Source organism: Gossypium hirsutum, chromosome A08 (assembly GCF_007990345.1).
Source record: "Gossypium hirsutum isolate 1008001.06 chromosome A08, Gossypium_hirsutum_v2.1, whole genome shotgun sequence".
NCBI lineage: Eukaryota > Viridiplantae > Streptophyta > Magnoliopsida > Malvales > Malvaceae > Gossypium > Gossypium hirsutum.
In genome coordinates, this window is record NC_053431.1 from 120,949,817 (window position 1) to 121,021,905 (window position 72,089).

A 72,089-nucleotide genomic window follows, 5' to 3' on the forward strand; every position below is an offset into this window, starting at 1 on the left:
CATTGTGAGCAGGGATGTGAAATTTGATGAAGAAAATGTATGGAAATGGAATGGTACAGATGCAAGACAAGATGATGAAAGTCAACAAGACAACAATCTGCAACTAGCTGAAGAAGTAAAGCAAATTGATGATGATTTTGATGATAAACCTGTGAGAGGCACAAGAACCATCACTGACATCTATCAAAGATGTGATGTTGCAATACTTGAGGCTACAAATTTCGATGAAGCTGCTAGAGAAAAGTGTTGGAAAAGGGCCATGGAAGCTAAAATAGAGATGATACATAAGAATGACTGTAGCGACGTAAAAAAATTTTAGTTTTGCTTGGTCGCTAATTGTGACGATTTATTAAACATTTGAAAACCAACTTTCGATTTTATTAACAAAGGGAGTCGCCACCGATCCTTTTTATAGATGTGATCGGACACCTAATAAAATTATTTTTAAAACAAAAAGAAGGCCAAATTTAGGTCTACGTGAAAGTCCAGAGAAAAATTGGGGTTCGGGAGTCAGTTACGCGCGAGGAAGGTATTAGCACCCTCGCGACGCCCAAAATTGGTATCTCATAAACATGTGTTGACTTGATTTTCAAAAATACGAGTTCAATATAAGATTTAATCGTGATCCAATTGAAAAGACGAGAACTTTCAATTCTTGATTTTTGAGAAGGATATACCGATTTAACACGAGCCGACAAATTCCATCCAACATAGCGATGAGATCCGATGGCTTAATATTAAATCGGTACATTGCCTTGATTATTGAGATTAATTAGAAAACAAGAACACAATTTTTGTTGTAATGCAAAGCAAAGCTGATATGGAATAAAAATGAATAACTGACGTAACCAGAAATATATTGAAGCGGAATAATAATCGCGGCAATAATCTCAAAAACAATAATCGTGCATGCTATATTAAACATAATAATAGTATTAAACTAAAACATTATAAATATATATATGTATATATGAACATATATTAGCAGTGATAATAATAGTAATAAAAAGATGTATATATATATACCAACTAATACATAATAAAAAAATAAGTGAAAATAATAGTTATAATAATGAATGTAATAATATACGAAAATAATACTATATGTAAAATATATATACAAGAATAATGAAATATGTGTCTATAAGATCGTATAAAAATATATAACAAAAATATTAAAGTATATACATAATATGTATAAAAACGTAGTATGGTATTGGAAATGTATAAATGGGATAATATGTAAATATGTACATAGTATATTGTTAAAAATACATACTCGATATAGAGTTAAAAAATTATATATATATACATAAGACAATATACAAGATCAAATGTGATACAATATTCGAAATATGTACACAGATAAAAATACAATACTAAAAAAATACATATATGTAATATAAAAAATGCATAATATAATGTTTAAATATTTACATAATATATATATGCATAATAATGATGTTGAAAATATCTATGAATAATATTACAGAAACATGTGCTTATATGTATTAAGGATATATATATAAATAATAAAACATATGCTAATATTAATGATAATAAAATGATGTAAAATATATGCATAATATTGTATAAAAATATATATATAAATACTATGGTAGTTAAAAAAAATATGTGGAATAATAAAAGAAACATATAACAAAGATCATAAAAACATAATATATATAAGAAGTTAGATAATATGTACACAATATACATGTGAAAAATATATGCATAATATAGTATTAAACCATAATAATACAACATTAAAAATATATGATATATATAAAGTATAGTATAGTATTAAGAACACATATATATAATATATGAAGAATATACATATACATATAATACTAAAACATTTAGGTAATATATACATATTAAAATAAAAACTTTAGTACTAATATTACATAAGTATATACAAATATATTAAGCATGTATACGTATTATAAGTATATAATTGTATAATAAAACATAAGCTAATAATAATAATAATAATACTAATATTATAAAAATAACAAGAACATTTAATAAGAAAATAAGAATAAACAAAAAAAGGACTGAAATTAAATAAAAAACAGAGTGGTAAGGCCAATTTAGAATAATAATAATAAAGGGACTTAATTAAAACACGCGCATAACTTGGAGGGGTCAAAACGCAATATTGCCTTACCCTCAAAATGCAGCGTGGCAGTAAAGACTAAACTGAAAAACGGGTGAAATTACAGGGCCGAATTAAAACAAAAAGATCTGATTGTGAATGCATGAAAAAGCGGACGGGCTAAAAGTGCAATTAGCCCCTCAGATGGAAAAACACGCGGATCCTTAGAGCAGGTCGGGTCAGCAGACGGGTTAGGCCAAAATGACGTCGTTTTGGAGGGCTATAAATAGGCCTAATTTCAGGAAAAAAAAATCATTTGTGAGGGGAAGAGAGAAAAAAAAGAAAGAGAGGAAGAGAGAAAAGGGAGAGGGAGGGGGCCAAAGGGTCAGTCACCGGACGGCCACCGGAGGCTCGCCGGCGCCGGCGCCCGGTGGCCGAAAAAGGTAAAAAACTTATTTTTTTTATTTTTTTTGTATTTTTTTATGTTTTAATATATATATAGGTTAAAAAAACTTAAAACCGAATTTGAAATAGAAAGAAAAAAAAAAAGAAATCACCTTAGGGTTTTTTTAATCTTTTAATCCTTTGATCTTGGTGTTTTCGTATGCCTGAATGCTATTTCTCTATTTAAACGCTGATTGAATCACTATATTGAATCTGAAATTGAATGTTTCACTTTCTTGTTTTGTGTTTATTTCTTACTGCCAAAATGAAAGGAAAAAAAAGAGAGCCCCCTCTATTACATTCGGATCTGGCCTTTATAGCCATTTCTATACAACATTTTTTTAAGTTTCTTGCCATTGCTCCTTGTCGTCTGCTCTGTCTTGGTGTTTGTTTCATTTTGCAGGGTATGGAGGAGTTGGTGGGAGTGTGTGATGCCTGAGAATGGTGCTGCAGAGGCGTGGGGTAGCCAGGGTTCTTTTTCTTTGCTATTTTTTATTATTGGTCTGGGCTAGGGTTAGTAGTTTGGGCTGTTTTGTATTAGGTTTGTTTGTTTTAGGTTTGGGCCTTTCAATGTGGAAATTGGGCCTGTTTTGATTTTTGGGCTGTTTAACATTGTAAAATGGACTTGAATTTTGGTTTTTGCTTAGGCCAAAAATTGGCCATTACAATGACACTTGGGAACTGGTTGACAAACCAGACTAGAAGAGGATTATTGGTGTGAAGTGGGTGTTTAGGGTCAAATACAATGCTAATGAGACTCTAAACAAACACAAGGCAAGACTTGTGGTGAAGGGATACAGCCAACAGTATGGGATCGACTTCATTAAAACCTTTGCTCCTGTTGCAAAGTTAGATACAATAAGGCTTCTGCTTGCCTTGGCTGCTCAGAAGCAATGAAGGGTGCATCAACTGGCGGTTAAGTCTGCATTTCTGAATGGCTTCCTCAAGGAAGAAATCTTCACTAAACAACCAGATGGGTTCAAGGTTCTTGGTGAAGAGAACAAGGTTTGCAAGCTGAAAAAGGCATTATATGGTCTGAAACAGGCACCAAGGGCCTAGTATGTCAGTAAGCCTACACTTTATGTGAAAAAATCAGAGAATGAAACTATGCTAATTATGTCACTTTATGTAGATGACTTGTTAGTAACTAGAAGCAAGGGGGAGCTAATTGATGAGTTCAAAATGCAGATGCAGGATGTTTTTGAAATGACTGACTTGGGAGAAATAACATATTTTCTTGGCATGGAAGTAATTCAAACTGACCAAGCTATCTTCATAAGTCAACAGGCCTTTTCTTTGAAAATGCTAAACAAATTTTGCATGTCAAACTGCAAAATTGTTAGCACACCAGTTGCTTAAGGTGAAAAGTTGACCAGCAATGGAAACCATGAGAAAGTTGATGAAAAGGAGTATAGAAGTCTTGTAAGTTGTCTACTCTACTTAACAGCTACAAGGCCTAATATCATGTTTGTTGTTAGCCTTTTGTCAAGATTCATGCATTGCTGCAATGTTGTTCATTTTAAAGCAATCAAAAGAGTTCTTAGACATGTGAAAGGGGCTTTGGAGTATGGAGTGAAGTTTGAGAAAGGAAAAGAGTTCAAGCTGATAATGTATTCTGATAGTGATTGGGCAGGATCCATTGATGACATGAAGAGCACTTCTGGCTATCTCTTCACTCTTGGCTCAGGGATCTTTTGATGGAATTCAAAGAAACAACAAACTATTGCTCAATCTACAGCTGAAATAGAGTACATTGCAGCTGCTGCAGCTATTAATCAAGCCATTTCGCTTAGGAAGCTCTTAAGTGATCTAAATGAAAACCAAGTTGAAGCTACTGAGATCAGAGTTGATAATCAGTCTGCAGTTACCATAGCCAAAAATCCAGTTTTCATGGCAAGACCAAGCATTTCAAGATTAAATTTCATTTTTTTCGAAAGGCTGAACAATCAAGGGAGGTAAATTTGATTCATTGTAGCTCAAAAAATCAGTTTGCTAATATCCTAACTAAGTCTCTCGGTGCTACAAAGTTTGATTCCTTAATAAGAAGGATTGGTGTCTATTGCATACAGTCCAAAAAGGAGTGTTAAGCTTTGGCCTGCAATGCAACAGCAGTCCTGCATTGAAGCTGAACTAGTGGAGCAGTAGCATTTTGTTTATTTGTAACTTGCCTTAGTTGCTTTGTAATTTGACTTCAAGTTAGAAAGATCTGTTGTTGATTTGAATTTGATGTTCAATTTCTTTTGTGTGTAATTTAAGCTAATGTTCAATTTCTTTTGTGTGTAATTTAAGCTAAGTTTTAGTCAAATATTAGTGGGAGTAGTTACACGTTAGGTGGCTGCCATGTATCACATATATGTTCATCATCTTAATGAAATATATAAGTGATTTTTCAGTCATCTTCTTGTTCAAATTCTCTTTGCATTTGTTCTTTGCTTCAAATTCTCCTTAGTTTACATGTCAAAACTATAAAAAAATACTTAAATGGTATAAGGCAAAAACTAATGACGAAAATGGTATGGCCAAGGTGGTGCTGCCTATGGCAGTGGCATGACCACCCTGGAAACTGACAAAAACAGTAAAAAAAATAGAAACAGTAAAAAATTGAAAAAAAAAAGCTGAAGGGCACTGGTGGTGGGCCTGCCATAGGTGGCACCGATGGTGCCATTGCCAGTGCCAGAGGCGGCACTGTGGAGAAGACCTCTCATGCACGGGCATTTTGGTTTTTTCTGTGTTTGGGACCATATATTATGGTCCCCTACCTCATTTTGGGAAGAAAGAATGACAAGAAGAAAAGAAGAGAAGGAGAAGCAGGTGGCATTGGTAAGGGAAGAAAAAAAAAGAAAAAGAGAAAGAGAAGAAGAGGGAGGGAAGGAAAAAGAAGGAAAAAAAGGGTAATTTTTTTAAGTAAGTAATTTATTTATTTTAGGTGTTATTATTATTATTGTTGATTGATTTTGATTTAATTTAGATTTAATTTATAAATTTATTTTTTTTCGAGGCTTTATTTGGTTAAAAAGAGATATTAAGGTATATTTGTATTTATTTTATATTTTCATTCATTCCTAATTTATTTTTAATTTTTTATTGAAGTACAAAAAAGCCTATGTATGTTATGTGCAAAGAACGTTTTATTATTATTATTTTATGTAATTTATTTGTTAAGTGTGTTTTAAGTTTATTAGATATCTTTTTTATAAAACTTCTTTGGCATGTTATATTTTGATTATTTTATTTTATTTTATTTTTTATGTGACGGGGTTTTATACTATTTTACAAAAATAGTATAAAAATAAAATATTAAAAAATATTTTAATGAAAAATAAAATAAAAAAAAGAAATAAAATATGAAAAAAATATTTTTTTGGGAAAAGTGGTGCTGGCTGGTTTTTTTTAAAATAATATAAAAAATAAAATACGAAAATAGTATATTTTAAAAAATAAAATCTGAAAATTTTAAAAATACAAACAAAGGGACAAAATTAGGGTTATTATTAATTAATATAAAAAACACTAAAATAATACATTTGAAACATTATGTACTAAAATAATATAAAAAAAATAAAATACAAAAATAGTATATGTTAAAAAATAAAATCCGAAAATTTTAAAAATACAAAAAAGGGGCCAAAATCAAGGTTATTTACTAAATTAATATAAAAAACACTAAAATAATACATTTGAAACATTATATATTAAAATAATATAAAAAATAAAATACGAAAATAGAATATTTTAAAAAATAAGATCCGAAAATTTTAAAAATACGAATTTTTTTATTTCCCAATGAATTTAATTAATTACATATTATAATATATTTTAAAATAATATTGAACAACTTATCATGTGTTTTTTAATTATTATTGCATCACTCATATTAAAATAATATATGCATCCAACAGTTGTAGTCAATATGATTTCATCGAAATAAACGCATACAAAAAATTGATTATCCATCTTAAATACTCAATCTGTTAAAAAATAAACAAAATTTCTCAAAACAATTTCGAACAACAAATAAATTACTTAAATAAAAAATTAATTAATCAATATGCAATTTTTTTCATTCATAAGCTAAAACTTTTTCAGTTCCCATTGTTATAGGCCAATTTTGGCCTGTTTACAATCAAACCAGAGTGGCCCAATAACCCAATTACCAGCTCAAATTAAACTAAACATAACCCAAGCTAAATTGAACCCAATACCCACCAAAAATAACAGCCCAAACAACAATAGCCCAAATCTAAACCCTAGCCCAACTAGCCCAAAAGAAAAAAAAACACACAAAGCAATTCTGAAACCCTAGCCGCAAGCCTCAACCACCCCCTTCTGCCCTAACCACCCTCTGCCACCACCGCTGTGGCCACCATCCCTCTGCACCTGCAAAATTAGAGAAAGAAAAGACAGCAAATATTGAAGAAAATTTTGATGTAAAATGGCTATTAAAAGCCAAGCAAAATATGGTAAAAGGGGGAGGACTATTTTTTGCACAAAAAAAAAAAGGAGATTTTTACTCAACAAACGGAATAAAGGCATAGATTAACACCAAAAATAGTAAGAACAAAAGGAATCAAAAGCACCAAGCCAAATCAGAGGTGATTTCTTATTTAGTTTTTCTTATTTCGTTTCGGATCTTGGTTACATTATTTATCTTTTGTTTCATATATACATATATATATAAAATAAACAAAGAAAAAATAAATATAAATAAAAAAATACGTACTTTTCGGAATTCTGCCACCGCACGCGGTGACCGGCGACGGCGAAGACAGCGGTGGATCACCGGAGTTTCCTCGCCGGAATCTGGACCTGCTGAGAAAACAAAGAGAGTTTAATTTTTTTTAGAAACTGGTAACAAATGATTTTAAAACAAAAAAATTTAACTTATATAGGTATTACAAAACGACGCCGTTTTGGTTGGCACCAATAAGCCCCAAAACGACACCGTTTCAAGCTGCCTGACCCGATCCGACTTTGACCCGCTAGGATTCGCGTGTTTCTATTAATTGGTATATTTTCGCAATCGGTCCTTCCGCGTTTTCATATTTCGCAATCAAGTTATCTTTGTTTATAATTTGGCCCTAAAATTTAATCCGATCTATAAATAGGTCCCTCTCACTGTGTAGTGTTTTAATAGTTTGAAATATTATGCTTCTGATCCCTCTTTGTTTGTGTGCGTGTTCAAATAAGTCCTTATCCTTTAAAATTTATCCCGCACTTTCTATTTTGTTTTCGATTTAACCCCTTTTTATCATTTTCATATTTTAATAATTAATTTTATCATTCTGTTTTTCTTTATATATTTATTATTATTATGTGATCTATTGTTATTATTACCTTTTTATGTATATAATATTTATATTATTACTATTATTATTATTATCATTATTAGTATATTTATACTATTATTAGCTTTATTTTAGTTTCAATTGATACTCACGCATGTATATATACTTTCATATATATTTCTTTTTTTATGTCACTTTCATTCCTAATCTATGTATTATATATATGTTTTCAATATTGTATTTTATATATATTTTTATGTATATATTTTAACACTATTAGTTATACTTCTTTTATACTATTTCTAATATCATTGTATATTTCTAACATCATTATTATTTATATATATGTATGTATTTATGTAGCGTATGAATAGTTTTATATTATTATCATTTCTAATACATATATCATATGTATTTTATATATTATGTATGTATTTTAATGTTATTAGTTACATATATTTCTTATAATGTTCCATGTATGTATTTTTTTATATCATCTTATGTACGTATATAAATACTATGTTATATATATATAATATACTTTTTTAATACCATATTATTTACGTATTATTATTGTATCTATTTTTATCCCTATTATATTTATTGTTAATACTAGTACATACACTTTATTATATGAGTATACATATACTTTTATGTATAGTATTATTTTCATATATTATTATATTTATTATTAGATTATTTATTTTCACTAGTATTATTATTATTATTATTTTATCGTTATTATACATATATGTGTATAGATATTTTTAAGTACTTACTATAAATAGATGAATTTCTTGCTATATTATTATATATATTATCTCTACTCATTTCTTCATTTTTTATTTATTATTTTAAATATTTTTATATTATGTATATTTTTTTTTAATATTATGTTTTTTATATATTATGTATATATTTATATCCTATTAGTCATATATCTTATTATATTATATATATATATTTTTTTTTTTTTACTTCATGTACGTATTTTTAATACTATTCTATGTATACACTTTTAATGTTATTATATATTTATTTTAATACATATGTACATATTTATGTAGTGTTATTAATATTTTTTTATGTTATTAGTATTTCTAATATATATGGTATATGTTCATTTTTATATATTATGTATATGTATCTTTTTAATATTATATCTTTATACACGTCATGTATATATTTCTAATGCTATATTATATTTTCTACATATTATCTTATGAATATATAATATTTTTTACTACATTATACACGTATTTTAACGCTATATTATATATATTTTTAATGTAGGTATATATTTTTTATTCTTATTATTTATTTTAATACATACATATATTTATATATCATTATTATTGGTTTATTATTATTATTATTATTATTATTATTATTATTCTCGCTTTCAATATATATTGTATATATTTTTGATCTAGTATTATATGTTTTATATATATGTTCGTTACTATTTCATGTTTACATTATTACTATTATTATCATGTTTAGTATCATATCCATTATTTTTGTTTTATTCTATTATTATCGCATATACATTGTTAATGTTTTATATATTATTCGCTTCATATATTCTTAACTTTTTATTAGTATTTGTCTGTTTCGAATTTAGCCTATTTGTTCATATCTTATTTCAACATCAATATAGTTTCCTTTTATTTTCTTTATCTAGAAATACTTTCATTCTTGTTTTTAACTAATTTCAATAAATAAGGCAACGCGCCGATTTAACATTAAGCCATGATTTCATCGGTATGTTGGGTGAATATCATCGGCTCATGTTAAAAACGGAACGTCCTTCTCAAAAGAAAACGAAACTTGAAATTTCTCGTGTTTTGATCGGATCACGATTAAATGTTACTTTGAACTTGCAATTTTGAAAATTAAGACAACACTTGTTTATTGAGATACCAATTTTGGGCGTCACGAGGGTGCTAATAACTTCCTCGTGCGTAACCGACTCCCGAACCCTATTTTTCTCTGGATTTTCGTATAGACCCAAATTTGGCCTTCATTTTTGTTCAAGAATAAGTTTTCTTTTCTAAAAAGATGATTTATTAGGTGTCCGATTACACCTAGAAAAAAGGATCGGTGGCGACTCCCTTTTTTTTTTTAAAACCATAAGTCGGTTTTCAAATTTCCAATAAGTCACCTCAATTAGCGACCGAAACCAAAATTTTTACGTCGCTACACCCATTTTGTACATGAACAACATTTATCTTTACATTTAACCACTTAAATTCAGTTCTACGTTTTCTTCCATCTCCGATCATGTTTCTTCATCTTGGAAATTCTCTACAATCCAATTTAGAAATTCTTGATTCTCTTCAAATTCATCTTCTACAATCCAATTTGGAAATTCCTCGGGATCTTTTGGCTCTTCAATCTTTATAACAGGTATTGAATATACAAGCTCTCTTGGTAATTTCCTAACAACTAATTTATCCATCCATGGTTTGTCAAACACATTTTGCTTCCCAATCAACTTTCGTGAACCTATACTTTGTCTCGCTATTTTCCTTGCTCCATAAGAGATTATAAACTTCGCAAAGTTTATAACTAGATTCCAATAGGTTCGTGGTATTGATGTCTTCCAAAGTTCGTCTAAAATGATTTGATGCTCCCGTTCTATTAATGTCCCTCTAAGGGTTAAGTATTGCACTTTATTATTTCTAATCATTTCATGACCCTTCCACAACACTTTTTGCATCTTTCGATTTACGGTAATAAGGTGTTGAACAATGTCTTCTTCTGGTTTCATTCTGTAATCTTGCACTTCTCTTATCATCTTATCAACTTTCTCCCTTTGTGTTAAAGTTATTATCTCATCAGGCAATACCAAATACGTTGTCATTTCTAACAATATGTATAACATAATTATTTTCAGTTGTTATCACTAATTAACAATTACTTTATAATAGTTTTATTAACATAAAAACTTTCAAATATATTAAAATAAAATATAACATTCACAATAAACATATAATTAATCTAAATACAAAACTTACTAAAAAATCACAATAAATAAAATAACTTTTAAAACAAAACATAAAAATAACACTCAACAAACTATATAATACTAACAAAATATTTTTTTCTTATCATAATCTATTCTATTTAAAAATAACATAAAAAGAAATATCTTTTATTTTTTCTCTTCCCCCTCTCTTCTTCTGTAATCTTCTTTTTTTTACTGAAAAATTTTCTTTTTTCTTTCTTCTCTTCTCTTCTCCCTCTCTTCTTCTACACTTTTTTTTTACTACTGTGTGGCTTTGTTTTAACACCGAGGGTTTAAATAGGGGTTTGGGGGTTGGGTGTCGCCTATGCCATGTCAGCAATTGGTGCTGCCTCTAACAGAAGCTTCACCAATATTTTTATATTTTTTTTCCTGCTTCAACTTTTTTTCAACTTTTTACTTTTTTTTTAACTGTATTTGGCAGATTTCAAGGTGGTCACGCCACTACCATAAGCGGCACCACCCTGATCATACCATTTTCGTTATTAATTTTTGTCTTATACCATTTAAATATTTTTTTATACTATATTAATAACCCCCCCCCCCCAACCCAAACAGCCTATGATCCCAACCCAACCTTTCCAAGTGAGACACCGTAGTTTCTGGGAACTCTAAAACCCACTGTTGAAGATTGCCACGAGCCCAAGTAAAAGGAGATCCTGTGAAACCAAGGTCAAACATAATAATTATAAAATTATTAAAAGAATTACTAATCCCACACCTGTTAAGGGCTCCTCCTACACGCTCATTCTGAGAAAGAATAGAATTAAAGTCTCCACCTAACACCCATGCCTTACTAGAATCAAGTACCAGCCTCGAGAGTTTAGGCCATAACAACTTTCGCTTTGAAGTATTGGGACTCGCATACACCACCGTTAGATAAGTGCTCTTCATAGAACCTTGCTCTTTGCAATGCACGTGAATAACTTGATTAGATGCACATATAACATCAATTTGTATAGCTGCATCCCAAAGCAACATTATGCCGCCTGAAAAACCTCTCGTTTCAACTCCATCTGCTTTGAGACCATTTACTCGAGTTTCTAACAACGCAACAGCATTCGGTCTGTGCTTTTTTCTAAAACAGACTTAAAATCCGCCCTAGCCCAGCACTAGCAGCACCTTGAACATTCCAAATCATGTACTTCACTAAAACAAGCAGAAAGAGAAAAATAAATAAAAAATAAAAACCTTTCACTGATCACCCGTCCCCGATTTCGGTTCACCCTCCATAACAGGAGCGATACCCTCGACCACCTGACTCTCCTTAGTACCGGAATAGTTGGCCGACTTTTGCACAGCCACCTCCTCTAAATTAGCCGTCTCACGATTTACTTGCGAAGCCTGGACTTCCAGATGTCGAGTCATAGCATCCACCCAGTCAGCAAGCATAGGTCTAGCTGGACGTGCACTCTCCGATCTTTTACGCACCTTCACTTCCCTTTTTGTTATCTCTTTCATGCTCATGCCACGAGTTCTGTTCTGGGGACTGAAATTTTGTCTTTCAATTTCCACGTGCCTATTTCCCATCATCTCCTCATCACTCTTAATTATATTCACAGCCCTATGATTGGGGTAAGGCAATGAAATGGCCCGATCCTTAACTAAGTGACCCAATGAATTCTTAGCTTTTGACCCTCCTGCTTTAAATTCCATAGGCCCAGACATGGCCCCCACCACCGTTGATTCCTTACTGATATTAGAAACTGATCCATGCATAGGTTCTTTCCCCTGGTTAAAACTTGACTTATTACGTGAATCATGCATGGAAGCCACATTTTGTTATTTCCTTTTTCTATTATTGGTGATACTTTTTTGTTTTTGGGAAATTTGTTGCTTTGACTGTTAACTATTTCTGTGATATGAACGAGAAGGTTGAAGAACTGAATTATAGAGGGTTTTTCATTTTCAATCAACATCTATACCTATATATTAAAAGAAGGTCCAAATAACCTTCCTGTGGCACACACCCACCCCTTTTTTATTTTTATTTTTTTTCATTTTATAAAAAATGATTAAGTTTTAGTTTTAATTTTTTAATATGCTTTTTAACATAATTTTGTTTTGATAATTTTATGAATTAGTTCAAATAGTTAATATCATTAGCTTTTCAACTAAAATATTACATAGTTATATATATTTAAAAGCGGATTTTTAAATCTATAAAGTTGAAAGATTAAATTCTTAAAAATAAAAGTTAGAAGACTAAATTACAAATATACGAAGTGTAAAGATTTAGAGTCATGGTTATTTAAACCAGTTAGGGTACCGGTTTGAAGAAAAGCATCAGACTAATTGACTTGCAAACCAATACGAGCAAGTAGAATAGGCTAAAAAATTGATTAAATTATTTTTAAATATTTTTATTTTTTATGTTTTTAATGATTCATTTGATCGAACCATATGAACCAGGTCTGATCAGTATGATCACCATTTAGTTCTAAAAATTTTACTTGAAATATATTTATTTTTCAAATTTTTACTTATAATTTAATATAAATAAATAATCAACTCAACACAAAACGTGAATGGATCTTACTAATATATCATTTATATATATATGTTACTTTATTGCTATTCTACTTGAAGGTTTTTTTTTTTTTTAAAGCTTTGGTTAGGCAAGAAATGGGACACCAAGCAAATTGCATGGTCCATGCGGCATATCATGGAAAGAAAACATTAACACTTAAATAGACGTGGCCTAAATACATGGCTGTGAACCTGTTGTTTACCATGTGGCTAACTATATTACGTATGCGACCACACTCGTGTGTTTGCCTCTTCGCTTAAGGCGTAGATGATCACTTCTTATGGTAATTCATATTTTATAGTATTAGGTTCAAATAGAACAATAGATTTCAAGTCGTAGGAGGAATTGTTGAATTTGTGATAAAATATTGGAAAATATTTGATATATTGTGAGTGAAGATTTAGATTTTAAAATTAAGAGTTGATAAATATTTTATAAAAATATAATATTTTTTTGTGGAACAAAAGAAAATATATTATTAATATACTAAATATTAATCCTACTACTCTAATTGAATTTTTAGAAACTCTATATAAACCTACATAAACATTATAAAAAATATATTAAAAACTTATAAAAAGAAATATAAAATTTGTAAAAATGAGTAGTAAATTTTAATTTCTAAATAATTTATATAATTTTTATATAGTATTTTATTTTATAATTTTTTTAACTTTTTATAATATTTTAATAATTTATAAAAATTTCAATAACCTTTTAATAACAAAATCACAATTTTTTTTTCCTTACAAACTGTGCTGCCTCACTCTTAAGGCTATTCACAGATAGAATTGGATTGGATTTAAGCCAAGCTTAAGCATGACATCTCATACAAGTTCGACCACCATTATACTTCAAACTCAAACCGAAACTAAAAACTCCAAACTTCAAAATAACAAATATTTTCTAAAAAATTTATATTTATTATAATTTCATATATTTTTATCAGTTTAATAATTTTTTTCTATAATTTCTAAAATTTTATAATATTTTTATAATTCTTTCATTTTTTAATAATATATTATAAATTTTGTAACTTGTTATATTCTTTTTGTAATTTTCTTAATTTCTAATTTTTTTAAAATATTTTAGTTTTTTCATAATATATTAATAAATTTTTATAAGCTATACTAATTAGTTTTTCTATAATTTTCTATAATTTATATTTGTTATAATATTAATAATGTTTAGGCTTTAATAACTAAAAATTGATTAAAATCTTTTAAAATAATTAAAAATTTTAAATCACCTATGTCAGTTATCATGTTAGTTGCTATATAATCATTTTTCCCACACCAGCCACTACAACATCACTTTGACAGCTCGTAGGCTCAATTAATTGTTAATTTTTAATTAATGGGTCAATTGATCGTAATTTTTCATTAAGATCTTAATTGATTTTTAGTTATTCTATAAGAAACTTTTTTTACATTAAATTTTTTTTTATCATCCTTTAAACGTTTAAAATTTTGACTAAAGATGTAAAAATAATTTTTTTATAATTTAAATTTTGTATTTATCAAACAGTAATATACAAAACAAATTTTATAACTCAAATCTAACACTTCAATTTATAAAAATTAAAATTTCAAGTTATCAAACAAGAACATAAACTTGAAATAATTTGTTAAACTATTAGTTAGTTAATTTTTATTGATTTATCAAATAATTTTCTAATATAAATTTAATACTTAAAAACAATCTTTCGATTTACATGTTTTATTGTCCAATGCCTGAAGATACAACATACTAGTAAATAAGTATAATCATTTGATTGAGGATTTGAATTTGCATTAGTGGGGGGTTATCAACTTACATAAAATCAGTTCTAGCATGTAGTTAGATGATTTCATTAACAAGCTTGAAACTTGGGAATTGGGATAACAGAAACTTTATATTGAGCACATAATTTGGAATCCAAATGAATAATATCAATGTCTAATGTTTTTTTACTCGGGGAATTGATTGGATTATTGCGAGCGGAACGAACAGGGCGTGCTTTAGAAGAAGCGATTTGTTATCGAGCCATTTTATTGGGAATAACGAGAGCATCTCTGAACACTCAAAGTTTTATATCTGAAGCAATTTTTTAAGAAACTGCTCGAGTTTTAGCAAAAGCTGCTCTCCGGGGTCGTATCGATTGGTTGAAAGGCCTGAAAGAAAACGTTGTGCTTGGGGACCTACTAATCTCAAGAATTAACCAAACCCTATATGCTTGCTTTTGTTTTCCACCTAAATTTTCAACAGGACGATAAATGTAGTGAAAAAAGAATCAAAAGCAGGATTATACCATTCCATTATCATATATTTAAGTGAAGAATTCACCCCAAGTTTTCCACAATTACATGCCTATACCGTCTTTTACAATGCCCCCATTATCAACATATGTAAACACCTAACTCTCTTCTCTCACCTGCATTTTATCTCCTCTTAGATCAGACATTTCAATTACCTCCAGTTTTTATTAATTTACATCTCAGAACAACAAAATATACCCACCACTATCTCTTACTCCCCTTTTATACCTTACTACCCCATGCCATAAAAATGAAAAACAAAAAAGTTCACAAAAGCAAAAAGATATTGAATGTAGGTTCGAGGGATGGTTTTTGAACATTTTTCTGATGATTTACCTTGCCTCTGGATGGGCTGAAAATGACTGAGTTTGTCGAAGCTTTCCTTGTGGAGGGTTGCCAAAGAACATGGTCTGAGAACGCGTCACCATGTCTGTCATTGTAGGGGTCTGATATGCTTGAACAAGGCTTGTACTATTGGTGGAATCACCACGTGCAGTTGCTCTTTGCCAGGAATGCGAGCTCAAACCCGACAACACATAAGCCCTACCAGATGACTCGTAAACTCGACGGTTTGCCATCCTTTCTTGCATCTCCTTTAGTTCAGCACATAGTGCAATGCATAACCTGTCACCAGCTTGTGCAGAAATGGTTTCCGATAAAGCCCTGCGGCAACTCTCTAGTATTGAGACAGCAGCAGTTAGATCACCATGTTCAGCAGCAGATCTAGCCTCAGCCATAGCCTCAGCAGTGCGGAGCCTGTTTCGTTGCCTGTCTACTTCCATTGACACTACTGTTTGTCCAATTATTGTGGGCCTCTGGATCTTTACTTCATTGGCTTCTTCCAAGGACACCATTTCTTTTGATATGGGGTCTCTGTAAATACATTGAACTTTCAGCAATGACATCTCATCACAGGATTCGTCAACTGGAACATTGACCGTCACCAAAAAATCTCTTTCTTCTTCAGCATACAAGTCTCCTGCATCAATAGAACCTGTTTTGGCATCAGCTGCCAGGCTAGTTCGATAACTCCCTGCCTTTATCGAATTAATTACCAAATTTGGGTGAGCGCACTGGACTTTAAGACACGCCTCCTGCACTACCACACTTAGAAGCCCTCCAATGCATTGTGCAAAAGCATCTTGGATCACACCTTCAGCTTCAATAAAAGAAAATGTACCCCCAGATATTTCAGAAATCGAATGCATTGAAGAAGCATCGTGATCAGCACCAAACCCAAAGGCATGCACAGGGATACAGGGACCTGCAGGGAGAAGTGATCTGTAATCTGTTCGGGAATGAGCTCCGCTAGGACTTGTGACGGTATAGGTATCCTGCCCATCTGATAACAAAATAATGCTTCCAACTGGGTTCTTCCACTTTCGGTCTCCTATTACCTTGGCAGCTTTCCTAAGCCCTTCAGCAATATTAGTCCCACCATTTGAAGTAAGAGAATTTACAGCCTGCAATGCTTCCTGTTGGCCTGTTTCAGTCATCCGGCGAAGAGGAAAGAGGCGACGGGCTGTGGAGGAGAATGCAATAACAGAGAGCCGGTCAGATGGCCCAAGATGCTGTATAACAAACCCCATAGCTCGCTTTAGTAACGCAATCTTGGTACCAGCCATGCTTCCACTAACATCAAGAACTGTGACAAGGTCAACTGGTGCCCGAGAATTTTGAGTTGTAGGGGAAAACATAGTTTCATTTCTTCCCCCACTTGGATGGGGAGCCTTCAGATGGATTAATATGGCAAAATTATTGTGACAGGTTGCTCTTGGAATGGCAGAAACTTCAGGATATGTTTTAACTTCTATTGAACCAATAGAGTTATTCTTAGCAGCATCATTGGCAAAGACATTTTCTTCAGTTGTCTCATGCTGCAGATCTAGTACTTCGTCATCATCAAAAGTACCTGGCTCAGAAGTATGAAAGAGTGAAGAAATCTGCCTAGTTGGATCCAACCGAGGGGAAGGTAGCCGCCGTACCACAGTTGTCCACGCATCATCCCGGGGCCAGTCTGCTGGGTTGATTCTAGACCTTCCATTGGGAAGATCTGAAGCAGGACTCTGAAAGGGGATTTCCTTCCATTTTGCTCTGCAAACCGGACAAATCTGATTCCCATGTTTTACATTAGAAGTTATACAGTGGAAGTGGAAAGAATGGGAGCATTCTGCAGTGAAAATTGCATGACCTTGGCCTGGTTTCATGGCTGTCAAGCATATCGAACAGGTTCTCTACAGTTTCGAAGAACAGGCAGGTGAGAAAACAACACGACCAAGTCTGAAATACATTTCAGTAGCTAAAACAATTGCTATATTAAAATGACAGATACAACTTTAACATGTACGCTCTGAATAACATTTAATTCACCACAATGTGTGTTAATCCTGGAAGCTGGATTAACAACCAAAAACTAAAGGAATAGTCAAAGATCAAATGTTGCCTCATATGAAACATAATCACAGCAGCAGCTGCAAGCAGTATATAAGAAAATCAAACATCTCTAGTATTCATTAAAGGTAAAATAAATCAAGTCCTGACAGCACAAAGATGTTTGTGAATTTAGTATAAAGGGTGAATCAAACTACAGAGAAAATGAAAAATTCCCAGGATAGCACTTCAAGTCCTTAACTAATAACCATAGGCGCTCATCAAAAACAGAATTCTCATTCCCCGAATGCTAGACTGCAAGGAAAAGAACAAAAGAGAGCAAGTTGCAATTCAGAGGCATCAAAGTTGGCATACATTTTCTAGTTTTACAAGGAATTTAATTTTCTGTTAGGGTTTAAATCCATATCACTTCCAAACTAGCATCTAACAATTAGTATTGCCATTGTATGGTATAATATATCTAGTGAAAAAAAAAATTTAATTGTCAGTACAGTGCACATCACTAACTCTTTCTGTCATCATACAGCACTAGTATTGAGATTGGAACATGAGAAGAAGAAATATAATGCTACCTATCTACCTGATAAAGCCTACTTGATTTTAATACGGTTAACTGCAATAAAATGGCTGAGAAACTAAAGACAAGAATTCACAAAAATAGGTCAATGGTAAATGGTCAAAGCACTATAAAGGACAGTTTCACCAAAAACTAAAGGGCTGTCTTTTGAGAAACATGCAATTAATGAATAATTTTTCTTGAGTTTAGTACAAATAGTCTATTAAATCCAAAAGAAAGTTACTGCCAGTTAAGCAAGCTCAACGATCCCCTCAAACTAATGATGGCCCTTTCAACAAAATAAAGCAAAAAGAAAAAAAAATCCAAAGTTCATCAAAAGATGTGGAAATGATGGGGTTTGCCCCAAAATTTTCACTTTTAAATTTTTTATTTCCCACTAGTCTTTTTTTTTTTTCTTGTTGAAGCTTAAAAGCTCAGAATTGAATTAATCCACTGCCTGCTTTCATTAACATGAAAAGGAGAGAAGGGAACGTTTTTTGTGGAGTAGTGCAGTTATGATGTTATGATGACCAGACAAAGCACTTTCCCATCAAGGTGAAGGAGAAAGAAAAAGAAAGAGTACAGCTTACAGTAGGGTATTGTATTCACTTTTCTAATAAGCCAAAGAGCAATGGTCCTCAAAGAGACTAGTCCACTTTGCCCCACATGGCCTCTATATGGACTTATGGGAGAGTTGAAAACAACACAACAACAAATACCCATCTTCAGAAATTTCAGAATCTTCACATTATCAGACACTCCCCCCCCCCCCTCTTTCCCTACCACTCCAACCCCACATGATAACAAGCCTTGGAAGTTGAAACCAGGTAGATAGATTATAATTTTTTTAACATATGTAGGTAAAAATCAAACATGTACGGTCTGTAAAAATAAATTGAAACTTGTCAACATAGATAGTAGTTCTTAATATTGTACATACTTTCATAGTTCATATATTGAATCCTATTATTCAAAGATCAAAATTAGATAATAATAAAAAGGGAATACAACAGAGAGTAGGACTAATTTCTGTATTAAAAAAATGTAAGCACATAATCATTTCAAATAAATCCCACTACCAAGGATTAAAAAGGATGAAGTATTAAGATTAAGTCCACCCAGGGAAAACCAAATAAGCTAATCACTAGCAAACAGAATATCCTCTAAGATCCATCCAGGGAAAAAAGCATTAAGACCAACCAAGTTCAGAAGATGGGAAAATTTGTAACTTTATCCTCATTCAGAAGTTTTTTTTTTTTTTAGAAGTCAAATTTAGTAAAAAAAGGAAAGTAAAAATGCAAACCTTGGAAGATTTGGGGCTGGATTTAGAAACCCGGAGGCCAGAAGAGGAAGGGGTGGGAGTTGTAGGGCGGCAATCGTTGCCTGAAGGAGAAACTGGAGATAGAGGAACAGAATCTGTAGAAAGCCTTGAAGCAACATTAGCAATGGATGTTGAAGACGCAGATGATGATGATGATGGTAATGAATCCTCAAGCTTTTGATGAGGTACATATAAACACATGTTCATGCCAAGAGCCAACTTTGCTTTCCTCCATTTACTTCCCATGATATGAAGACTAAAAACCAAAAAAAGAAAAAAAAATTGGGTTTTGTTCTTGTTTTTAAGGCTCGGAAAACCCAGAGATATGGTTAAGAAGGCAAAAACAGCATTTTTTTTTTTTTGGCTAAATTTGTAACAAGGAACATAAAAGAAACATTTATTTGAAACCGTGACTTGTGAGGTGTAAATAGATAAGGTTTGCAGTGAAGTACAACCAAGCTAACAGAGATGAGAGAGAAATCCCTTTCTTTTTCCTTGGGGGATGGAAGGGTTAGAAAATGAAATATTATTTTGGGTTTTTTATTTTTTTTACTAAAGTTTTAAAAAAAATTGTCATTTGTTTAAATTAATCAATTTTGTTTTTTTAAAATATCAATTAAATATACCTGGAGTTTTTTAACTATAATTAAGTTGCCATCAAGTGTCCTTTAATTAAATTAAAATTTTAAAAAATATTTATATTAAAAATTAACAAAGAACCCATAGCAACGCTATAACCAGCATATAAAGTTTTTTTTTCTCCACTATAAAATAATTATATTTTAAATTTATAATTTTTTTTTAAAAAATTAATATGTTAACCATTTTTATATGTATTCAGCAGTTATGATATATTGGGTAAAAGTATTATAAAGTTTTTATATTAAAGGTTAGATTATATTTTAATTAATCTTCGTACAATAGATCAAAAATTAAATTTATTCTCTTTATTAAAAATTTATTTGTCCTGTTAAAAATTAGTGTGACTGACAGAATAACCATACAATAACATATGACGTGTCACATGTATTTCATTGTAATATATAATGACTAATTTTTAATAGTAAAAATTGATAAAATTTTGAATAGAAAAGCTAGCTTTTTTTATCTAATATATATAATTTAATTTACCTATTTTTTAAATAACAGAAAAAAATACAATCTAAGCATAGAGGCATTCATAATATTTTTACCTATCTTATTTTTATTAATTTTTTATATTATATAACTATATCCTGTACTACAGTGATATTCTTTAATTGGTCCAATAAGCAGTCATTTTCAAATAAAGAAGAAATGGTGTTTTACATCATTTACTCCAAAAGAATGCTGCTTTGTCTTTGGTTGAATTCAACATTGAAGAGAGGTAGATGATTAGTCAAAACACTGAATATCAATACACCATTGCCATACTTCTCAAATAAGTGTATTTGACCAATTCATTTATTTTCAGCAAACCATTTTTTTTTTTAGGAAGGGATGATAATATCGAAGTTTAAATATTAAACCTGTTGAGAATTCAACATTTCGTTTTAGTTGGAAATTATTATATAGAATTATGCAATCCTAATCTATAATTTAAATTGCAATAAATAAAAATGGAAGTAATGCGAAAATTGAAGAAAGGAACCCAAATACTTAGAAAAAGTTGATTTGAGTAGTCTTGAATGGGGAAGGAAAGGGTCATTATCATGAATGAATATCCAAAGATATAATAATGGCCACTCATGGCATGGTATGGTAAGCAAATAGAGTTTGGACCCTCACTCCAACTCCAACTGCAAATCACAGGGCATGTATTTTCACTAACCCTAGGTTAGCCATCAAGTTGGGTTTTATGGACCCTATTTTCCAACTATATATATATTTTTTCTCAAATAAATTAGTATTAAAAAATTTCACTTCCAGCTAAAAGATACCAACATATTTAAAACTTAATTTATACAATTATTTTTAAAATTTGAAATATTTAGAATATTGCGATTAAAGTGGTGAGTGAGAGACCCCACCAGCCTAGCCAAAGAGATATGCCGACCGAGTAATATCTGAGCTCTCGTCACCATTGTTGCAAATTTTTACAAGTTTAAGTATGCAATTTCTTTTAAAGGTGAATATAATTAATTAAGAGGTTTGGGAGGTAAGTGAATATCAAATTTATATATGAATTTTATTTTAATTTCTAATTTAATATATAATTTTTAATTTTTAATTTAATTGTGCATATTTCAATATATGAATATATAATTTTTTTTCATAGTAGATTAATATAATAATTTGTGTATGCAATATATAAATGTAAAATAATATTAATTTAATAATGTTTTTAGTGATTTCTAAAAATTTAATCAAATCAAAATTTCATGTATAAAATCACACAAAATTAAAATTAATATATGACATTACATACTGGATCAATGTTTAATTGTTTAATGTATAGTTTTTATATTAATCCCAATATTTTAATGTAAGAAAGTATGGTTGATTTTTATTTTCAAACTTTCTGTTGCAGCATAAACCTTAACAAGTTGTTATGACAAGCAAAGTATTTTATTGCATGGTAAATTATAAAATTAGTTATCTAATTATTAGTGTGTTTGTGTTCTGGTCACTCAATTATGAAAATTTTCAACTTAGTTACTAATATTTTAGGTCATTTCTGTTTTGGTCACTCACATTTTAGATAGTTTCTATCTTGGTCACTCTCTGTTAAATGGTTAATGAGAGTGATGATGTGATCTCTTTCTAACTAGTATAATAATATATTTAGTCCTCAATATTTGCATATTCTATCAATTTGGTCCTGATTTTAAATAATTCAATAAATTTAACCATCTACATTTACAAATTTTATCAATTTAATTCTCACACACATATAATTAAATATAAATATAATTATATTTAAACACATATAATTCATTCTCTAAGTGTGCATAGATTGGCTTAAATGAATAATTGTACTGGAAAAATTGTTTAGTGAATTCATTCTTTGAGCTAGGCTTGTAAATGTAGGATTGTTTAATTCGAATTGCGTTAAAAAAAACTTAGTCTCTCACTATCCGTAACTCTCTTAGCATATCACTTTAGCCAAAGACTCTGTTACAATATCTGATTCGACAAAAAATTTAATAAAGACAAACCATGTGATTTTCCAATTGGTATCAAAGCAACCACTTGAAGATTCTAAACTCAGTTGGTATTGTGAAGGCTATGAAGGTAGTTCAATCACTCGCGCATTGTTGCTAACTGATTCGTCAAATTACACATATTAGAAGGTTAGTATGATATAGGTGAAAGGACTTGGATTTTTGTATAAGAAGGGTGGACTCACCCAACTGTCACTACTACAGTACTATACTTCCAAAAAATAAAACAAGAAAAGCAAAATACAATATTCAATTGAGAGAATATTGAATAGTTTAAGATCATCTTTATATGTGAGTCAGCTAAAGAAGTTTGGTCAATCTTTCAAAATCAACATGAAAGAAACATTGTTGATTATATATGTTATACTATACGCCAATAATAGTAGTAGGAATGATCGCAAAATAATAAGAAAAAAATAATAAGAACATGCATATTTTACGTGATAAATCTTTATTAGAAAAACCATGAGTAGATGAAGAAAATTTCATTAATGTTGAAACACAACAATACAAAAGGTTTATGGCTATACACAATTTTTAAAGGGCTAAACAACCCATCTAATAGAAGACTTATAATTCTACATGGATTCAACTTGTGCGGCAAGGTCTGTATCGTAGGGGCGGACCCCTAGTCAAGTTTAGTGGTGGATGGGGATCTATGGTGGGCTATGGCCTCGGACTTTCACCCCCACAAATCTCCAATTTTACCTCTCTATTTTATTTTTTTAACAAATGAGTTGCACTTTAAATTTTTTAAACCAGATCAAACAGGGTTTAGATCACACAATTTTAACACTTACAAGTTTTGGAGGTTAACTCCTTTTTACTTTCTTAGATGATCTTTGGTTTTTTTCTTTTGCTGATAATTATCTTGAGATATGAAGTGTTTTGCATACTCCGTTTTATGCTTGGGCGATGGTTAACAAGCTTGAATATATTTGGTGATTAATGATTCTAAGAGATAGGGGGAGTATGATTAATCTAATTCCCTTGTATGGGTTTGCGTGTGCTCTAATTTACTGTAGGGTTTTGTCAAACTTTCTGTTATAACATAAACCTTAACAAGTTGTTATGACAGTCAAAAGTATTTTATTGTGACTAGCAATTTTTTAAAGATGTTAATTAAATGTGGAGTTACATATGGGACTGGTGTCAAGTGGTAAGTGTAGCGACGTAAAAATTTTAGTTTCGCTTGGTCGCTAATTGTGGCGATTTATTAAACATTTGAAAATCAATTTTCGATTTTATTAACAAAAGGAGTCGCCACCGATCTTTTTTATAGGTGTGATCGGACACCTAATAAATTTATTTTTAAAACAAAAAGAAGGCCAAGTTTAGGTCTACGTGAAAGTCCAGAGAAAAATTAGGGTTCGGGAGTCGGTTACGCACGAGGAAGGTATTAGCACCCTCACGACGCCCAAAATTGGTATCTTATAAACAAGTGTTGTCTTAATTTTCAAAATTGCTAGTCCAAAGTAACATTGAATCGTGATCCAATCAAAACGCGAGAAATTTCAAGTTTCGTTTTCTTTTGAGAAGGATATACCGTTTTAACACGAGTCGATTGATATTCACCCAACATAGCGATGAAATCGATGACATGGTGCTGAAATCGGTACGTTGCCTTGCTTATTGAAATAAATAAAAACACGAATAAATATTTTAAGATAATGAACAACGGAGTAATATATAAAAATGCGTGGGAAACGAAAGATAATAGTTGGAAATACATCAAGGCACATAATACATACAACAATAATATTTAAAACAATGACAATGCACGCGATATTAAATGTAACAATAGTATCAAATATGATAACACAATGAGAACACGATGAATATACATATAAAGATAATTAAGAGTATATATGTAAAATATATATATATTAATAGTAATAGTGTTTGAAGTATATACATAAGATAGTAAAAAAGGTATATGTAACTTGTACTATTAAAATATGTACATAGGTTAATATATACAAAAATTTAACTAATAATATTGAAAATACATGTTCATAATATATATAAAACATATATATAATATAATATTAAAACATTTTACATAATATATACACATATAATTACAATGTTAAAAAAAACATATTAATATTAATAATAATACTAATATTACATAAAGATATACTTATATATATATATTAAAGATAGGTGCATATATGATATAATACATGAATAATACGATATTTAATATATACGTAATATGTATAATAAAAATAATAATATACATAATATATAAAATATATATGTATATAACAAAACATATACTACGGTTAATGATTATAATAGTAATGGTATTAAAATACAAAAAAAGAACAATGTAACATAACAAAAATACTATATATATATAAAAATCTATGTACATAAATAGAAATATACACTATTATAATAATAATAATAATAATAATAATAAATATAATAACAATATTGAAACACAAAAACAAATACAATAAAGATATTGAAATAAAGTAATAAAAATAAGCCTATACATAAATATATATATACATATATACATAAAACATATATAAACATTGGTAATAATAATAATAATAATGTTGAAATATAAAGGCAAGTATAGCATTAAAAATATTAAAATAGAATAAATAAATAAAACTAAATACAAATACATATATATATGCATATAACAAAAGTACATACTAATATACATAATAATAATAATAATAATATGAAAATAACAAGGATATTTAAATAAAAAAATGAAAATAAACGAAAACATGACTAAAATTAAACTAAAAACAAAGTTGTGGGGCAGATTTGAAAAGAAAATAAGGAGGAGAGGATCAGATTGCAATATGCGCGCAACATGGGAGGACCGAAAATAGAAATATCCCCGGTCGTTAAAACGCAGCGCTTGGTACGGGGCTAAATTGAAAACCTCAGAGAATTAGGTGGCCAAATTGCAAATCATAGGAACTTAATTGCGAACCCTCAGAAAAGCGGAAGGGCCAAATGCGCAAATTACCCACTGAGTTAAAAACACTCGGATCCTGAAACGGGTTCGGGTCAAATCGGGTCGGGCCAAGTGAAACGACGTCGTTTTGAGGTTAAATGGCAACCCCCAAAACGACGTCGTTTTGGGGGGCTATTTAAAGGCCAATTTTTTTAGAAAATCTCATTTGCAACAGCAGAAAGGAAAAAAAAAAGAGAGAGGTGAGGGAGCTGGGCGATTTTCGGCCTAGGGGGAAAAGCCGGTACAGTCACTGGACCGTCGCCGGCGCCGGCGCCGGCCACCGTACACGGTGGCCAGAAAATCGAAAAGGTTAGTTTTTTTTTCTTTTTTTTGTTATTTTTGTTTTATTATTTTATTATATTATTTAGTATGTATACGTATAAAATAGAAGGCCGATACTGAAATGAAGAGAAAAAAAAAAAGAAAATCACTTTAGTGTTGATATCGATGCTTGGTTGTTTGGATATTTTGCTTGTATTTGAGTACTAACTAAAACTGCTACTTTGATTATAGACTTGAGACACTTCTCTTGTTCTTTTGTATTTTAAATTGTCTAAAAAAAAGAAAAGAAAAAGGAACCCTTTTACAGTTTTTGATTTGGGTTTTTATAACCTTTTTTCACCTATTTTTTTATTGCTTTTGTCTTGTCTGATTGTAGGGAATGGGCACGGACGGTGGAGTGTGTGATGGCTCAGCACGCGCGGGGCGTGGTGGTCGACATGGTGGAGCAGTGTCAGGCGCACATAGGGCAACGGCGCCAGAAACCCTAGGGTTTCTGGCTTTCCAAAATTTTTAGAGTTTTAGGCCTCTCGGGCTTCACTGTTTTGGGTTGGTGTTAGGTTTTAAGTGTTTAGGTTAGTTTGGGTTTTGTTTGTAACTGGGTTTTGGGTATTTGTATTTGGGCCTGGGCAATTTAAATGGGTCATTTGGCTTTGATTGTAAACAGGCCAAAATTGGCCTACAACAGTAAGAACTAAGAAGGCTGCAAACAATTGTGGTCATAATATTTTTAATGATGGCTTTGGAGAGTGGGAGTGTGGATGAGGTAGATGAAAATGTTAGTGCTAATATTCTTGAGTGTTTGATAGCGGCAGATTTTCCAATCGCTTCAATTATTGGACGGGGTGTTAATAAATAGTTAAATCAATTGAGGAAATAGAAAATCAAGTTTTGACTCCCAGGGAAAGAAATCAAAGAAAGGTGTTGTTTCAAGCTCAAAATCTGATCACATTGTGAACGGTTATTTTTCTTAAATATCCCAAAAAAAATAATTAATTACATAAATAAATTTAATTCAAAAATAATAACCTAAATAACTTAATATGAACAGTAAAATTGAGTTTGTGGACTAGATAGCTAGCACCACTATTTTTTCTGCTAAAAAATGATTTTTGAGCTTTTGAACACTAGATGATCGACACTCATGTATTTTTTCTCAATTTTTTTTGTTGGTACACTGATGACCTATACCCCTTTATTTGATTAAAAAAAAGTTTTGTATCTCAGGGTGCCGACCAACAAAGGTCCAAACTCACCCAACAAAAGGAATGGAAATATTACAACATTAACCCCTCCTTGTTTTCCTATCTTTTTTATTTAGCAAGTTTAATTACATATTTTATATTTTAAAATAATATTGGACTACAAGGAGGGGAATAAAAAAGATGGGAAAACAAGAGGGGTTAATGTTGCAATATTCTGATCCCCTTTTGTTGCGTGAGTTTGGGTCTTTGTTGGCCAGCACTGGATACCCTCAAAAAAAAATTTTTTTAATTAGATAAAGGGGTGTCGGCTATCAGTGTACCAACACCAAAAAAACTTTTTTAAAAAAGATACATGGGTGCTGGCCATCTGGTGTTCAAAACCCCAAAAATTTATTTTTTTAATCGATTTGCTTTTTTTAGATTTTTCTTTGATATATTTTTTTGTGTTTTTTAATTTTTACAAAATTTTAATTTTTTATAATTTTTTTACTTTTAAAGAATCTTTTATGGATACTAAATTTTTAAACTTCTAAATTTTGAATTTATTAAATTTATTATTAAGAGAATTTTTTTAGTATTTTTTTCTCGGATCATGGACTTACACTAAGGTTTGGTTTTTCATATATTTTTCGGTTTTTGAAAATTTTGATTTAAAATTTAAGTGTTGAATATTGATGTCAAAAAGTGTTTTTTAAAAATAAAATGTTCATTTACACATGATATTGTGGAGTAAAAATATGCATTTAAATCATTTTTAAATTCAATAAAATTATGGTATTTTAATAAAAATATAAAAAAATAATTTATTGTAACCTATTTTTAATATTTTGATATATGAAATATAAAATTTAAATATTTCTAAGTAATTAATATTAAATATTTGTAAAATTAAATTTAAATATATAAAAATTATATTTAAATAATAAAATATAACCATTATTATGATATATATTTAAAATAAATTTTAATAGGAAAATAATTATATACCCAATATAAATATAAATAATGCTTATAATGCTTATAAAAACTCTTTTAAATATAAAAATAGATTATTTAACATTGCTTATAACTTAAAAAATAGTTTTGAAAAATAATATATAAAACAAAGCCTTAGTATATTTCTCACAGCTCCATTTTTGTGAGATCAGCATGTATTGAAGAAAACGATGAGCACCGTCTTCTTCTTTTTTTTTTCTTTGTCCTTATAATTTATTCATGAAAATAATTAGTATCATCTTTGTTTTTATTTGCATAATTTGTAATAGTATAGGGACTGGCCTTGTTTATTGTAAGAGAGAATAAAATGCTCACAAGGATCTTCTCAAACTTTTTTCTTTTAACCCTAATAATAATATCACATGCTCAATTTTGCCTCCCTTTTTTTTCTCTCTCTTTGTAGCTTGCTTAAGGTGCATGTGCATCTATACCTTGTCAATAATATTTATTATTGTCAGTTAACCATAAAACCAAGATTAGGGACAGCATTAGGGGTAGATGTTCCCATGGAAAAGCTTGCTTTTGGTATGTTGTTTAAATTTGTTGACTTTGCCCCCGAGAGAAAAACAAAGTGTAGTAAATTTAGGTCTACAAAAGAGAGTCCAAAACCCTACAAAAGCAGGCTCACTCACTCTTTACTGATACTGTAATTAAAACCCTCTCTTTCTACACGGGAAAAGAGTTGGACACATAAATGTGATGTCTTAAAAGGAGTTCAAGAAAATAAATAAATAAAAAGGGGATGAACAGTGTGTGTTGGTGTTGGGCCCCTTGTGCATGTTCTGTTGTAGGGTGGGTGGAAGAACCTCTCTTAATTTTACATCTCAAACATGGGTTACACCACTCTTTCTCTCTCTTTTGTTAAGGGCCCCTCAGAATTAGCTTCAATTAATACATATATATATATAGCAATCTATCATCTCCTGCTTGTTTTCTTATACACCCTTTACATAATTTTCATCTGTGTTTTTCCTACTTAATTAGATCATTCTTCTTGACTTTCTACTTCTTTATTAGGAGAGTTGTCGGTTTGACATTTTGACTTCAACCATAGGGATGAAATTTAAAAAATGTGCAATTGAGGTGAAAGTTTTAAAAAACTAAACAAAGATAATTTGAATTCAATTTTTTAACTTTTGAAAGGACAAAAATGTATTTTTTATTTAATAAAGAGGCTAAATTTTATTAAATTAAACTATTAATATTTGAAATAAATTAAAGTTATAAATGTAGCATTTAATTAAAGGATCATGACTCTAGTCGACTTTAACGACCTTAAATTTGGGGTCATGCTAACATATGCTTAAGTTAGCTTCTAGACTTAGGCTTGAGATTTATACCTTGTTGTATATATTGATATAGATATATATTTAGATTCGAGATTTACACCAACATACTAGACATATATCTTTTACTGCATCTTATTGTGTATATTGATTTTGAGTCCAAAATTGATTTAAGTTAATAAAATAAGTTGTTGAATTTTTAATTTCAGTAATTAAATGATAGTTAATTATGTTTGAAAATGGAAACATAGAATGAAGGGATATTCATATGATGTAAATAGAGGTGATAGATAAGGTTAGTTGAATTATAGGTGAGGATGGATGCAACTTTGAAACATCAAAGACCAAACAATTTTAAGTGAAGGGAAATGGAAGAGGAAAAGCAAAAGTTAGCGAAGGATGAATATTTGCCCAGAAGCTGACCAACATCAATAGCCTTCCTGATGAAGGCATCCATTGGTCCATAACCCTAGTGGATATGCAGTTGTCAAATTGATTGCTTCCATTTACGAACACAGAAAAATAATAGTAAAGGCATCTAAGTCAATGGTATGACATCAATGAAAAAGATATCCAATGCCCACTTTTTTATTCTTTTTTAGGGTAGAAAGAGAAAATAAGAAATTTTGTATTGAGAGTCCATAAAATTTTGAGTGTATCAAAGTTAAAAGAACCTTAAATTAAATTGTTAATTTTTTTTTTTAGAATGGCCAAAAATATAGTTTTATTTCACTAAGGGGCTAAAGGGCTTAAATTAAATTAATAATTTTTTGAGAAGGCTAAAAGTGCAATTTGTTCATTTAGTTAAGGGGACTGAAGCCCTTGTCTGCCCTTAGCTCTATCCTTGGATCATTTGAAATTTCAACTTAATGAATATCGCTTTTTATACATCATGTGATGCCAAAGTTGATAGATTTTAGTTGTAGTGCAAGTTGATTATATGAATAATATTGTGAGCTACCAACCTAATTGAAAACAATGTCCTAGTATATACAGTGCAACGAGTATACAAAAAAAATAGTAAAAGCTCTACCAAAATCTCAAGGATTATTTAAGTAATTCAATAACACACCTGCATCTATGAGCGCTTATCCAATGAAAATTTTATCAAATTAAATTTATCCAAAACCATATATAATTACAACATCACCTCATTCAACCTTTCCTATTGAAGCTTATTTCAACACTCCAACAAGTATTAAATTACAAAGAATAAAATTCTCAAAATGTTCTTGCTTGAACAATATAAAAACTCTCAATTTCCTATCACACAAAGATGATTTATAAATGCACTCAACAATAGCTCCTCACTATAATTATATGCATTTACTCAATCTCCTTATTTTCTCTTGAAGGTAGGTCTCCGTAAATAAACTTAGAAGCATGATGGTTAAGCTCAAAACTATCTCCATATAAAATGGGATAAATATGTTATCCAAGATATTCAAACTCGAACAAGATATGTTTTTCTTTATCTTGATCTTTCAATAGCGAGACTTTAAACAAAACTTTTTTTGTTACTATAGCTCATATTATAGTCCATGCTAAGTGGAATGAGTTATTACTCATTCCAGTTAAATAAATTATCTCAAGTTTATCTTCATATTCAAATTTCATATTTGGTTAAAATTCTTCAAAAGCTCCTGACACTAACTCAATTAAAAATTTTATTAATAATATAGATACACAAGTATATAAAAATTTAGAACACTAATATTTATTAAAGTTTCACATAAAAACTAAAAATTATTTTAGTTCAAGCAGTAAATGAATAGAGTTTATATTGCATGGTATTCTTGGTACAAATCTTATTGATAATTTTTTATTGATTTATAAAAATATATAAAAACAAAAACACTCAAATAATCATATAACTTCCTTTACAAATAAAATGACTTTTTTGGTAATTCCCTAATTGAATTAGAACCAGTTGATGGGTGACTTCAACTTAATAAAATACTTAATCAATAATATAGATAATAGTATATTATACATAAAAAGAAATAAATGATAATATAATATAATACTAAATTTCATAATTACAATTCTTAAATTTTATATAATTTATTAAGTACAAATTATAAATCTTTTTATAAATGTCTATAATACCTAATTGAAATATATATATATTAAAAAACTGTAATTTTAAAAAATCAAGTTTAAATTAAATTTTCAATTATTGTTATTGAAATTACCACATCAAATTAATTAATATAAAAAATTATTTATATAATTCAATATAAATACATATAGAAAAATAAAATAAAAATATATTATTCTGCTCATATTAAACTTTTGAATATTTACTTATATTTTGAATTTAAACCGAAAATAATAATATATAATTAATACAATGAAAATTAATTATATTTTTATAAAAAATATTTGATTAATTTACTATATTATAATTGGATAAAATATAGTACACATAGCACGTCATTCATATCCCCAGGAATAGCCTAGCCTAGAATTTCAGAAAGATTTGAAGACACAAGTAAATAGACGAAAAATATATATATTTCAAAGTTCAAAGAACTATCAGCTACAAACAATGCTGGTTCATATACAACCAAGACAACTGCTAATTCCGCAGCAAAGTCAGGCCCCATTTTCCGACCTTGCACTGGTAATTTAGAACCCAGCCCCATTTTCAAGGGAGTTAGTCATCATCTGACAAGCAAACAATGTCATTTGCTCCTCCGCTTTGTTGAGCTGGGTTCGACCGAATGCTTGGGGCCAAGCTTGAACTAACACCTGGCAGCAAGTTGCTTGGGGGATTGGGATTGGCACCGGATACTTGATTGTGCATTCCCATTAGAACATCCATTGAAGGTAAAGATGAGTTAGGTAGAGCAGCTAACCCTCCGGCAATTTCATGCCGGATCCTACCAGCTTGGCCAGTAGTTGATAGCTGCCTGTATGCAAGGTTGTGTGACAGCTGACTTGACATTCCACGAGACTGCGATGGAACACTGCTCAAGGAAATGGAAGCAGAAGGTCTATATGCATGTAAAAGAGGGGCTGGAGCACGAATTTCACTGCCCATTTGAAAGTTTCCTGTAAAGCGAGAGACGGAGCTCATACAGGGAGGTCTAGTTGTAGTGCCTGAGAAAATTTCTAAAGGGTTAACAACCTGCAAAGATGGACGCAAGGTTTGTGCATTGACTGCAGGAGAAACAGTTCGCATGCGAGTACCTGAGCTAGTTGAAGGGAGACCAGAAGCACCGGAAGGCCACAAAGATGGACCCATGGTTTGTGTATTGACTACAGCTGGTGAAACAGTTTGCATGCTAGTGGCTGGCCCAGTTGAAGGGAGACCAGAAGCAGTGGAAGGCTGTTGAACCATCCGTTGTGATGAAAGTTGAAGCAGCTGCTGCATGAAACTGGAATTTGCCTCTGTCAGAATGACAATGGTTAGGTAGTCAGTATAGTGAAACATTGCAAAAAGTAACGTCTTAGCTACGTGAACGGATACAAGCAAAATATATTATGGTTGTTGGGTTGGCTGTTAGCTTCTTTATGCACACACACATATTTATATGCCAGCAAGTTCACACAAACAGTTACCAAGCATACTCTTTCTTTAAACTTTCAACATAACAATTTGTGGTAACCCAAACAATCAATATAAACAAATTCTAAATTTTCGGTAGTGAATAGAACTATACTGTGTCAAAAGGTTGACCACAACAAATCTGGGATTCAGTAGATAAACCCTAAACCCACCAATGCATAGAATTTTCATCAAGTAGACGAATTAAAGCATCACTCTGATTCTCTATTCTTTCATTTACCATGTTAAAATAACCAAGTAAGATTCACCTTGCTGTATTCCTGCTGAGCCAGATGCCCTACTATCCATACATTTAGACCTGAAGACCTCAGCCAATATATTATTCAAGAGAACTTTGTTATAATTTACATCAAGCTCCTCCTTCCGGATCAGAAATTCTGTCTCTTTCTCCTGAAGTTTAACTTCGTACTTTCTACGAACCTGAGCTGCAATTTCCTCAATTTCCTTCTCACACTCGAATTTCAGCTGCAGCTTCTGTTCAAAGAAGTAGTCTTCAGCAGAAAGTAAACCATATATGATTGTTTACCAAGCAAGCAAGAGGAAACTAACCGTATCTTCATGAACCTTAATGGTCTGGTCTCTTTCTTGGGATATTCTTTCCATTTCATTTTTAAGGGGGTCAGGATACAACAGCAAAGGCATCCGGGATGATACAGGAGGTGCAGTCTGCAAGGGATGGCCTCTGGAAACAGAAGGAACTGAAGCTGTACTTGTTTCTGAAACCTGCCTCAAATGCTGACCAATGGTTCCATTGATGGGTGAATGAAGGGGCTGCAAAACATCTTGACTGGACATCTCAATATGGTTGGTTATCGATTGCCTTTGAGCCTGAGAAATTAGGTTAGCATGTTGACCATCATTGCTTGGTTGATTTTCAGTTGCACTAACTGAAGGTAGATCAGGAGAGAGGTTCAAAATTGATTCTGTGGACCCCAACTGCTGTGTATCAGGATTGGACACATTGCAAGTCACATCAACAGCACCATTAGATGGTAAAGTTTCAGCTACCTGAGAAGCATTTCGCATTTCATTGTTTGCAACATCTCTAGTTTGTATTCCTGAGGAAACATAAGGAAGAGAACCCACATTTGGGGATACCTGTCCATATAAGAATTGTAATCAAATTGTGAGCTGGCCAGTAGCAGAGTATAGATAGCATAATCTCTCCAATTTTGACCACAAGGATATATTAAATAAATCCACAATAGAGCAGCCAAAGCCATGCAGATTATCTGCATTACCTTCTAATCTATGTTGTTACTATTTTGCTTTAGTTTTTAGGTGTGAAATATCAACATAAGAAATGTCTTAGCAGAAAAAAGTTTAATAGAAAAGACCAAAAAGAATCTTACATACCAAATCTGCCACAGCCTGTAATGAAGATGGATCTGCCAGAGACCGTTCTTGGAATTCAGGTTCTAAGTTCATAAAGCATAGTATGCCATCAAGCCGATCAATTTCGATGGCACATGTTCCATCATTTTCTCTATGAGCACTACCACCTTCAAGGAGTTCACTACAAGCAGTTTCAGGTTCAGCCAAAGAGATCTCTTCAGCAGGCATTGAAAGTGCAGCTGTATCAGGTATTTGCTCTTGTTCTTTAGATGTAGAGGGATTCGTGCAGACAACATTATTCATGTCATCACTGGAACTTGCAATCTCTGATGAGATGTTTGGAACTTCTCCATCAACCACATTCAGTGTGGCCCCACCAAGGATCTCTTTCTCAGATAAAGTGTTCGCAGAAATGATGTTTCCCTGACAAACTTCAGATGCATTCAAGGCAAGCTCCCCTTCAACCATGGTTAATGTGGCCCCACAAGAAATTTTTTCAGATGAAGGTGCCACTGAAGATGGCAAATTCTCATGATCTTCCCTAGAACTGACAGTCTCAGCTGCTCTTAAATGAACCTCGCCATCAAGATTGCTTAATGTGGTTCTAACAGGATTTTCTCCAGGTGATGGTGCTTCCAACAAGAGAACATTCTCCTGACCACCACTAGAATTGACAATCTTAGATGTTCTCAAGCAGATATCCCCAACAGCCTTTCCTAATGCAGCTCCATCAGGAATTTTTTCAGAGGAAGGTGCTTCGGCTGAGACATGGGTTTCTTGACCTGCATTGAAATTGGCAACCAGAGGTTCTTTTAAGGTAACCTCACCATCAACCTTCGTTAATTTATATATATCAGAATTAATTTCAGATGATGGTACTTGCACTGAGGCAAGATTATCCTCCCCTTCACAGATAATTACACTCTTAGCTGTTTTCAAGGGAACCTCCGTGTTAGGCTTGCTCAAAGTGGTTCCATTAGGAATTTCTTCACGAGAGCATGCTTCAATAGGAACAACATTCTCCAGAGCATCAGTAGGAGAAACAGTCTCAGGATTACCATTTGACATTTTCAATTTATATTCATCAGAAATCTGGTCTTCATCCAACCGTCTAAGAGAAAGGACACTCTCGGTAACATCACCTGAACTGACAGTTGGTGGAACTTGAACCGCTACATTTGGAATTTCTCCTACAGAAACCAGTTCTTTGGGACACGAATCTTTGTAGATGGCCTGTTCTTCACCAACACCCAAACAGACAGTTTTGTTGCCCTCCTCAATTAATGCTACCTTAGAATTCTCCTTGCAGGGTCCAGCCATATAAATGGGATCAACTTTGTCCAGAAGAACTTCGGACAATCTTACCTCATTTCCTTCGGCAGATTGAACAGAACTTGAAGAACTTCCTTTAGGAAGATTAGCCTTGCTAATAGGTGGCTTCACTAATTCAACCCTAGCCCAGGACTTAACTGCTTCCACCCAACGAGTCTTTCTCTCTAAAACATTGCTTCTTGCTGCCACCTGCGATGCCTCGAGATTCTTAAGGTCTATATCCATCCTCTGTTTTAGTTCATCAAACTTCCTAGAATATTCAATATCCAAATTTTTTATCTTATTAATCCTCATCAAGGCATTACTGTGCAAACGGATAACAGCTGCTTCTGTTTGTTTCTTGTTCTCCAGCAGAGCTTTTTCTTCCTCGTACTTCTTTTTAAGTTGCTTCATTTCCTCCTTTTGCTTCTCAGTTAGTTTTGTCAACTGCTTATCAAAATTTTTCTCACTTTCGTTGATGCTTTTTACAAGATCTCTCTGTGCCAATTGAAATTCTCGGGACACTCCAGACGCTGCAATGACCTGTGCATCAGAAGCCTCTTGAAACCTCAATGAATCTTTATCCTCTGTGTTTCCATCAGCTTTACTTGATAATTCAGAATCTTTGGAAGAATTTGAAACCTTCAAACATCCTGTACGATATACAAACATTCTCTTCAGACACCGCAGCAATGAATTAACATAGGCTGCCTCTTCTTTCTTGCAGGTAAAGCCAAGATGCTGCTTTGCAAGTGCAAGTGATTCTTTATGATCAATTTTCTGCTTCAACAAAGAAGCTGTACACCAACACTGAACGTACAGAAAACAAAAGATAAAGATGTTGAAGTACCATAACATAATTAATACCTGCTTAAATTCTTATAAACTACATGCAACAGAAGGTTTTAGAAATCTCAAATATTCATAACATATACACAAAAATACAGCAGCTATACACCTTAATAGAATGTTAGAAGTTACCTGTATTTTTATGGGTAAACTACACTCAAGGTCACTAAACTATTAGTAAATTTACATTTTGGTCACTTAACTTCAAAAGGTTACAAAATGGTCACTGAACTATTCAAAAAATTTCATTCAAGTCACTAGGCTGTTAAGGTTTTTTTTTAAAAAGTCTAGCTAAATAGCTCCAAGCGTCGATTCAACAATTGGTACGGTGAATCAATACCTATCAACAAGTAGTAAAATATACATTAGATCCAAGTCAATCTATCAATCAGTATTGGAAATTCAAAACCTTCAAAGCTTTTTCATGAAAAAAAACAAAACTGTAAAAGAGAAAAGAGCTTCTAATTGGTGTAGACGGTGCAAACTGAGAAGGCCATACAGAAGTGATTTTAACTTTCGTATATTTCAGTGACCATTTTGTAACCTTTTAAAGTTGAGTGACCAAAATGTAAATCTACTAATAGTTTAGTGACCTTGGTTGTAGTTTACCCTATTTTTATTCATCGAAGTAAAATACGTAGACAAATCTAAGCAAATATATTAATAAATAAATCCAAAAAAGGGTTCATATCAAAGAACAACAAGAGGAGAATACAAACAAAAACAAAGATGGGCTCGTTTGACTATTTTCTAGACCTAAGAACTAGACATGACCTACTTAGTTCTTTACCTCTCTCTCCATGCAAGAAGAGTAATTCTAGCTGAACTCAACCTTCACTTGCCTATAGATGAAAGATGTCTCTATATAAAACTCCTCTACCTGATCAAGGTTGAAGGTTAAAGTTTCAACCCATTCCACCTAAATTAAATAATGTGTCCTACTGTATTGAGTGGACCATTAGAAAAATAGCTAACTTAAGCATCAAAAACTCAGTAGAATATTTTGAGTGCAAGCTCTAACAAAATACGACATGCAAAATTCCCAAAGTAATGGTAAGAGTTTTCACCTTTCACTCCTCACCATTTGAAACTAAGATTAAACATCAAAAACCTTTTCAACAAGAAGTTGCAAACATTATAAAGAAAGAAACACAACTTTGACTATGCCAAGTACGAACTTATGAACAAAATATACCATCACAAGATTCGGCACACGGATCTAAAACTGATTGGAATACATATTGCCAAAAAAGAGATGAAATATAGTACAATTGGCACAAAAAGCTAGGCCTGGAAAGTGCAAGTTCCTGAGTCCTACCAAGGGGAATTCCATATAACATAATTTCCATCATATCCATTTGCTTACAAAGGCAAAATTGCAAATAATACAGCAGCTGTCTATGAGAAGGGGTAAAAGGAGTGGACATTTGATGTCAAATTTAACAGCATTTAAAAAAAAAAAGGTAAGTATAATAAAAGCCTAACTTCATTCTCTCAAACATAAAGGACTGACTAATGGAAAAAATCAGAGCATATGAAAGACATCCTAATCCAATTGCATAATAAATTTAAGAAAATAAAAGCGAATAAAGGCTAACCAGAGAAATCTGAAATGCCTGCAAAATGGTCTCTGGTTCCCTATTGACCAGATGGTTATTCATGACATATTCAAGAAACTTTCCAGCTAAATCCCTCACACCCTCCTACAACACAAACAACAAGCACCACAAAGTAAGCTGTTAGAATACTAGGCTGATAGAACGGAAAGGCTTTGATGCAGAACCATTACAGAGGAAAAGAGATTTCAAGGCCCACCGTTACAGAAAATACATGGAAAGTATTTATAATAAAAAGCTCACAATCCCCTATATTAGTAAATAGATGAAAAAAGATCCTTCTTTTCCATCTTATCTCCGGAGGAAAATTTTCAGAAGTGAAATACAGGACAAACCAGGCAGCATTTCTACAGAACAAGATCCTAAACTGGCCCATTTTCTAAACCCTATTGAAGCAACTTTTCCACTTTTAGTCATATTAACATAAAAAAGATATAACAGAACTCCAGTAATCTGCAACAGCCAGCCAGAAATGGTTGCATAAGAAAATAATAGTCACTAAGAAGTGCAATTCAAGATTGGAGTGTTCTTGAGAACTATATTTATGAACCATATTTTTCCCTCTACTCTACCTCCCTCTTTACTTTCAGAACTGAGAAACAAAAAGCATTCTGAAATCTCTAATGAAGTTAAATATCCCCCTCCCACAAAATATTTTTCAATGGTATGTTTTTTACTTTAACAAAATTAAGAACTAAAAGCAAAGCCCACACTGAGCACGTCTAATTTTAGTTCTTCCACTGGTGATTAATGCACATACTGAGAGATGTAGAACTTCACATAGTTTTGCTATCTGTGGCCACAAAATAACATGGAGAGTCTTCTGAGAATCAAGCTGTTTTCTTCTTCTCTCCCATTCTACCATGTTAAGAGATGGTGTTTCTGAGATATCATTGGCCAGATCAATTGAGTTGGTTGCATGAATTTTATCACTCACAGGATCAGCTAATTTACTCAAAGGAGATACTGAGGTTCCTGAGCTTCCTGCAAATAGTAAGAGAGAGTACTCAGGAAAGAGCAAAAGAGAGAACTATCTTCTTCCAAAACTCAATTCATTGCATTTTAATTGCCCATTACCTTGTCTGTCCTCTTGCAGCCCATGTTTTGGAGAGGGATGATCGTTTCCATCATTGACCACCTTGCGTCTCTTTACAACTTCAGCACTTTCAACCTCAGATTTCTTTTGGACATCATCGAGGTATTGACCCCTTTTCCGGTTCCTCTGAAACGAAGAACAATACTTCCACCTCGGACTCTTTCCCTCCAAAAGTTTTGTCCAAAATATATGAGGTGGATCTTCATTCATCACTTGGATTTTCTGCTCGCCAAACAATGGCATTTCTGTCCTATACATTCCTTGATTTTGTTTGGCTTGTAAAATTAGGGATAATTTGCTTGCATCATTGTCTATCCCAGTTTGACTCAGTAAGATAAAGAACTCTTGAATCACGTCTTTCAGAAGTGATTGCTCAGGCAAGTTACTTGCATCCAAGGCTGGGATACCATGAATTTTTTCCAACTGGCTAAGTAGGTACGGAGCCCCCCATTTAAGCAGCATGTGACTACTACTAGGGCTTATGTTCACTATGTTGCTATCAAGTGTCTTGTCTTGTTTTGAAAGCATCAAAATCTTTTCCTCCACAGTAAATGCTGAATATAAACGAAATACTTTTATTTCTTCAAAGTGAGAATCAAGTGTTATCTTCTGCAATGCTCTTAGATCATTCACTGGGCTCCAATCACTTCCAAATATTACGACGGTACTGATTGCAGATAATTTGACGCTGGAAAGACAAGCACGAGTTTCCAATAAGAAGACAAATCTCTTCCTCTCATTATTGAATTTATTCAAAGCAGATTGCTTCCTTGAAGGGGTGACACCACCATCTACGCGTTCATAAGAATCTGCACCAAATCTTTGGCGCAGAAAGTCATCCAAAATGTCTCCCACTAAATCCCTTCCAGAACCACCAGTGTACTGTCAATCAAAACCATCTACATGAGAAACATAAAATAGCCAAAACCTTGTTTTGCGGGAGTAATTACTATTTAGAAGTTATATGCAAGCACATTCACAATAAAGAAGTAATTACTATTTAGACAAGGGTTTGTCAAAGTCGTTCAAGACACAAAACAACAATATTCATACAAGCAGTAAAGGAACCATTGCATGTTGAATTTTAATCCCAAAATGCTACTTTAAGACATTGAAACATCAAAAGGCAGAGGCTAGACATTAATTGACACAACGACCTATTGAACTAGCCTATTCAAGTTAACCAACATTACTGTCATGTAACAACCAGTTCAGCATGGCTGGATTTTCCATCAGAAATCAGTTGAAAATATAATTAGAACTTTTTAAAGAGCTCTCACCTAGAATTTATTAGAAATCAGTAACATATATTTTGTTCATTACAAGTTCTCACAATATGTATCAACCAGTTTCTCATGGCAGCTTTTTGAAAGGTCAAGTTAACATTTTCAACTTTAGCTCAACTTTTGCAAAAGTTGAAAGTTTCATGTAGAGACCCAATTGGTCGATTCAGCTTCTTGAGAAATAAAGCTGTCCCAAGAGCAAGACCAAACAGGTACTGAGCTACACATTCATTTTTACATGACAAGCACCAGATCCTTTTTATTTCTGCAGCCAGTCAAAACATCAAAATAGCATATGGCAGGTAAAGTGCTTTAACAAAAGCATGGTAGAACCCCGGAAATGTAACTTTATTTGCTTCTAACAAACTCATAAACAATTATGTACAGGGGAAAATACATACAAGCTTCTTATGTACATTAATCGCTTCAGCATCATCCGCTAAAAAATATCAATAACATAAAACGTGCATAATGCTATATACCGGTTCAGAACCCCTTGTCAAGACAAATATACCTGGAAAAGAACAAGCACTTTTAACTCTCGTTTCTTGATCTCCAAAAGAATTGCATCAAGTAGTTGTAATTTGCCACTTGCTTTTATGCCAACATCCAAAAACTCAACATCTTTAAGGCCTTTAGTGAGCCGCATTTGAAGGGATTCATCCACAACATAAGGATGATCACAACACTGTCAACAATTACCATGAAACACAATATTGACTCATCATAGAAGTAAACTTTTACACATCCTCATTCTAATGCATATATCATGAGATAAAAAAATCAACTCAAATACATATACTATAATTATGATAATAATAAAAAGATAAAACAGGGCATTTGGAAATCCAAAATAAATAAAAGGAATTACCATGAAACACAATATTAACTCATCATAAAAGTAAACTTTTACACATCCTCATTCTAATGCATATATCATGAGATAAAAAAATCAACTCAAATACATATACTATAATTATGATAATAAAAAAAAAGATAAAACAGGGCATTTGGAAATCCAAAATAAATAAAAGGAATTCAAACAAGTGGGGGATGATTAAAGATTCTAAGTTTGAGCTGTAGCAATTTATTCCATCCTAAAGATATAAGTAAATAAATTTGCATTTCAAGATTTTCTACAAGCACTGTCAGCTTACTAAATCCAAATAGCAAAACTTATGATAATGCAACAGAAATTTTCTAACTTATCTTTGAAATGTAGCCTAACCTTAATTTCTAAAGTCCATACAGCAGGCTAACACACAACAACCAGAAATTGGCTAGAATATTTTGATATATTAGATTATTTGAAAATAAAAAGGGGAGGAGGAGGAGTCTAAACCATGTAGATGATGCAAAAAGTTCAGTAAAGTCAACCTTTCTGCTGGTGATAAGAATGTTACGGAGAGCTCCTACAGGATCAGTCTTTGAAGGTGAACACAGTGAGAGAGAGTTTGAAAGTAGAGTAAAGCAATACTGGTCCAGCTGTGGATTGGATAAGAGTACAGGAACCCAATACTCTACAAACCTAGATGATTCATAAGCGACGTACTTTGCCAACCTCTCCTTCAAAATAGCAATATTATCACTTGAAGTCATTTGCAAGCTGTCACTACCATTTGAATCACTCTCAGAATCAAGCAGAGAAAGAAGATTAAGGTACTCAACCACATTATCCTGCAGAAACCATGTAGCATACATAAATCAACCTGCAGAAAACAATAACAAGTGAAAAGTAGAAATGCCCAACCTTCAGTTGACTGCTGATAATCAGAAGCCTCTTACTAGCAGTTAACATCTTAATTTGTTCAAAACATGAAGCAACTGTTGGACGTTGGCATTCATCGAGTACTATTACCTCCCATCCTATGCAATCAAGCACATTCAAGTCCTGCAGAACCACAATAAATTAACAGGCAAACTAATATCAGGTGAATAAAAATGTAGCAATTTTTTCCTCAATTGATAATTGGATAGTTAATTCAAGAAAACTCATTAAACTAATAACAAATAGTGATGCAGCACTGCATCCTAATAACTTTGAAATCTGGATACAATTTGATCAAAAGGTGCAGAGAAGTATAAATTCTCACACAAAACAAGTATACCTTCTTTGATACTTGCACTTCTTGTCAAACTTAAACAGACAACAATTTTCAAACTATAATTTATCACAGAAGATGGCATATACCTCGCTGACAACTTCAGGTGAGGTTATAAGTACTTGAAACATTACACAACCTCCTTCTTCATAAAACTCCAGGTTCCTAATGCTATTCCGAATTTCTTTACTGCCACTATAAACCACAACATCAGTAGCTGGTTCCAAACGCAAGAACTCCTCATCCCATAGATATAGTAAAGTGGAAGTTGAGATAATGAGAAAAGGCCTTGACTTGTCAGATGGAAAAGACATAATGAAAGAAATAACATTTGGAATCCTTTCCTGCAAAATATAGAAACAATTCAGAACTATTGCACATGAAGCTTTGCAGTTCACTACTGTAATGTAATGGTGTATGCAGGTAAGGTGTATATTATGGATCTTGTGCGTATTGTATCTTTTTATAAGCTTACACATGTATGATTGCCAGTAGGTTAGCTTTCCGCATAGGCAAAATGAGAAAAAAAAAATTCATGGGCATCCATTGGGTCGTTTTTCACATATTATGCTACATCTGGCATTTCACAAGGTTAATGAGCATGTGTTCACGTACCCACATGTATGTAAGTAGACCCATGATTTAACTCAAAATGCTTGACCAGATCATCTTCAGATGCACTACAGACCCAAGTAACAGCATATTTGATCAAGCATACCTGATTATCAAAAATTACAGCATTCTGGCTCCTAGGCCAATGGTAGCTTAGTTTGCTAACAGAATCAAGATTAGCATCTATTCCAGATGAAACACCAGCTGGTAATTGAGAAAACTTTAGAGATGTACCTGCTCTGTCCTGTGCAAGCTCCTAGTTAGTTAGAAACAAGCCCTTCAAATAAAAGGGGAATAGAACATACATATCATAACTGTTAAATCGTGATAGTGGTGGGGTAACAGGTAAATGAAGCCCAAACCAAATCTTGCCAAACAAAAATGTCCACATAATTCATAAGGCTCAATAGTGGTACAACATAATGATTTAACAAATACAAATCTCATGGTTAACATCAAATCAAGTGGTGGTAGCTTTTAAAAATCACAAGTTCAAATATAAAAAGATATTAGGGCTTGAACCAATAGTTATTATTTGGGGTTTTAAACCTGAATGTTACATGTTCACGCAAGGGATCCAGCAAAGGGTTGATGATGTGGTAGTGTTATACCCTCCTTGTGGCCTCCCAGAATAGCCAAGCAACAAATGTTATGCAAACCCTAGGTTATTTGTCCACTAGTCCAAGCATGTGAATGCATATTAAACAAATTATAGACAGATGCATCTTAACCACAACGAAATACCAACATATTAAGTTGGACCAAATCTTGTTAGAATATAAAATATTCCACACTTTTCTTTAGGCACCTTAAATTTAGAAGATTCCTTTCCCTTCTTGAAACAAGTTTCATAATCTCGTATAAGGCTCTGGCCTTCTGGACAACGGAAAAAGGAAGCATTATCCAACTCCCATGAAGCATGCTCATAACCAAGACCACACCATTTCACAAGCCACTCAACATGACAACATAACTTATCATCATCATGCCCATTACAATGACGATCACAATCCTTGGTAATGAACAATCTTTTCTGTAGCAAATGATGTGGCACTGCCCAGTGTTGCTTCCACACAGAACCCTGAACAATAAACATATCTGAATGACCATCTCGAGTAACATCTTACAAAATAATCCTCTACTTAAGGAATATGACTGTGAACCTGATTTTTTCTGTTATATTTAGCTACAAGTGATGGAGCCTCAAGCAACACCTGGTTCTCAGGTAACCAACAATTATGAACATGAGCAAGACCTTTGTATTTCACAAAATATTGCTTCTGTCCTCGCAATCCTAAAACCAAACACCAAATGCATAGTATTATCAGTAACAGCTCATTCATCCTATATGTTATTATTACGAAGTACAGCAATTATCAAACAAAACAAATCAAGATAGCATTACTAAAAACTTTGGCAACATAATCTACCAAAGCAGTCAGAAAACATCAATGGCACAATTATAGAAATACGTTGCAATGAGGGGGTAAAAAAGCTATGGAAATAAGGAGATAATTGATCGTTCCCATACCATCCTCCAAAGCCTCTAGTTCTCTAGAATCCCAAATTGCTTCTATTCCCTCTGAAACCGAATGCACCCCTGATTCTAATTTTTTCCTCACACATGATAGACAGTACCAAACTCCAAGATGGAACTCCTCAAGGGGAGGTTCTAGACACGAAAGATGATAACTTCTTTGACAACCTTTTCCATGACAGCGTCTAAAATAGGATGACAGAGTGTAAGATAAAATACATCCAAAATTTATTCACAAAGTAGTCATCAAATATAACTAAGAATATACTGAACAGTCTAAAAAGATTAAAATTAACACAAAGTTATGTAGGACATGCTAAAGACCTGTGAAAGTCCTCAATTGTCCAAATGTCTCCTATCTAATTGACTGAAATTTCTTTTAAACATTAAGTCATAGAAGAACAAATTAAGTTAACATTACAAAATTATAACAGGGATGGTTATCAACTATGTTAACAGGACTCAGGACATGGATAAGGATCCAAGTGTCAGATTCATTGTCGTCACAAAATTTTTGACACAGGACACCATCCAAATTTTGGACACGGATACTTAGTGTGGATTTTTTATAATACCATTTTTAATTAAAAAGATGAAATTAATGATTTTAATGTGGAATTTTTAAAATATCAACTCTTTTTAAGGGTTTTTTAGAAAAAATAATGATATTATATCCACTTTCCACTTTCCTTTTTTACCATTTTTCCCCTCTCAACTCTCCACCTTCCCCAAAAATTGTGCCTGACATTATTTTTATATATCACTCTCGTATAAAGACAAAAATTCAATGCAAATATAGGGTAGGACATTTATTATGCCCTATTCTTTTATCATTTATTTCAAACGTTTTTTTCTCTTTCTTTTATCATCGTCTTCCTTCTACCATGTCTATCTTTTCTCTTTCATCTCTGCAAATCAAAGTTCTCCCTTTTTCTCTTCTCAGTTATCACCCACAGCCATGTCCACCATTTTCTGCCAGAACTGACCCACTGACCCGTATCCCGTGCCAGGATCCATGATGGATTGTGTCAACCTGGGTACAGCACCCCAAACAGACGAGTCCAGGTAACAAAGGTTATCAAGATACATAAAAAGGGCAACCCAAAATATTTATAAGAATAGTGAATCTAAATCTCTTATTAATCAAAGCATCTTATACAGAATAAAACTACTCATTAGCTCCACATATTCACCTATCAACCATATAAAATTATAATATACGTAAACCGATGAAAAAGGGTTACCCACAAGAGCTTCCCATCAAGTTTGCATACAATGCAAGTATTTTGATCATTGCATGTTTGAAGATCTGCAGAGGAGATGCATTGTTGCATAGGACTACAGGGCTTTTCAGTGTGTCCCGTGCTAATACCAGCATCGGGTTCCCCTCTATCCTAATACAATGCAGCAAATCAAAGGAAACAGTTATGAAAAGGTCAAATAAAAATCAAATAAAATCGTTAGATAAGAGTTAGAAAAAAAATCATTATCATGAGACCTTAGTAGAAAACTAGATCCTTACTCCACTAGTACAACAAACTAAGTAAGCATTTGCTACAAAAGTTACTAATCAGCCAAAGATATCTACTGTTGGTTTCTTTGATTTTGACATCCATCTTTATTTCAACAAAAGATAATAAAAGGCATACCACATAAGAGGCTAAGACAAACTCAGGCAACCAAAACCTTGTCTATCAAAGACATCACATTTTTAAACCTAGCAAACTTCATTCGCTAAAAATTAATAAATCAACAAAAAAGATTGAATTTCCCTTTTCTGCAACAGATGAAACGTAAAAGGATTGAAAACCTGCTCGATACTATCCAATTAAGAAAAAATCAAAAAAGAAAAGGCATGCAAATCCCAACTAATTCTTATTTTATTTATAACCTTCCTCAGTTTTCTTTTAGTAAAGAGTATCTAGGAAAGTATAAACAACCTTAATATCGGAGGATCCAAACACCCAACCTTCCTCAGCTTTCTTTTATTCATAGGTACATATATATAGGAAAAAGGGTTCAAAAGAAATGAAAGAAGAAAAACAACCTTAGTATCGGAGGATCCAAATAACTGGTTTGCATTAAAAGAGCAAGTCTCCTGCTTTTTTGAACCACAGTTGACCCTGCAAAATATGAATCCATATTTCTTTAAAAAAGAAAAGAATATACTTCATTTGTTTCGTGATAAGGCATTCCCAAAATTCGAAAAGAAAAGCTAAAATTGCTCAAAAACAAAGGCTGTACCATTATTACAAATTCATTTACTTTTTATTATAACCACAGGCAGCATTGAGAGACAGTTCAATTCGTAACACAATAAAATTGTTGGCATCTCAATCCATAAATGTAAGGTAGTGAGTGTGGTGAATTTAATTTTGTTGAATTAATTAACGATCTAATTTTCTTATAAGGAGAAATATTAAAATAGTAAAAATTCTTAGCATAAGATTCAGTTTTAGTGAACTAGAACTGGGTCCAACAAAATCATCAACTGGAGGTTTCACGAATATTCTTGTGGTTGGTGAGTCATGATATCTATTGAAATGCTAACATCATAAAACAACATACATCATAATCTAGTTTACTCTCCTATTTTTGTATTTAACAAAGGCCAAAAATGCACCCTGACCAATTAGAACCTAAATAAGCATCCTAGCACCATTATTCTTAGTATGTCTACATGCACCCATCACAAACACCAACAGCCCTGACCTAAGCATTTACATATATCATATTTCAACACCAAATATTCCCCTTTATCTTACAAACTAAACATAGAAACAGATGCCATCATATTTCAACACCAAATATTCCCCTTTATCTTACAAACTAAACATAGAAACAGATGCCATCATTTCCCTCTTGCTCAGAAATAAGCCTCGCAATGACAAAAACTCTAGCTTATATCCTCTCCAAGATGCACGTCATGCCATCACATTCAAAATTAATCTCAAGCTTAAGGACCTCAACCTACATATTAAAAAAAAAGAACAAGAAAACTAGAATGACTAGCAAAAATATCTAATTTGGTAGGACTTTAGGGGAATTTAAAAAAAAAAGTATAATATCACGATCAAGGACCAGCCCAAGCAGGATGGAAGTTACCAACTTTGGACTTCGCAGATTTTCCTGCATGGCCTTTCCGGCATCATCATTAACTTCTCCATCTACCAAAAGATTCTTAACAATTTGTGGAACATCCTTCGTTGAAGACATATCCTTGCAACTATCCTTTTGGCAAGTAGAAAATGATTTATGCTCAAATGCTCCCTTTACAGATTGATTTGTACTTGCCACCACAGACCTTTCACTAGTTCTCTCGGTGAGTTTTTCTAAAAGTTCCACCTCCCTGTTTCCACAATCAGTTCTGTTCAGATCACCGCAATGATCTACAACACAAGCAGGCAAGCATAAGAATAATATATTTAATCAAATAAAACCACTGAAAAAAAGAGTAACACATATTTTAGATCAACATAATATATCCTAGAAAAGGAGGTTCATATACAGATGAAAGAAGCAAATCAGAGGTACACGCATAGATTGTCAGAGTTGCACTTATGAGCAATTATAATCTGAAAAATGAGGGAGGAAGAATGAAAAGAAGCTACCAGCTCTATAAACTTGCTGAGGTGTTTTCCTTAACAATGCTCTATAGGCACGAGCATCCATCCTCTTCTTCTGTGCCTCACCTTGCCCATCTTCTTGCTCATTGTGTTTAACTTCTACACTTCGCGTAGTCAATGGTTTCACACTGTTTTCTTCTTTCTTCCTTTTTCTATCGAAGGACCCAGGACTCTTATCAGAATTCTTTGATCCCAAAGAACCAGATGAGGAGAGCATCTTATCCCTCTCAGACCTGCTCAGAGGACAAATTCTTCTGCTTTTCAATTTGCTCAGATTTACTCTTAACTGGGGAAGTCATTGAATTGAAATTTTTTATCTGCTTCTCAAATCGCTCTGACTTTCGAGTACTACAGTTCACTGATGTTTTTCCACCAGTTTGACTTTGGAATCACCATCTTCACCACCCTTAGCTTTACTAGACCTAATAGCAAGCGTCGTGCCTTCGAAATGAACAAAAAGAATCTTAAAACAATGCATAGAGAACGCAATTAATTCACATCTAAAAAAGCCTAGATGTTGACAAAATAAAGAGATGATTTACTGCTATAAATTACGATTCAATAATATCTGCATAATTTCTCATGAACAAGAAAGCAACCATATATGCAAACAGTGTCAAATAACATCACAATCTGCACAATGCCACAGCTCCAAACCCTAAAAAACCAAACTCAAGCCACCAATACAGTCAATAAACATTGTTACCACCAGTTATACACAAGTTCGGTTATTTCAATATAATCGCATATGGTTCAAACTAAAACCCTAGCTAACTTGAAAAAAAAAGTAAAAAAACAAAAAAAGACTCATGACAGTATCGTCATTTCCATGCTTAAGTATGGACTTACCTTCATGCAAATCCGATGAATAATAATTTTTCCCGTTTAAGATTCGATTACCTTTTTATTTCAAAGCTCAGTTATGCTTCCTAATAAAACAATCTTTGATTACCAAATGCGAGCAAACGTCCTTTTTTTTTTTTTCTACCCGAGAAAACGAGGGAATATGAAGGAAAATTTTAACTAGGTTTTTTGGAGCTTAACTTTTACACAGTTTTCAATTGAAACGTCTCTACACTTTTCTAGATGCTAAAGATTTTATAGAACAACAAATACGAAATTACCGAAAAGGCCTTAACAAGGCTTACGATACTCCGCTCCCTTTGCGCGCGAATCTGGAAAAAAATTAATGGCATTTTCCCTCTGTTGATTCCGTTGACCGTTCAAGACTTTTGAGTCCACCTATTATCACACATCTCAATTCTCAAGCCCAACCAAAAATTTAATGAAATTCTCAGCTATAAAATCAATTCAATTATATTTAGCATAATGATTTATTTAGTGTTGTAATTTTATTTTATTTATATGGTTAATTTGTCGTCTCTTTTGATTTTAAAAGGAAAATTTAATGTTTATTAACTTTCTATTAATTTTTTTTATATTTGATAAATATTGAAATATAATATTACTTTTTAATATTTTAATTTTCTTAATTAATTATCGACATAGCATACACATGGACTATCATGTCAGAAAACTTAATAAATGTTAACTTTTCTATCCTTTTGGGATAATTTGACAAAAAGTGCTAATTTAAGAATTAAAAAAGACTGAAAAATAAGTAACTATTAAGATATTATTATGGGATATATATTTAGAAATATAATATATATATTTTTCTATTCCTACATGACTATGCGGTATAAATATTATGTAAACTCTTAAAATCTATCAATAAGATTGGAAGGGATTATCCTATTCTTATCTTAGTATCAAGAGCTTAAGTTCTCTTTTTACTTATATATTTTTCTTCTTTAAGTTATTTGCTTCTTATCTTTTGTTTTGCCGACAACGCAGCTGTAACACCCCTTACCCGTATCCAACACCGGAATAGGGTACGAGGCATTACCAAAACACATACATTTGTAAACGTATTTAACCGAGTTATAAAATTTCATCAAAATTAAAACTTTCAAAATAATTAACATGTTTCTATAACTTTTCACAATATATCCTCAAAATATTAAAATCATAATAATTAGGGCCTGCGAGACCCGATACATACTCATGCAATTTAATGCTTCATTTCCATTTCATTCAATTCGCAATTTCTCATGCTCATAATTTAAATCATATCACTAGCAATTTCCATTTAATTCACGTACAATTCAATGACATCAAATTCAAAACTAATACGTATTTACCATTTAACTCAATGTTTATTGATTATACCATTCAATAACACATTTATGAAATTCTCAATTTAGCAATGAAAATATCACTTTAGTTTGAATAACAACATCGTCCTGATATAAATACACTACCACTTATCCATTTACTTTAATTCTTTTGGGCCCATTTGTCACTTACCATCCTTAATCAAATTAGGGAACGGTCACAGAAAATTGAGTACTTCACTTTCACTTTGCCATAGTATAACTATAGTCTTACGTATGATCACTTATCACTTGTCCCTGATCAGATAAGTGTAGCCACCTATCACTTTGTTTCTTGATCAGATAAGTGTAGCCACTTATCACTTTGTTTCTTGATCAGATAAGTGTAGCCACTTATCACTTTGTCTCTTGATCAGATAAGTGTAGCTAAAGCTATCACTTATCACTTTGTCTATTGATCAGATAAGTATAGCCGAAGCTATCAATTATCACTTTTCACTTGTCACTTGATCAGATAAGTGTAGCCGAAGCTATCACTTATCACTTTGTCACTTGATCAGATAAGTATAGCCGAAGCTATTACTTATCACTTTCCACTTGTCACTTGATCAGAAGTACTCAAATCCGGCGTTCCGCTCAATTTGATCATTTATTCATATATCAGGCTTACCAACATGTGTTAATTCATAAACCATTCATGGTATTATTTCATGCCAAATCATATACTGAATATACCATACACACATACTATGAAACTTTATTTTCACACATGAGCTTAAACCATGACCAATAATGCACAAAAATAAGCATCATTCATATTTCATCGTTTATGAGTTATAGTCAAACATATGACCATTTATACACGAATCATTCATATATTTCCCAATTTTCCTCCTCCTCCTCTCCATTCCACATCCTTAATGTGTATAACACACTTAAACAACATTAACCATAATTTCAATATTCACTAACATGTATATTCAAAGCTGTTTATCCGAGTCAGAGTCACTAAATTATTTTTATCCGGAGCTAAAGAGCTCCAAATTAAGATCCGTTAATTTTCCCTGAAACTAGACTCACATATCTTCATACCATAAAATTTTCATAATTTTTGGTTCAGCCAAATAGTACAGTTTATTCTTTAAAGTTTCCCTTGTTTCGCTGTCTGACAGTTCCGACCACTCTTCACTAAAAATTAATTATCTCATTGTACAGAATTCGGATGATGTTTTAGCTTGTTTCTTCTAAAAATAGACTCATTAAGGATTCTAACCATATAAACTATAACTCATAATCATTTTTTTACAATTTTAATGATTTTCCAAAGTCAGAACAGGGAACCCGAATTCATTCTGACATTGTCTCACAAAATCTATTATATCTCATGATTTACAATTCCATTGCTCACATCATTTCTTTTATAAGAAACTAGACTCAATAAGCTTTAGTTTCATATTTTATTCATCCTCTAATTCAATCTCTACAATTTTTGGTGATTTTTCAAAGTTACACTACTGCTGCTGTCCAAAACTGCTTTAGTGCAAAATGTTGATTTCTATTTTGCCCCAAATTTCACAGTTTATACAGTTCGGTCCTTTCTCAATTAACCCCTCAATTAATCTAATTTTCTCAATTAGTACTTTACTAGACATTATAAGTTGTTACACAACTATTGAAATTCAGAATTTTCACATATAACTCTATCTTCAAACTCTTTTACTATTAGGTCCCAAACATTCACTTTCTATTCAATTCTTTCAATAAAATCAGCATATGAACAATTTAAAGCTCTAATTTCATGCTAAATCATCATATACTTCCAGCACATATTCATATCAACTTTCAACTTCTTTCATAAAATCAAAAACTAATGGATTTAACAAGTGGCCTAGTTGTAAAAGTCATAAAAATACAAAAATTTCAAGAAATAGTCAAGAATTGAACTTACTTGTAATAAAAATATGAAGAACCAGCTTGAAGAAGCCCTTCCATGGTGTTTTAGCTGATGAGAATTCAGAAAAAATGAAGAGAAATCTAGATAATTCCACTTGGGTCCTAACTTTATTAAGCAAATTTTGCAATTTTCCAATTTTGCCCTTAATTCTCCTTACTTTCTTGCTGATTTCATGCCTCTGCCGTCCAGCCCAAATAGACCTTGGGTCTATTTGCCTTTTAAGCCCTCTTCCTTTTATCTTTAAGCTATTTAATCATTTCCCAAAATTTTGCATTTGTTACAATTTAGTCCTTTTTGTTCAATTAATTATCGGAACTTTAAAATTTCTTAACGAAACTTTAATACTAACTTTTTAACACTCCATAAATATTTATAAAAATATTTATGGCTCAGTTTAAAATCCCCGAGGTCTTGATACCTCATTTCGATTCTAATTATTTTAATATTTATTTCTAGTGCACTATTCACTATTTCAAAAATTTTCCTAACTTCATATTTAACTTATACTTACTAAATTAATAATATTTTCTACCCATTTGTCGAATTTAGTGATCTCGAATCACCGTTCCGACACCTCTGAAAATTCAAGCCATTACATTTTTTTTCGTCGGATTTGTGGTCCCGAAACCACTGTTCCGACTAAGCCTAAAATCGGGCTATTACAGCAGCAGTGTCAACTTTTGAGTTGGCTATCACCTGCCTTTTAACACAATTTATTTTCATCATTCTCAATGGATGGCGACAATTCTACTTCTCTACCACTACCACCTAATATTGAAACCTAACTCTCTATTTTTCTTGGGTCCTCAAGATCGACCTGGTGATTTTATTATTCTTATTCGATTAAAGCTCGAAAATTTCGATGATTAGGCTTATACTATTTGCATTGCACTATCGTCGTGGCTTTTAAATGCATTAGATGATGAATTGATTTATTCATAGACTCTTGAAGAAGTGGCAATTATAATAAGGGTAAAGGATGCAATGAGGAAATAGCATGTGCCTCGGATTACCATTTGATTTGGTCATCTATTTTTGTTGATTTCCTGCCCTATTTGAGTAAAGGGGTTGTGGTGATAGACATGTTTTCTCGGTCTTCTGCTGAAGTTGAGTATAGGTATAATGACTTCTATCACTTGTGAGCTCAAATGGCTAAAGGCCCTATTATTGAGCTTAAATGATCATCATCCTAAATTTATTCCTTTATTTTGTAATAGTCAATCTGCATTGCATATTATACAAAATATTATATTTTATGAGCATTTTAAACATATTAAAGTGGGTTGTCACTTTGTTAAGGATGCAATGCATGACGGGTTGATTGCACCTTATTGTGTTTTGACCTTCGTTCAGTTGGCTGAATTTTTTACGAAGGCCTTAGTAAACCACAATTTGAATACCTTCTCAGCAAGTTAGGCATTTATGATATGCATGCTCCAACTTGAGGGGGTGTTAGTGTAGAAGCCCAAATTGCCCGGGCCCGATTATATCAAAACCCAACCAAACCTCTAAACCCACTAAAACCCTTAACCCATGACCCATTTACATCTACCCAAACCCATTACAAAACCCAAATATTAAACCCAATTCAAAAGCCCATTAAGCCCTCCCAAAAAAAAAACCTAACCAAAAAAAAAAGAAAAAACCTAACCAAAAAAAAAAAAGAAAAACCTAACCCCCAAAAAAACCAAGAAACCCTAGCCACATAGCCACTTTCCCACTTGCCCCATTTTTCATCCCATTTTTGATATCCATTGTCTACCACCACCACTTACAAAATAGAAAAAGAAATAATAGAAAATCATATAAAAGATGGCTATAAAAAGCCATTCAAAAATAATGTAAAAGGGGAAATTTTGATCAATACAAAGAATTTATCTTCAAAAAATACCTAAAGGTGATTTTATCTTCTTTATTTTACTCTTTTTTATTTTTATTTTTTATTTTTTTTCTTTTTTTCGAATCTATTAATCTATATATATACATCATAATAAAAAAATATAATAAAAATATATATACAAAACAAATATATAAAAAAAATTACCTTTTCCGGCCACCACGTACGGTGGCCGGCCCTGGCCGGATTTCCCTTCCCCCCTCCCTTCTCTCTTCCCTCTCTCTTCTTTTTCATTTATTTTTCGTATTTACCTTGGATTTCATATTATTTTGCTATTTAATTTAGCTTTAAATATTAATCATGTTATATATGTAATATTGTTATCACTATTATTTTATATATTGTTATTGTTATATTATATTTAGCTATATATATATTTTCTTTATGTTCCGTTTCTTACTATTATATGCATATATATCGATTATTATATTTATTATTAATATTGTTAGCATTAGTACTTTTACTTAATGTGTATGTAGATATACATGTACATATTAATAGTTTTTATCATATGTGTATATTGTATATATTATATTTATATTATATATATATTCTTAATGTTATTAGTTGTATACTTCTTGTATATTTCCATGTATATATTTTATATTGTCTCATACATACTCCGAAATACTATTATACATATATATATTTTAAATACCATATTGTGTATATATTATTATTACAAATTATTACTATTGCTAGTATTATTATAACTATTATTGTATTAGTGTATATTTTATGTACATATTATATATTTTTTTATTTTTTTTTTTTTTTTTTTTTTTTTTTTTTTTTTTTTTTTTTTTTTTTATATTATTATTATTATTTATTTATTATGTTTATATTTTTATGTACATATTTTATTATTATTATATATATTTTTTATTTTATTATTAGTACATATTTATTTTTATTTTGTAAATATCATTATTATTGTTATTCTAATATTCTAGTATTCCATGTTAATATTTTTCATTAATGATATCATTTTTTTGCAACCTTTATCTATTTTTAATTTCTCACTTTAGGAATATTTTTTCTCATGTTTTAATTAATTTCAAAACTAAGGCAATGTACCGATTTAATATTAAGCCATCGATTTCATCGCTATGTTGGGTGAAATTCGTCGGCTTGTGTTAAAAAACGGGACACCCTTTCTAAAAAAAAAATCAAAAACTAAAATCTCTCTCGTCTTTTCAACCGGATCACGATTAAATATTATATTGAACTCGTATTTTTGAAAATCAAGTCAACACATGTTTATGATATACCAATTTTGGGCGTCGCGAAGGTGCTAATACCTTCCTCGCGCGTAACTGACTCCCGAACCCCAATTTTTCTCTGGACTTTCACGTAGACCTAAATTTGGCCTTCTTTTTGTTTTAAAATAATTTTATTAGGTGTCCAATCACACCTATAAAAAAGGATCGGTAGCGACTCCCTTTGTTAATAAAATCGAAAGTCGATTTTTAAATTTTCAAATAATCACCTCAATTAGCGACCGAAATAAATTTTTTTTTACGTCGCTACAGCTGGCGACTCCGCTGGGGACCAGATTTTTTAGAGTCGTGTCTGGAATTAAACTCGTGTTGTCAAGATTTTCAAAGTTCCTTGTTCAAATTAACATTTGGTCGTGATCCTCAAATTTTCATTTTCAAAAGGTCATGCATTCGCATTATGTTGTAAATATTTTTTTTAACTTGTTTTTATCCTTTTGTTTTTCAGCTTTAAATTTTTATGGTTTTACTTTTGGTTTAGTTTTTAAATAAAACGTAAAGGTTTGTGAGTTTCTCCCCAAACACCGGGCACTTGCATTTTCGCATAACATGAGCTCTCTACCCGGGCTCCGTCCGTTTAAGTGAAAGTAAACGCTACGCCTTCGTAAGTTAACTCGTCCCTCCGCACAGGCTAGTGAATACTTTCGGGTTACATATGACTTATGCTTTCGTGAGTTAACTTGTCCCTCCGCATAGGCATAAGTAAATGTAATCCCTCGAATTGAACTCGTGAGCCTGTGATAGGCTATGACCGAGGCTCCGTGCTAATCTTAGCAGATGATAGTACGGGCAATTCGAGTACCTATCTAGAACCAAAACCGCATATAATGAACCATACGAGCCACCTAACTAGAGCCATGCCGAACCTCCGCTCGTTTAGTAGTCACCGAAATAAGTACACGGGAAAAACACATCTTACCTTCTATTTCTTTTACATTTGTGCTTTCTAAGCAAGGGAATCGAGTCCACTGGACCAAGTAGCTTAATTTGTTAGATTTTTCACAGTTTTTCTCTGTTTATATGTGTTGCGCTAACCAAGGTCGTTTGTCTGTATTTCTATTTTTCATCATGCATCGAAGGCATCTTGTTAGGAAGGTGTTGATTAGAGATTGGTCACCAAAAATGGGTTTCTAATGGAGGAGTCAATTATACGAGTGACCGAAACGTTGTGTAATAGACTCCTTTGATTAAGGAAATGCCTAAATAGGGGCTTCTTGAAATTAACACCAAATTTTTGCATATTCATTCATGACTAACATTCATTTGACATTCATGCATTCATTCATGCATCCATTCATTCATTGCATATCCCATACTCGTTCGCTGAGGTTAAAACATACAATTCGTAGTTGCAATACCACAAGACTGGAACCACGTCATTCGTATAGAACGCGCCGACAAACTAGAGTAATGGAGGCTGAATTCAATGAAAGGATTGAAAGGATTGAGAGAATTCAAAAGGAATTACAAGAGCAGTTGGCTAGGTCACAGCAAGAGACGAGAGACTTAATGGTGAGATCACGAGAAGAATCGCTCGAACAGAAGGATCAAATGGCCAAGATGATGGAGATGATGTCAGCTTTAGTTAAAGGAAAGGGACCCATGCAGAGCCCTAACATCGATGAATCCCGGTCAAGAGTTAATCACAATCAAGACCCACTCTATCCCCCCGGATTCACTTCATCACACGCCCACGCAGCACAAAGAAGGTACACCCAAGGAGAACCCATAGACCCAGAGCAACAGCCGGTGCCACGTACTCATTTAGGGCAAGAAATATTCATATCAAATTCTGGGGCTAATCCTGCCAATCCAATTGTTCCAGATTTGGACGATCCAGCGGAAATAGCCAGGTTGAGAACGGACGATCATGAGGCTCAAGAGAAGTATAGGAGCTTAGAGGAAAGACTCAAAGCAATAGAGGGTACTGAAGCCTTCTCTGCACTAAGTGCCAAAGAGCTCAGTTTGGTGCCTGATCTAGTTTTTCCTCCGAAGTTCAAGGTGCCTGATTTCGAAAAATACGATGGCACTAGATGTCCAAAGGTGCATCTTGTCATGTTTTGCCGAAAAATAACTGGTTACGTGAATGAAGACCAGCTACTCATACATTGTTTTCAGGATAGTCTAGTAGGATCGGCTCTTCGGTGGTACAACCAGCTTAGTAGGGAAAGGATCCGATTTTGGAAGGACTTGGCATCAGCATTCTGTGAGCAATACAAGAACGTATCGGATATGGTGCCAGACTGGATGACTTTGCAAATGATGGAGAAAAAGCCGTCAGAAACTTTTAGACAGTATACGCAGAGATGGAGGGATGTCTCAGCCCAAGTGGAACCCTCACTAACAAAAACGGAGATAACCGTTCTTTTCATCAATACTTTGAAAGCACCGTTTTATGACAAATTAGTGTGAAGTGCCACGGAAGACTTTGCGGATATTGTAATATCCGGTGAGCTTATAGAGAATGCCGTCAAGAGCGGTAGAATAGAAGGTCAAGAAAGTTCAAGAAGGGCAGCGCCCATGAAGAAAAAAGAACCAGAAACCCACATGGTGGGAATAGGAAGCCGTTATGCCCCTAACCCATATCCAAACCAACCCCGACCTCAAAATTATCCTCCTCCGAATTTCTATTATCCTCCTCAAACCCCTTACTACCAAGCATCACCTCCTTCCTACCCTGTATACACCATGAATAACCAAAGGCCCGTCACTACATTCCCGCAAAACAATCTACCCGCTCAAAGCCAACCCGGAAATGAACCAAGACTAACAAGGCCCAATCCTGAGGGTCAGCAATTCACCCCTATTCCTGTGTCGTATGGGGAACTGTACCCAAAACTTCTGAAGAAGCAATTAATATCTCCCCATTACATGGGACCCCTTAAACCTCCATACCCGAAATGGTACGATCCAAATGCTAGTTGTGCATACCATGCCGGGAACCAGGGGCACTCTACGGAAAACTGCTTGGCCTTCAAAAGGAGAGTTCAAGGACTTATCGATGCGGGTATTCTGCGATTTGATGGCACTGGTGGTACATCCGGGAACCCATTCCCAAACCACGCCGAAGGAAATGTGAACACAGTGGGAGAGAAGGACAAACGACAAAGTAGAAGATGGGTTTCTGAAATAAGAACACCTCTGCAGAAAATCTGGGAGGTGCTAGTTGAAAAGAGTTTGCTTTGTCATCTTAACAGAGTATTCGAGGGAAGGAATACAAAAGATCAAAGTTTTTGCGAATTCCATGGTATTAAGGGGCACGACATTCAATCCTACGAAGAGCTCAAGAGGTTACTGTAAAATATGATGGACAATAAGGAGATTGAGATTTTTATAAAGGCGAAGAGGCCAATGAGAAAGAAGTATGTGCCTCCGACAATCAATCGTTAGGATTCCCGTATAGCGCCGACCGATCGTTAATAATTTATTATGACGCGAATAAGGAACGGGTGAAACCAAAAGTGATAATCGAGGTACCATCTCCTTTCCCCTACAAGGACAATAAAGCAGTACCATGGAAATATGACGTTAATATCGTCACACCTGAAGATGAAAAACCCAAAGCCATGACTGGAAGCGTTGGGGAAGTGGGTCATTTCACTCGTAGTGGAAGATGTTATTCGAAAGAGGTCGAATCAGTAAAGAAGAGCAGTGACTTAAAACAGAAAGAAAAAGCACCGATGCATGTAACCGAAGATGAGTATGAAACTGTGCCGGAACAAGAAGCTAAAAAGCCTGTGGACGAGAAAGAAGCACAGAAATTCTTAAAATTTATCAAGCATAGTGAGTACAACGTGGTAGAATAATTGAGTAAGCAGCCAGCGCGAATCTCGGTATTATCTCTGCTGTTGAATTCAGAACCACACCGGAACGCTCTGCTAAAAGTGTTAAATCAAGCTTATGTGGCAAACAATGTATCTGTTAAAAAACTGGATAGGTGGGTGAACAACTTGAATGCGGATAATTTCATTTATTTTAATGATGATGAAATACCGCCCAATGGTAGAGGTTCAGTGAAAGCATTGCATATCACAACCCGTTGTAAGGGCTATATAATACCGAACGTGCTCATCGACAATGGATCAGCACTCAATGTCATGCATTTGGCCACACTTTCCAGGATTCCGATGGATTTGTCCTATCTAAGGCCCTGCCATTCTACAGTAAGGGCATTCGATGGAACAAGACGAGAAGTTATGGGAAAAATTGACATCCCTCTAGAAGTGGGTCCCTACATATACGATGTTGAGTTTCAAGTCATGGACATTACACCATCATACAATTGTCTCTTGGGAAGACCTTGGATCTATTCTGCTGGAGCAGTCCCATCATCCCTCTATCAAAAGGTGAAATTCATCATGGATGGCTGTTTGGTCACTATCGAGGGAGAAGAAGACATTGTAGCATCTATTTCTGCCAACGCACCATATATTGAAGTGAGTAAAGATGCTATGGAATGTTCCTTTCGATCTCTTGAATTTGTCAATGCCACATTCATCACTGAGGGAAATAGAATTCCCGAGCTAAAACTGTCGAGAAATACCAAGATGGGTGTCAAGATGACTGTAGGAAAGGGAGCCCGAGCAAGGAAAGGTTTGGGAAGGTACCTGCAAGGAATAGTCAGGGCTCTAAAGCCAGTGCACCACAAGGCCCGACACGGTTTGGGGTTCCAGCCAGACATGCGTCAAAGAAGAAAACAGTGGAAGAAGGATCAGAAGAGAAGGATTGCGAGAAATTTGGGCGAAGAAATAGAATGGGAGCCCATAACGTACCCTCATTTGTCAAAAACATTTACATCTGCAGGAATGATATACCCCAGACAGGATAATATACAAAGCACGCTGTTATTAATTGAAAGGGGTCTTCAGAATGTCAGTATAAATGTCATTGACAAAGAAGCTAACGCAAGTAAAGATGTCTCAAGGATACGCCCTTGTCCCTTGGGTTTCAAGTTGAACAATTGGACTGCCGAGGATCTTCTTGTAGTTTATAAGTCTTCAGAGTAATGCTCAAACGTTAACATTCTGTTATGTCCTTAGATATAATGGAATTCTTTTGTAAGAGCCTGCATTCGCTCTTTATCATTCGAATGAATATCAATGAAGATGCATTTCGTCATAATCTTTCACATTATCACTAATTTCATAATCATTTTCTCATTTCATAGCCAATCCTTACATTTTCCTCATCCCATGCCATAACATTTCGTTTACTTGGATGCCCCTCTATAGTTTCCTTTTCTATTTAACTTTTAGGTGCTCAGATGTCAACAGCATGAACAAACCCGTTACGAGTCCTGAAATTGACTTTGAGAAGGTTGTTTGTTTAGGAGAATTCGAAGCCGAAGAAATTGCTGAAGACTATGTCTCATCTCCTGATTTGCTAAGAATGGTGGAACAAGATGATAAACAGATTTTGCCTCATTAAGAATCTGTTGAAACAATAAATTTGGGAACTGAAGAAAGGAAGCAAGAAGTGAAGATTGGGACTTCTATTTCAGGGGGCACCAGGCATAATTTGATTGCTTTGCTCTGTGAATACAAAGATGTATTCGCATGGTCATATCAGGACATGCCAGGATTGGATGAAGATGTAGCGGTCCATAAGCTCCCATTAAAGCCAGAATGCAAGCTTATTCAACAAAAGCTAAGACGGATGAGGCCTGAGATGTTGTTGAAGATAAAAGAGGAAGTCAATAAGTAATTTGATGCTGGCTTCCTACAAGCCTCCAAATATCCAGAATGAGTGGCTAACATAGTCCCGGTGCCAAAGAAAGACGGCAAAGCACGAATGTGCATAGATTATCGTGACCTGAATCGAGCAAGTCCTAAAGATAATTTTCCCTTACCACACATTGATACGTTGGTGGATAGCACAACAAAACATTCATTGTTTTCTTTAATGGATGGATTCTCGGGGTATAATCAGATCAAGATGGCCCCTGAGGATATGGAGAAAACTACCTTCGTAACAATGTGAGGAACATTCTGCTACAAGGTGATGCCATTTGGGTTAAAGAATGTTGGGGCAACATATCAGAGGGCTATGGTAACGTTATTCCATGACATGATGCATATAGAAATAGAGGTCTACGTCGACGATATGATTGCTAAATCCCGAGGGGAAAAAGAGCATGTAGTGAACCTGAAGAAGTTGTTCGATAGACTAAGAAAGTTCCAGCTACAACTTAATCCGGCCAAATGTACATTTGGGGCTACCTCGGGAAAATTGTTGGGCTTCATTGTCAGTGAAAGAGGTATCGAGGTTGATCCAAATAAAATAAAAGTCATTCAAAAGTTACCACCTTCGTGCACGCAAAAGGAAGTCAGAGGATTTTTAGGGAGGTTAAACTACATCACCCGATTCATCGTTCAACTTACTAACCAATGCGACCCAATCTTTCAGCTTCTTCGAAAACATAACCCGGGAGAATGGAATGAGGAATGCAAGGTGGCCTTTGATAAGATAAAACAATATTTGTCTAGTCCTCCAGTACTAGTACCGCCAACTCCGGGAAGACCATTAATTTTGTATCTGACAGTGTTCGAAAATTCAATGGGTTGCGTACTGGGGCAGCATGACGAGTCAAGAAAGAAAGAAAAGGCGATCTACTACCTCAGCAAAAAGTTCACTGAATACGAGGTAAAGTATTCGTCTATTGAAAAATACTGTTGTGCTCTAGTTTGGGTAGCTCGGAAACTCAGGCAATATATGTTGTATCATACAACATGGTTAATTTCAAAGCTGGACCCAATAAAGTACATGATGGAATCATCTGCACTCTCAGGAAGAATGGCACGATGGCAGATTTTACTGTCGGAGTACGACATTGTCTATGTGAGTCAAAAGTCCATAAAAGGAAGCGCAATAGCTGACTTCTTAGCAACCCGAACAATGGATGAATATGAGCCATTGAGATTTGATTTCCCGGATGAAGATTTGATGTGCATTACAGAAAAAAATGACGAGTCATCAAAAAGGAAGTCATGGAAGATGAGCTTTGATGGTGCATCGAACGCATTGGGGCATGGGATTGGAGCAGTCTTAGTATCACCAAAAGGGAACCATTACCCACTCACTGCCAGGCTGAATATCTTCTGTACCAATAACATAGCGGAATATGAGGCATGTATCATGGGACTTCGTGCAGCTATTGAACGAAACGTCAAAACTTTAGAGGTATACGGAGACTCAACCTTCGTGATTTACCAAATCCGTGGAGATTGGGAAGTGAGAGACTTGAAACTGGTTAAATACAGAGATCTAGTGGCAGAGTTGATTAAAGAATTCGAAGAAATAATTTTTAATTACCTCCTACGAGAAGAAAACTAATTGGCTGATGCCCTGGCCACTTTGGCTTCAATGTTTAAAGCAAATAGGGAAACAGAAATAATGCCTCTTCAAATGAGCATATATGAAGTCCCTGCACATTGTTTCAGTATTGAGAAAGAGATAGATGGACGGCCATGGTTCCATGATGTCTTAGAATATATCAAGAATCAAAAGTATCCCGAACAAGCAAATGAGAACGATAAAAGAACAATCAAAAAAATGGCAGCGGGATTTGTTCTTGATGGGGACATCCTGTACAAAAGAGGAAAAGATCAGCTGCTCTTGAGATGCGTAGATGCTGTTGAAGCCAGAAAAATACTTAAAGATGTCCATGAGGGAATTTGCGGGACACATGCCAATGGTTTCACTATGGCCAGGAAGATTATGAGACTCGGATATTACTGGCTGACGATGGAAAGCGACTGCATTAATTTCGCACGAAAATGCCACAAATGTCAAATTTATGGTGATAAAATTCATGTAGCCCCTTTGCCCCTTCACGTCATGACTTTTCCGTGGCCTTTTTCTATGTGGGGCATGGATGTTATAGGACCAATTTCTCCAAAAGCTTCTAATGGACACCGATTTATTTTTGTGGTTATTGATTACTTCACAAAATAGATAGAAGCCGCATCGTTTGCCAATGTGACGAAGACTGCGGTTTGCAGGTTTTTGAAAAAAGAAATCATTTGTCGATATGGTTTGCCTGAAAGAATCATTTCAGATAACGCATTGAATTTGAACAACAAGATTATGAAAGAAGTGTGTGAGCAATTCCAAGTAAAGCATCATAACTCCTCGCCTTATCGCCCAATGATGAATGGAGCTGTTGAAGTGGCCAACAAGAATATTAAGAAGATTATTGGGAAAATGACCGAGACATATAAAGACTGGCACGAGAAGCTACCATTTGCTTTGTATGCATATCGCACATCTATACGGACATCTACGGGGGCAACTCCTTTCTCTCTGGTCTATGGAATGGAAGTTGTGCTACCTATCGAAGTTGAGATCCCCTCTCTACGAGTCTTAATGGAGTTGAAATTAGAGGAAGCAGAATGGGTTCGAACTCGATATGACTAGCTAAACCTCATCGAAGAAAAACGTCTAAAGGCAATTTGTCATGGACAGATGTACCAGAAGAGGATGATCGCGGCCCATGACAAGAAGGTATGGCCAAGAGAATTCCACGAAGGAGAACTCGTGCTGAGAAAGATTCTCCCAATACAAAAAGACCTGCGAGGAAAATGGGCACCAAATTGGGAAGGACCATATGTCGTAAAGAAGGCTTTCTCAGGAAGAGCTTTGATTCTCATTGAGATGGATGAGAATGAGTTACCGAATCCAGTGAATTTAGATGCTGTGAAGAAATATTATGCCTGAAAAAAAAGGAACAAGGCGAAAACCCAAAAAGGGCGTCTTGATTAGTACAAAAAGATTAAGATGAAAACCCGAGAGGGCGTCCTAATGAAACAAACCTGGCGGTCGAACGATAGGTCAAACAGTGAGACTACAGTATTTGAAGCATTTCTGAAAGCTCGAAATCTTCTACGCAAGAAGCCGCGCTCGAAAAGATTTTTGATTGAGGAACGAGGAAGAGTTCATGTGTTGAATATCTAGAGCATTTGTATCCATTGAATACGATCCTTTCTTTCTTTTTGACATTTTTTACTCTCATTGTTTAACTTGCTTTGTTTGCCACATTTGAAATAGATGAATATGAAATATCATTTTTGTCCCTATCTGACCTTTTTCATGCATCTCATTATGTGTTTATTTACATGATAAATGGTGAAATGACATACTCTAAACAAAAGAAATGTTAAGCATTGCCTGGATGACAATTTGATAAGCACAAGAGTCTCAAAGTAAGAACAAAGTTCAATCGGGGGTAGAAGAGTGATATCTGAGAAACGTCGATTACTCGTAAAGCTTGAAGACAGGTATAAGGACTGAAGAGAAAGTCGAGAATCAAAGCAATGAACACAGATCCTCAACAATCGTGGCTAAATTGACATACGACAAACATGCTTAAGGAGCACTGCATAATCATGTAGGCATAAAAGCATTTAAGACAAACATGTGCATATCATGATAACATCATACATGGCATATACAGGTACTCCAGCAGAGCAAGAAATCTTGAATAAGAGTTTCACTGAATCAAAGGAAAATACATCTGAGTTCCACCAGTTGACATCTTTTGGTATTTTGATGTTTTTATTTCTGTTTCAAAGAAATCAACTCATACTACGAGAGGTGAGTTGAGCCTCAGGACACGCTGGGGTAATTTCAATTTCTGTTGTCAAAAAAATCAACTCATATTGCAAGAGGTGAGTTGAGCCTCGGGACACGCTAAGGTAATTTCAATTTCTGTTTTCAAAAATCAACTCATATTGCGAGAGGTGAGTTGAGCCTCGGTTCACATGCTGAGGTATTTTCAATTTCTGTCTTTCAAAAAAATCAACTCATATTGCGAGAGGTGAGTTGAGCTTCAGATCACACATTGTGGTATTTTTTCAATTTTTGTCTTTCAAAAAAATCAACTCATACTGCGAGAGGTGAGTTGAGCCTCGGGACACGCTGAGGTAATTTCAATTTCTGTTTTCAAAATTCAACTCATATTGCGAGAAATGAGTTGAGCCTCAAGACACGTTGAGGTATTTTCAATTTCTGTTTTCAAAAAAATCAACTTATATTGCGAGAGGTGAGTTGAGCCTCGGTTCACATGCTGAGGTATTTTCAATTTCTGTCTTTCAAAAAAATCAACTCATATTGCGAGAGGTGAGTTGAGCTTCAGATCACACATTGTGATATTTTTTCAATTTATATTGCGAAAGGTGAGTTGAGCTTTTTAATTTTTGCGAGAGGTGAGTTGAACCTCAAGACGCTGAGGTGTTTTCCATTTCTGTTCTTCAATTTCTGTGTTTCAAAAAAATCAGCTCATATTGCGAGTGGTGAGTTGAGCCTTGACTCACACACTGAGGTATTTTCAAATTCTGTTTTTCAAATTTTGTTTTTCCAAAAAAAAATCAACTCATATTGCGAGAGGTGAGTTCAGCCTCAGGACACGCTGAGGTATTTTCAATTTTTTTTTCTTTTCAATTTATGTTTGTCAAAAAATTCAACTCATATTGAGAGAGGTGAGTTGAGCCTCAAGCCACACGCTGAGGTATTTTCAATTGATGTTTTTTTTTTAATTTATGCTTTGCAAAAATCAACTCATATTACGAGAGGTGAGTTGAGCTTCGGGTCACATATCGAGTTTTAAATAGTCAATTTATATTGCGAGAAATGAGTTAAGCTCAGGATCACATGCCGAGTAAAGAATAAAGACTGGAATTAATCGAAGACACAGATTTTATATCCCTGAAGTTACAGTGAAGCTAATTGAAGTTACAGTGGAGCTGATCGAGGATATCAGATCTTGCCTTTCTAAAGTGGCAGAAGAGAAGACCAAAACCTTATCTCACTGAAGCGATAGAAGAGCATATTGAAGTTGTAGATCTTATCTTTCTGAAGTTACAGTGAAGCGGATCGAAGCCACAAATCTCATATCCTTGAAGTTACATTGGAACATATTGAAGCTACAATGCATATCTCCGAATTTGCAGTGGGTTGAACCAAAGCTACAAGATGCGGTGGACTGAAAAGAGACTAACTAAACAAGAAGAGTTCCAAAGCAAGTCAAGACCTAGCAAGACCGGGCAAGTTTGGTCTTCCTTGAAAGTCTTTGCTCTATTATCGTTACACGACAATGAGCAAAGAGGGGCAGCTGTAGAAGCCCAAATTGCCCGGGCCCGATTATATCAAAACCCAACCAAACCTTTAAACCCACTAAAACCCTTAACCCATGACCCATTTACATCTACCCAAACCCATTACAAAACCTAAATATTAAACCCAATTCAAAAGCCCATTAAACCCTCCCCCCAAAAAAAAACCTAACCAAAAAAAAAAGAAAAAACCTAACCCAAAAAAAAAGAAAAACCTAACCCCCCCCAAAAAAAAACCAAGAAACCCTAGCTACCTAGCCACTTTCCCACTTGCCCCATTTTTCCTCCCATTTTTGATATCCATTGTCTACCACCACTACCTACAAAATAGAAAAAGAAATAATAGAAAATCATGTAAAAGATGGCTATAAAAAGCCATTCAAAAATCATGTAAAAGAGGAAATTTTGATCAATACAAATAATTTATCTTCAAAAAATACCTAAAGGTGATTTTATCTTCTTTATTTTACTCTTTTTTATTTTTATTTTTTATTTTTTTTCTTTTTTCGAATCTATTAATCTATATATATACATCATAATAAAAAATATATAATAAAAATATATATACAAAACAAATATATAAAAAAAATTACCTTTTCCGGCCACCACGTGCGGTGGCCGGCGCCGGTGACGGACGGCGGCCGGCGTCGGCCGGTGACCGGCCCCTGGCCGGATTTCCCTTCCCCCCTCCCTTCTCTCTTCCCTCTCTCTTCTTTTTCATTTATTTTTCGTATTTACCTTGGATTTCATATTATTTTGCTATTTAATTTAGCTTTAAATATTAATCATGTTATATATGTAATATTGTTATCACTATTATTTTTATATATTGTTATTGTTATATTATATTTAGCTATATATATATTTTCTTTATGTTCCGTTTCTTACTATTATATGCATATATATCGATTATTATATTTATTATTAATATTGTTAGCATTAGTACTTTTACTTAATGTGTATGTAGATATACATGTACATATTAATAGTTTTTTATCATATGTGTATATTGTATATATTATATTTATATTATATATATTCTTAATGTTATTAGTTGTATACTTCTTGTATATTTCCATGTATATATTTTATATTGTCTCATGTACATACTCCGAAATACTATTATACATATATATATTTTAAATACCATATTGTGTATATATTATTATTACAAATTATTACTATTGCTAGTATTATTATAACTATTATTGTATTAGTGTATATTTTATGCACATATGTATATATATATATTTTTACATATCATTATTTTATATTATTGTTGTAATATATATTTTTTATGTACGTTTACTAATATTTTCTTTTATTGTAGATATTATTATTATTATTACATACTTTTATTATATGCATATATATATGTATTTTTATGTACATATTATTATTTTATATTATTATTACCAAATATATCATTTTTCCTATTTTATTATTAGTACATGATTTATTTTTATTTTGTAAATATCATTATTATTGTTATTCTAATATTCTAGTATTCCGTGTTAATATTTTTCATTAATGATATCATTTTTTTTTGCATCCTTTATCTATTTTTAATTTCTCACTTTAGGAATATTTTTCTCATGTTTTAATTAATTTCAAAACTAAGACAATGTATCGATTTAATATTAAGCCATCGATTTCATTGCTATGTTGGGTGAAATTCGTCGGCTTGTGTTAAAAAACGGGACACCCTTTCTAAAAAAAAAATCAAAAACTAAAATCTCTCTCGTCTTTTCAACCGGATCACGATTAAATATTATATTGAACTTGTATTTTGAAAATCAAGTCAACACATGTTTATGATATACCAATTTTGGGCGTCGCGAAGGTGCTAATACCTTCCTCGCGCGTAACTGACTCCCGAACCCCAATTTTTCTCTGGACTTTCACGTAGACCTAAATTTGACCTTCTTTTTGTTTTAAAATAATTTTATTAGGTGTCCGATCACACCTATAAAAAAGGATCGGTAGCGACTCCCTTTGTTAATAAAATCGAAAGTCGATTTTTAAATTTTCAAATAATCGCCTCAATTAGCGACCGAAAGAAATTTTTTTTACGTCGCTACAGTTAGAATATTATTATGGATATCATTTTTAAGGAATATATTATATATTTTTTAGGCAAAATATATTATATATCTATTCTATTCCTACGTGACTACTGCGGTATAAATATTATGTATACCATTCGGGTTTATAATAAGATTGAAAGGGATTACCGTATTTTTATTAATAATGAATTAAAATGATTTTTTTACATTGGAGGGGCAAATAAATCATGATGCCTTGATATTAAAAGCAATAAATGTTATATTATTTTTCAAATATAATTTTATTAAAAATTAATATTTTTTAATTTTTAAATTACATTAATGTAAAAGTATTTACTTTTTACTTTTAAAATTTATCATTTATGGCTTCGTCACATCATTTAAGTTAATGGGTATATATGGGTATATATGATCATTACATAAATTAGAATGGTGGGTAAATTATAAAAATAGTCATTTTTGTTTGTCTCATATTATATTTTAATTATTTATGTTTGAAATATTACATTTTAGTCACTTATGTTATTATTTTGTTACAAAATGGTCACTCTACCGTTAAGTTCCATCACTAAATATTTGTAACATTGTAGGCTCTCTCTATGGCATTGGTGATGCCTTTGGCATAAGAGTATAACAATATTTCTAAGACGTAAGGTTAGAGTTTAAATTTTAAATTTTAGTGCTAAAGGTTTAAAATTTAAGGTTTATAGTTTTGGATATAAAATCTAGGATTTAAGATCTAATATTTGAGGTTTAAGTCCTAATCTCAAGACACAAAAGTTGATATGACAAAATTGGTAGACACTACGAACTTAATTGGATTGAGCCTTGGTATGGAAACCTATAAAGTGATAACTTTTAAATTCAGAGAAATCCTGGAATAAAAAATGAACAATCCTATTATTTTATTATTTTATGAAAATAAACATGAACAAAAGTTCAGCAAGCGAGAATAATAAAAAATGGAAATGATAGGTGCATAGACTCAATGAAAACTATTCTAACAAATGGGGTTGATTGTTGGTAAAAGAATGCTTATATTGAAACTCTAGAAAAGATGCAAGAGAATGAAAGCATGAGGCAAACAATGGCATTGGCTTCCAAAAATAGTAAATGAATTATACAATCTTATAAAAGTTTATAAAATCACAAATTAAAATAATAATAAAATTTTAATTTTAACTCTAACCCCTAAAATAATTTTCTAGATTCACCAAAACTCAATCCACAATTAAGGTCTAAAGTTAAAGGTGTAATGTCTTTTACATTTGCATTATACTAGGGTTAATGCCGCAGTGAAGTTAATAATTTATTTTAATAAGTAATAATTACTGTTTATAAATTTAATTTAGTAAATACTTATTTAATAAAGTGATTATCTAAATAGGTTAAAATAAATTATCTTGAGCTTAACTTGGTTGGGCTGACTCGAGTTTAGTTAGAGAGGGTTTTGGGAAAAATGTTTTTTTTTCACGTATAGCCTAGCTTGAATTTAAATTAAATAATTTTTAAAATAATTAAAAAAATTTAATTATAAATACATGTAAACATTAATATAAAATAATATGTTTTATTATTTTTAAGCAATAATATATGCTTTTTAGAAGTGTGGGGCCCATTTAGTCAAGCTTGAATTTTTTAAAATTCTTTGATTTAACTCAACTCATGCACACATCTATCATGAGTAAACATAGAGATTAAATTCTTTTTAAATACATCATTTAATTGATTGATGTATAACTTTGATTAAGCTTTTCTTTTTTTTCTTTTTAGGTTTTTAACATCATCTACTATTTTAGGTATTGTGCAAGTTTGATTCGATATAAAAATATATTTAAAAATAAATAAATAAAATATCCTGCAACGAAACTTGTAAATAGATTAATCAGATTAAATCATTTAAAATTAAATTTATATAATTATCTAAATAAATTTTTATTTGAAATATTTTACTTTAGATAATCATTTATGAAACTTTAATTGATCTGTGAGTCTATAATTAATCATTTTAAATATACATGAATCTTCGTTGTTACACTATTATCCCCATATAACCAAGCCTCATTACATGGTTTTAACCCATCAAGTTGAGCTTCACCAAGGATATTGAAGTCCACATCATCCCAACTATTAGGACTCTTCTCCGTTAAGTAGAATCGCCAAGCGTTCCTCAAGTAGTGAACTTGCTCATATCTAATCGATGTACTTGTCTGCAGCTTTTCCAATTGAGCCTCTTTTATTGCATTTAATAAAAGTGAGGATCCCAAGTGCTTCTTTTAGTGGAAGGTTTAACCCAGGCTAGAGGAAAAGGGAATTCCCCATAAGTTTGCTCAATTTTAGTATATTTATCCCTCGCTTGTTATTTACAACAACTTTTCTTCCCTTTTGAGTGGCCAACATTACAAACCCTTTTTAATTACTCTCACTAGCAAGGGTTACTATGTATATTCTTCTTAATACATTTATAGATGCCTCTTCTCCATGTAGTTGGTAATGTAAGGAATATGCCATTAAATTTCAACAATTCTACAAACAAAAAAAAAATATGTAGAGACAAATGAAACATTGCTTCAAAAATGTATAAGGGCAAAAGAAAGCAATTAGTTTATCTTTTAAGATTTTTCATATCACTCAATTGATGTTTTCCCTTTAAAATATTGAATCTATATATGAAATTATTAAAACACGTAATTCCACTACATTCCAACAATTTCCACATCTCCTTTACAGATGTTGAATACTCAAATTCCTCACTTTGAATAAAAATGCTAAGCAAACTAGCGGCCATGTTTTGCTAACAATAAAAAGGAGAACCAAAGAA

General features: G+C 32.8%; 2 protein-coding genes and 1 long non-coding RNA gene across 3 annotated transcripts; all 3 read right to left on the reverse strand.

Moving 5' to 3' along the window:
- Positions 1-6,584: 6,584 nt before the first annotated feature.
- Positions 6,585-7,405, reverse strand: LOC121204703 (uncharacterized). Its single transcript, XR_005899896.1, has 2 exons — positions 7,266-7,405; positions 6,585-6,922 (listed from the first exon to the last, which is right to left on the reverse strand). It is a non-coding gene; the product is annotated as an uncharacterized lncRNA (long non-coding RNA).
- An 8,252-nt stretch (positions 7,406-15,657) lies between these two features.
- On the reverse strand, positions 15,658-20,445 carry LOC107962769 (E3 ubiquitin-protein ligase WAV3). Its single transcript, XM_016899278.2, has 2 exons — positions 19,936-20,445; positions 15,658-17,919 (listed from the first exon to the last, which is right to left on the reverse strand). The coding sequence occupies exons 1-2, from the start codon at positions 20,197-20,199 to the stop codon at positions 16,018-16,020; spliced, it is 2,166 nt and encodes a 721-aa protein (XP_016754767.2). The 5' UTR covers positions 20,200-20,445; the 3' UTR covers positions 15,658-16,017.
- Positions 20,446-32,347: 11,902 nt separating this feature from the next.
- LOC107943834 (helicase protein MOM1) lies at positions 32,348-49,178 on the reverse strand (the record flags this gene model as incomplete). The annotated part of the gene is given in 21 exon segments (XM_041076020.1): positions 32,348-32,953; positions 33,044-33,244; positions 33,671-33,896; positions 33,972-34,520; positions 34,779-36,878; positions 38,516-38,620; positions 39,294-39,517; positions 39,611-40,511; positions 41,427-41,600; positions 42,290-42,589; positions 42,663-42,803; positions 43,104-43,358; positions 43,733-43,870; positions 44,435-44,707; positions 44,790-44,920; positions 45,158-45,348; positions 46,412-46,557; positions 47,211-47,286; positions 48,273-48,552; positions 48,775-49,037; positions 49,039-49,178. Coding segments are annotated over 21 exon segments (7,260 nt in total), but the record flags the coding sequence as incomplete, so codon positions are not given.
- Between the last annotated feature and the right edge of the window lie 22,911 nt (positions 49,179-72,089).

What these genes read in the sequence shown, in the direction of transcription:
- LOC107962769 (XM_016899278.2), bottom strand. Translation starts at nt 20,199, where the DNA reads ATGGGAAGTAAATGGAGGAAAGCAAAGTTGGCTCTTGGCATGAACATG. An exon ending in CCAGCCCCAAATCTTCCAAG is followed by an intron (nt 17,920 to 19,935) that starts GTTTGCATTTTT and finishes TCGAAACTGTAG; the next exon opens with AGAACCTGTTCGATATGCTT.